This window comes from Salvelinus fontinalis, chromosome 38, assembly GCF_029448725.1.
Source record: "Salvelinus fontinalis isolate EN_2023a chromosome 38, ASM2944872v1, whole genome shotgun sequence".
NCBI classification, from domain to species: Eukaryota; Metazoa; Chordata; class Actinopteri; order Salmoniformes; family Salmonidae; genus Salvelinus; species Salvelinus fontinalis.
The window spans coordinates 10,420,512-10,492,600 of record NC_074702.1 but is presented as its reverse complement, the minus strand read 5'-3'; the positions used below and the strand labels follow the sequence as shown (position 1 = coordinate 10,492,600).

Sequence of the window (72,089 nt, the reverse complement as noted above, 5' to 3'; positions counted from 1 at the left end):
CACTGTCTTCCCACATTACACTACATATCACTAACACTGTCTTCCCACATTACACTACATACCACTAACACTGTCTTCCCACATTACACTACATATCACTAACACTGTCTTCCCACATTACACTACATACCACTAACACTGTCTTCCCACATTACACTTCATATCACTAACACTGTCTTCCCACACTACACTACATATCACTAACACTGTCTTCCCACATTACATACCACTAACACTGTCTTCCCACACTACACTACATATCACAAACACTGTCTTCCCACATTACACTACATATCACTAACACAGTCTTACCACACTACACTACATATCACTAACACTGTCTTCCCACATTACACTACATATCACTAACACAGTCTTCCCACACTACACTACATATCACTAACACTGTCTTCCCACATTCCATACCACTAACACTGTCCTCCCACACTACACTACATATCACAAACACTGTCTTCCCACATTACACTACATATCACTAAGACTGTCTTCCCACATTACATTACATATCTCTAACACTGTCTTCCCACATTACACTACATATCACTAACACTGTCTTCCCACATTACACTACATATCACTAACATTGTCTTCACACACTACACTACATATCACTAACACTGTCTTCCCACACTACACTATATACTGTATCACTAACACTGTTTTCCCACACTACACTACAAATCACTAACACTGTGTTCCCACATTACACTACATATCACTAACACTGTCATCCCACATTACACTACATACCACTAACACTGTCTTCCCACATTACACTACATACCACTAACACTGTCTTCCCACACTACACTACATATCACTAACACTGTCTTCCGACATTACACTACATACCACTAACACTGTCTTCCCACACTACACTACATATCACTAACACTGTCTTCCCACATTACACTACATACCACTAACACTGTCTTCCCACACTACACTACATATCACTAATACTGTACACTGTCTTCCCACATTACACTACATATCACTAACACTGTCATCCCACATTACACTACATATCACTAACACTGTCTTCCCACATTACACTACATATCACTAACACTGTCATCCCACATTACACTACATATCACTAACACTGTCATCCCACATTACACTACATATCACTAACACTGTCTTCACCACATTACACTACATATCACTAACACTGTCTTCCCACACTACACTGCATACCACTAACACTGTCTTCCCACATTACACTACATACTACCAAACACTGTCTTCCCACATTACACTACATATCACTAACACTGTCTTCCCACACTACACTACATATCACTAACACTGTCTTCCCACACTACACTGCATACCACTAACACTGTCTTCCCACATTACACTACATACTACCAAACACTGTCTTCCCACATTACACTACATATCACTAACACTGTCTTCCCACACTACACTACATATCACTAACACTGTCTTCCCACACTACATACCACTAACACTGTCTTCCCACACTACACTACATATCACAAACACTGTCTTCCCACATTACACTACATATCACTAACACAGTCTTACCACACTACACTACATATCACTAACACTGTCTTCCCACATTACACTACATATCACTAACACAGTCTTCCCACACTACACTACATATCACTAACACTGTCTTCCCACATTCCATACCACTAACACTGTCCTCCCACACTACACTACATATCACAAACACTGTCTTCCCACATTACACTACATATCACTAAGACTGTCTTCCCACATTACATTACATATCTCTAACACTGTCTTCCCACATTACACTACATATCACTAACACTGTCTTCCCACATTACACTACATATCACTAACATTGTCTTCACACATTACACTACATATCACTAACACTGTTTTCCCACACTACACTACAAATCACTAACACTGTGTTCCCACATTACACTACATATCACTAACACTGTCATCCCACATTACACTACATACCACTAACACTGTCTTCCCACATTACACTACATACCACTAACACTGTCTTCCCACACTACACTACATATCACTAACACTGTCTTCCGACATTACACTACATACCACTAACACTGTCTTCCCACACTACACTACATATCACTAACACTGTCTTCCCACATTACACTACATACCACTAACACTGTCTTCCCACACTACACTACATATCACTAATACTGTACACTGTCTTCCCACATTACACTACATATCACTAACACTGTCATCCCACATTACACTACATATCACTAACACTGTCTTCCCACATTACACTACATATCACTAACACTGTCATCCCACATTACACTACATATCACTAACACTGTCATCCCACATTACACTACATATCACTAACACTGTCTTCACCACATTACACTACATATCACTAACACTGTCTTCCCACACTACACTGCATACCACTAACACTGTCTTCCCACATTACACTACATACTACCAAACACTGTCTTCCCACATTACACTACATATCACTAACACTGTCTTCCCACACTACACTACATATCACTAACACTGTCTTCCCACACTACACTGCATACCACTAACACTGTCTTCCCACATTACACTACATACTACCAAACACTGTCTTCCCACATTACACTACATATCACTAACACTGTCTTCCCACACTACACTACATATCACTAACACTGTCTTCCCACACTACATACCACTAACACTGTCTTCCCACACTACACTACATATCACAAACACTGTCTTCCCACATTACACTACATATCACTAACACAGTCTTCCCACACTACACTACATATCACTAACACTGTCGTCCCACATTACATATCACTAACACAGTCTTCCCACACTACACTACAGATCGCTAACACAGTCTTCCCACACTACACTACATATCTCTAACACTGTCTTCCCACATTACACTACATATCACTAACACTGTCTTCCCACATTACACTACATATCACTAACACTGTCGTCCCACATTACATATCACTAACACAGTCTTCCCACACTACACTACAGATCGCTAACACTGTCTTCCCACATTACACTACATACTACCAAACACTGTCTTCCCACATTACACTACATATCACTAACACTGTCTTCCCACACTACACTACATATCACTAACACTGTCTTCCCACACTACACTACATATCACTAACACTGTCTTCCCACACTACACTACATACCACTAACACTGTCTTCCCACATTACACTTCATATCACTAACACTGTCTTCCCACACTACACTACATATCACTAACACTGTCTTCCCACATTACATACCACTAACACTGTCTTCCCACACTACACTACATATCACAAACACTGTCTTCCCACATTACACTACATATCACTAACACAGTCTTACCACACTACACTACATATCACTAACACTGTCTTCCCACATTACACTACATATCACTAACACTGTCTTCCCACATTACACTACATACCACTAACACTGTCTTCCCACATTACACTACATATCACTAACACTGTCTTCCCACATTACACTACATATCACTAACACTGTCTTCCCACATTACACTACATACCACTAACACTGTCTTCCCACATTACACTTCATATCACTAACACTGTCTTCCCACACTACACTACATATCACTAACACTGTCTTCCCACATTACATACCACTAACACTGTCTTCCCACACTACACTACATATCACAAACACTGTCTTCCCACATTACACTACATATCACTAACACAGTCTTACCACACTACACTACATATCACTAACACTGTCTTCCCACATTACACTACATATCACTAACACAGTCTTCCCACACTACACTACATATCACTAACACTGTCTTCCCACATTCCATACCACTAACACTGTCCTCCCACACTACACTACATATCACAAACACTGTCTTCCCACATTACACTACATATCACTAAGACTGTCTTCCCACATTACATTACATATCTCTAACACTGTCTTCCCACATTACACTACATATCACTAACACTGTCTTCCCACATTACACTACATATCACTAACATTGTCTTCACACATTACACTACATATCACTAACACTGTCTTCCCACACTACACTATATACTGTATCACTAACACTGTTTTCCCACACTACACTACAAATCACTAACACTGTGTTCCCACATTACACTACATACCACTAACACTGTCATCCCACATTACACTACATACCACTAACACTGTCTTCCCACATTACACTACATACCACTAACACTGTCTTCCCACACTACACTACATATCACTAACACTGTCTTCCGACATTACACTACATACCACTAACACTGTCTTCCCACACTACACTACATATCACTAACACTGTCTTCCCACATTACACTACATACCACTAACACTGTCTTCCCACACTACACTACATATCACTAATACTGTACACTGTCTTCCCACATTACACTACATATCACTAACACTGTCATCCCACATTACACTACATATCACTAACACTGTCTTCCCACATTACACTACATATCACTAACACTGTCATCCCACATTACACTACATATCACTAACACTGTCATCCCACATTACACTACATATCACTAACACTGTCTTCACCACATTACACTACATATCACTAACACTGTCTTCCCACACTACACTGCATACCACTAACACTGTCTTCCCACATTACACTACATACTACCACTAACACTGTCTTCCCACATTACACTACATATCACTAACACTGTCTTCCCACACTACACTACATATCACTAACACTGTCTTCCCACACTACACTGCATACCACTAACACTGTCTTCCCACATTACACTACATACTACCAAACACTGTCTTCCCACATTACACTACATATCACTAACACTGTCTTCCCACACTACACTACATATCACTAACACTGTCTTCCCACACTACATACCACTAACACTGTCTTCCCACACTACACTACATATCACAAACACTGTCTTCCCACATTACACTACATATCACTAACACAGTCTTCCCACACTACACTACATATCACTAACACTGTCTTCCCACACTACACTATATACTGTATCACTAACACTGTCTTCCCACACTACACTACATATCACTAACACTGTGTTCCCACATTACACTACATATCACTAACACTGTCATCCCACATTACACTACATACCACTAACACTGTCTTCCCACACTACACTACATATCACTAACACTGTCTTCCGACATTACACTACATACCACTAACACTGTCTTCCCACACTACACTACATATCACTAACACTGTCTTCCCACATTACACTACATACCACTAACACTGTCTTCCCACACTACACTACATATCACTAATACTGTACACTGTCTTCCCACATTACACTACATATCACTAACACTGTCATCCCACATTACACAACATATCACTAACACTGTCTTCCCACATTACACTACATATCACTAACACTGTCATCCCACATTACACTACATATCACTAACACTGTCTTCCCACATTACACTACATATCACTAACACTGTCTTCCCACATTACACTACATATCACTAACACTGTCTTCCCACACTACACTGCATACCACTAACACTGTCTTCCCACATTACACTACATACTACCAAACACTGTCTTCCCACATTACACTACATATCACTAACACTGTCTTCCCACATTACACTACATATCACTAACACTGTCATCCCACATTACACTACATATCACTAACACTGTCTTCCCACATTACACTACATATCACTAACACTGTCTTCCCACATTACACTACATATCACTAACACTGTCTTCCCACACTACACTGCATACCACTAACACTGTCTTCCCACATTACACTACATACTACCAAACACTGTCTTCCCACATTACACTACATATCACTAACACTGTCTTCCCACATTACACTACATACCACTAACACTGTCTTCCCACATTACACTACATACCACTAACACTGTCTTCCCACACTACACTACATATCACTAATACTGTACACTGTCTTCCCACATTACACTACATATCACTAACACTGTCTTCCCACACTACACTGCATACCACTAACACTGTCTTCCCACATTACACTACATACTACCAAACACTGTCTTCCCACATTACACTACATATCACTAACACTGTCTTCCCACATTACACTACATGTCACTAACACTGTCTTCCCACATTACACTACATATCACTAACACTGTCTTCCCACATTACATTACATATCACTAACACTGTCTTCCCACATTACACTACATACCACTAACACTGTCTTCCCACATTACACTACATATCACTAACACTGTCTTCCCACATTACACTACATATCACTAACACTGTCTTCCCACATTACACTACATATCACTAACACTGTCTTCCCACATTACATTACATATCACTAACACTGTCTTCCCACATTACACTACATACCACTAACACTGTCTTCCCACATTACACTACATATCACTAACACTGTCTTCCCACATTACACTACATATCACTAACACTGTCTTCCCACATTACATTACATATCACTAACACTGTCTTCCCACATTACATTACATATCACTAACACTGTCTTCCCACATTACACTACATACCACTAACACTGTCTTCCCACATTACACTACATACCACTAACACTGTCTTCCCACACTACACTACATATCACTAATACTGTACACTGTCTTCCCACATTACACTACATATCACTAACACTGTCATCCCACATTACACAACATATCACTAACACTGTCATCCCACATTACACTACATATCACTAACACTGTCATCTCACATTACACTACATATCACTAACACTGTCTTCCCACATTACACTACATATCACAAACACTGTCTTCCCACATTACACTACATATCACTAACACTGTCATCCCACATTACACTACATATCACTAACACTGTCTTCCCACATTACACTACATATCACTAACACTGTCTTCCCACATTACACTACATATCACTAACACTGTCTTCCCACATTACACTACATACCACTAACACTGTCTTCCCACATTACACTACATATCACAAACACTGTCTTCCCACATTACACTACATATCACTAACACTGTCTTCCCACATTACACTACATACCACTAAAACTGTCTTCCCACATTACACTACATATCACAAACACTGTCTTCCCACATTACACTACATATCACTAACACTGTCTTCCCACATTACACTACATACCACTAAAACTGTCTTCCCACACTACACTACATATCACTAACACTGTCTTCCCACACTACACTACATACCATTAACACTGTCTTCCCACATTACATATCACTAACACTGTCTTCCCACATTACACTACATATCACTAACACTGTCTTCCCACATTACACTACATATCACTAACACTGTCTTCCCACACTACACTACATATCACTAACACTGTCTTCCCACATTACACTACATATCACTAACACTGTCTTCCCACACTACACTACATATCACTAACACTGTCTTCCCACATTACACTACATACTACCAAACACTGTCTTCCCACATTACACTACATATCACTAACACTGTCTTCCCACACTACATTACATATCACTAACACTGTCTTCCCACACTACACTACATATCACTAACACTGTCATCCCACATTACACTACATATCACTAACACTGTCATCCCACATTACACTACATATCACTAACACTGTCTTCCCACACTACACTACATATCACTAACACTGTCTTCCCACACTACACTACATATCACTAACACTGTCATCCCACATTACACTACATATCACTAACACTGTCTTCCCACACTACACTACATATCACTAACACTGTCTTCCCACATTACACTACATACCCCTAACACCGACTTCCCACATTACACTACATATCACTAACACTGTCTTCCCACATTACACTACATATCACTAACACTGTCATCTCACATTACACTACATATCACTAACACTGTCATCTCACAAACAGACCTGAAACTCTTTGAGGTGTGTCGATTTAGCTTTTGGTTGGCACTTTTGGGACTACTCCATTTGTTCCGTTGTGGATTCATTGAATTGCTTCCTCATATCTGAGTTGTTCAGACTAAATTAAGATATGGAGAAAATCCACCTATTTTAGAGGGCTCCCTTCCTGTGGTTAGATCCGATGTGCATGTCATTGGTGAGGAACAGCCAATGGGCTTTTCTGTCTGAACACTGCTTCCCCTAGCAGACCCTGTTTTTGTAGAAAAAAAACTCCTGACTGTCACAAGTAATGTACTTCCCCAGCCTTCCTATGTTCTGTGTTATCCAGCCTGGATATAGCTTGTTCAGACATCTGGGCCTCGATGGCCTCACCACTATTGGTTTTCGTTGGTTTGGTTTAACTGATTCAGACCTGGATCTCCAGGCAAGTGGACTCTCTGGCCAATCAACAACATGAATCAATCATTGAACTACTGGGGAGAAAAACCCAGCAGTTCTACAGACATTGAGGCCTGGTAATGAATAACCCTGTTGCTATTCAATACACTACATATCACTAATAGTGCCTAAGACTGCTGCGCTCCAGGGTTGCGCAGTGGTCTTAAGGCACTGCATTTCAATGCTAGAGGCGTCAAGACAGACCGTGATTGGCCCAGTGTTGTCCGGGTTAGGGTTTGGCTGTGGTAGGCCGTCATTGTAAATGAGAATTTGTTCTTAACTGACTTGCCTAGTTAAATAAAATAAAAAAATAATAATAATAATAACCTCATCCATAGTAATTGTTGGTAAATGTGTTCAGTGTCTCACTACTGCCCCCTATTGGTTGGTAAGTGGTCCTGCTCATAGTATGTGTGCGGAGCAGTGAATACTTGGACCTACCAAACCAAATGATTTGAATGAAAAGTATTTTAATAAAGATGAAACGGTGAATGTGAGGAGCGCTCATCATTTTAAATAGGCTCCATGTCATATTAAACAGCACAGAAACACTCTAGATAGGTCAGGAGCCAGACAGGGAGCCTAAGAAGGAACGGAAATTCAGTATTGAGGCTATATTATTTAATTATTTCAAGGCTATAGCCTACAAAGAAATACATTGTGAAGCATTTGCGAGCGCGGCACACTAGGCTGGTAGGGAGTCAGTGACATTAAGCGCTCAACATTTAAATAACATTTTGTTGTATTAAATCATTATACTCTATAAATTGCGCATATAGGCTGTGACTAAATTACGAATTAAACAAACAAATGCCTTATTAGACTTTGAATTCATTGCCTTTGAATTCATTTTTAGAATCACCAGTTTGGCCAGAGTCAGTGGCTTCAGGCTCATGCGATGGTGCCTGGAGAGCAAGGCAGCAGCGGAGAATACCCTCTCCACACTTGCATAACTACTGGAGATGATTAACACCCTTTTGGCCACCCCAGGCCGGGCAGGGCTGCAGAGTGTTTCTTTTTCTAGGTGATCCTAAATGTTTTCAGGCAAAATAACCCCAATCAAAACGGAAAGCTCCTTAAAAGTTGTAATATGTCGGCCTATTGGGCCAAAATCAATTATGGTCGATTTGTAAAGATAGTAGAATAAAAATTAAGGAAACTTTTAAAGAAATTACTTTGCTACAATGGCACACTTAGTAATGTACCCACCTCGTTCCTTTCTTTTAGCATGCACACGTAGTAAGTACACCATCATGCTTTCAGGATATGTGTCTTTTTAGATTCCACAATGATTCTTTAGTTGTGGACATTACATCTCCACACTCCCTCTCTTCTTTGTTGTGGACATTACATCTCCACACTCCCTCTCTTGCTCTTGGTCCTCATCTTTGTTACCTTGATTTTGCACCTGTTTGTTTGATCAGTTTCTTTATGAAAATATTTAGCAAACTCCTTGACAGTAGGTAAAGCAAGGGACTATAGCAGCAGACAAATGCATACTGGGCCGGACAGGCCCTGAGCTCCTGAAGTGAGCGCTACTGGAGCACTGTTGAAGCTAAATTGGAGCGGGCTAAAAGGCCAACACTCCAGCCTTTGGGAATCTCGCTCCAGGCTCCAGTTAAATTAGGCACGCTCAGCACCCCTCCACTCACATACTCTGGTCCTGCTCCATAGCCCAGATGCCAATACAAGGGAAGTCTCTGTAGTGCTATGCCATTACTCATATACAGTACCAGTCAAAAGTTTGGACACCTACTCATTCAAGGATTTTTCTTTATTTTGACTATTTTCTACATTGTAGAATAATAGTGAAGACATCAAAACTATGAAATAACACATATGGAATCATGTAGTAACCAGAAAAGTGTTAAACAAATCAAAATATATGTTATATTTGAGATTCTTCAAAGTAGCCACCCTTTGCCTTGATGATAGCTTTGCACACTCTTGGCATTCTCTCAACCAGCTTCAGGAGGAATGCTTTTCCAACAGTCTTGAAGGAGTTCCCGCATATGCTAAGCACTTGTTGGCTGCTTTTCCTTCACTCTGCGGTCCAACTAATCCCAAACCATCTCAATTGGGTTGAGGTCGGGGTGGCAGGTAGCCTAGAGGTTAGAGTGTTGGGCCAGTAACTGAAAGGTTGTTAGATCAAACCCGGAGCTGACAAGGTAAAAATCTGTTGTTCTGCCCCTGAACAAGGCAGTTAATCCACTGTTCCTAGGCCATCATTGTAAATAAGAATTTGTTCTTAACTGGCTTGACTAGTTAAATAAAATATTAATAAAAAATGTAAGTGTGGGTGATTGTGGAGACCAGGTCATCTGATGCAGCACTCCATCAGTCTACTTCTTGGCCAAATAGCCCTTACACAGCTTGGAGGTGTGTTTTTGGGTCATTGTCCTATTGAAAAACAAATGATAGTACCACTAAGCGCAAACCAGATGGGATGGCGTATCGCTGCAGAATGCTGTGGTAGCCATTCTGGTTAAGTGTGCCTTGAATTCTAAATACAGAGAGTGTCACCAGCAAGCACCATCACACCTCCTCCTCCATGCTTCAGGGTGGGAACCACACATCCGTTCACCTACTCTGCGTCTCACAATGACACAGCGGTTGGAACCAAAAATCTCACATTTGGACTTAGACCACCAGTCTAATGTCCATTGCTTGTGTTTCTTGGCCCAAGCAAGTCTGTTCTTCTTATTGGTGTCCTTTAGTATTGGTGTCTTTGTAGCAATTCAACCATGAAGGCCTGATTCACGCTGTCTCCTCTGAACAGTTGATGTTGAGATGTGTCTGTTACTTGAACTCTGTGAAGCATTTATTTGGGCTGCAATCTGATGTGCAGTTAACTCTAATGAACTTATCCTCTGCAGCAGAGGTAACTCTGGGTCTTCCTTTCCTGTGGCGGTCCTCATGAGAGCCAGTTTCATCATAGAGCTTGATGGTTTTGGCGACTGCACTTGAAGTTCCTGACATTTTCCGGATTGACTGACCTTCATGTCTTAAAGTAATGATGGACTGTCGTTTCTCTTTGCTTATTTGAGTTGTTCTTGCCGTAATATGGACTAGTTATTTTAACAAATAGGGCTATCTTCTGTATACCACCCCTACCTTGTCACAACACAACTGATAGTGTCACGCCCTGACCTTAGAAAGCTTTTTATGTCTCTATTTTGGGTTTGGTCAGGGTGTGATTTGGGTGGGCATTCTATGTTCTATTTTCTATGTTTTTGTATTTCTTTATGGTTGGTTCTCAATCAGGGACAGCTGAGCAGTCTATCGTTGTCTCTGATTGGGAACCATACTTAGGTAGCCCTTTTCCATCCTTTCTGTGTGGGAAGTTAACTTAGTTTGTGGCACATAGCCCTTAAGCTTCACGGTTGTTTTGTATTGTTAATTGTTTTTTTCGGCGTCACCTAAATGAAAGGAATATGTACGCTCACCACGCTGCGCTTTGGTCCAGTTCTTTCGACGGCCGTGACAGATAGGCTCATACGCATTAAGAAGGAAAGACATTCCACAAATTAACGTTTAACATGGCACACCTGTTAATTGAAATGCATTCCAGGTGACTACCTCATGAAGCTGGTTGAGAGAATGCCAAGAGTGTGCAAAGCTGTCATCAAGGCAAAGGGTGGCTACTTTGAAGAATCTCAAATCTAAAATATGTTTTGATTTGTTTAACACTTTTTTGGTTACTACATGATTCCATATGTGTTATTTCATAGTTTTGATGTCTTCACTATTATTATACAATGTAGAAAATAGTAAAAATGAAGAAAAACCTTTGAAGGAGTAGGTGTTTCTAAACTTTTGACTGGTATTGTAGATAAAAACCTGTTACGGACATAGTAGCTTACTTAGTCTGTTGGTTGTATTTGTTAATTTGTGTTGTCGTTTCACAGTTTAGTTTTGTTATGACTTCAAAAAGTTAAACTGGATTTTGTCATCTTTGAGAATAAAAAAAAAAGCATTTATGTTACTCTGAGCACTCATTCTTTATACTGGAACCGAGAGAGAGAAAGAGAGGGGGGGAGAAGTGATAGAGAGAACTGGGAGGAAGGGAGAGAGCGAGAGAGAGGAATGTTTTTAATAATGCAGGTGGCAGATATAATTAGTTGTTCGTTGGGTGGATTTGCATGTTTTCATAAAAGGGAAGTTGGTGTGAGGGAGGGAGTGTGTCAGCAAAGACCAGTGTCTGTAGATATTGTGGCTTCTCACAAAATAAGCGGTAGTTAATACAGTAACTGCCAAATGAAACATCTGTTACGGTAACTTTCTTTAAAATAATACTTAACTTAACATAAGTTCACTTCAATATCAGATTTTATTTACAGTGAATTGTGTACCCCTCGCCGCCCCTCTCTCGCTCTCTATCTATTTAAATCTTTCTACCTGCCCCAACCCACTCTCCCATTCCACCCCCTGTTCCTCCTCTCTCTTTCCCTCCCTCTCACCCTCCCCCTCACACCCCTCGACACTCTGTCTATGGGGACAGTCCCAGCCCTGACTGACTGTCTGTACAGTAGAGGGGAGAGGAGAGGAAGGAGGAAGTGTTGTGGTGTAGTATAGCGGGGTGTGGTGTAATGATGACACTACAGTGAGTAACATCAGTATAGAGGTGTCTAGTAGGGTTCTGTTCCCACTCAAACCTCTGTAGGGCCTATTGTTAGACCAAACAAACGCCTCTGTACATATAGGAAATAATAAATGGAGGCTGCACAGCAAAACATATCACCGCATATACAAAAGCCAATACTGTGGTGTGACATCATATTTCAGCGCCTATTTCAGTGCCGTAACATCAACCAAAAGCATTTGCACTTTGTCTTTTTTCTATTGCTATGTGATTATCTGTATAATGCTTCAACTGAACCTGAACATGCTGACTCCCATGTCATTAGTCATTCAACCTAATCATTTGCTCTCTCCGTCTCGCTCCCCCCTGTTCTCCCGCACTCTCTCTCTCTCGGTCTCTCTCTCCCTCTCTCTCTGTCTCTATATATGTCTCCCTCTCTCTCTCTGTCTCTCTACCTCTGTATTTCTCTGTCTCACTCTCTCTCTATCTGTCTCTCTATCTCTCTCTCTGTCTCTCTCTGTCTCTCCCTCCCTCTCTCTCTCTCTCTCACGCTGTCTCTCGGTCTCTCTCCCTCCCTCTCTCTCTCTCTCACTCTGTCTCTCGGTCTCTCTATCCCTCCCTCTCTCTCTGTCTCTCTCTCTCTGTATTTCTCTGTCTCACTCTCTCTCTATCTGTCTCTCTATCTCTCTCTCTCTGTCTCTCTCTCTCTCTCTCTCTCTCTTTCTCTCTCTCTCTCTGTCTCTCTGTCTCTGTCTCTCTCGCTCTCTACATCTCTCTGTCTCTCTCTCTGTCTCTCTCTCTACATCTCTCTCTGTCTTGCTCTCTCTCTTTCTCTCTCTCTACATCTATCTATCTATCTATCTATCTATCTATCTATCTATCTATCTCGTTCTCTCTCTCTCTCTCTCTCTCTTTCTCTCTCGCTCTATCTATGTCTCTCTCTCTCTCTCTCTCTCTCTCTCTCTCTGTCTCTATGTCTCTATCGCTTTCTCTCTCTCTCTCTCTCTCTCTGTCTCTCTCTCTCTCTATCTATGTCTCTCTCTCTCTCTCTCTCTGTCTCTCTCTCTATCTGTCTCTCTCTCGCTCTCTCTCTCTCTCTCTCTCTCTATCCGTCTCTCTCTCCCTCTCTCTCTCTCTCTCTCTCAATTCAATTCAATTCAATTCAAGGGGCTTTATTGGCATGGGAAACATGTGTTAACATTGCCAAAGCAAGTGAGGTAGATAATATACAAAAGTCAAATAAACAATAAAAAATGAACAGTAAACATTACACATACAGAAGTTTAAAAACAATAAAGACATTACAAATGTCATATTATATATATATGCAGTGTTGTAACAATGTACAAATTGTTAAAGCACACAAGTTAAAGTAAATAAACATAAATATGGGTTGTATTTACAATGGTGTTTGTTCTTCACTGGTTGCCCTTTTCTGGTGGCAACAAGTCACAAATCTTGCTGCTGTGATGGCACACTGTGGAATTTCAGTAGATATGGGAGTTTATCAAAATTGGATTTGTTTTTGAATTCTTTGTGGATCTGTGTAATCTGAGGGAAATATGTCTCTCTAATATGGTCATACATTGGGCAGGAGGTTAGGAAGTGCAGCTCAGTTTCCACCTCATTTTGTGGGCAGTGAGCACATAGCCTGTCTTCTCTTGAGAGCCATGTCTGCCTACGGCGGCCTTTCTCAATAGCAAGGCTATGCTCACTGAGTCTGTACATAGTCAAAGCTTTCCTTAAGTTTGGGTCAGTCACAGTGGTTAGGTATTCTGCCACTGTATACTCTCTGTTTAGGGCCAAATAGCATTCTAGTTTGCTCTGTTTTTTTGTTAATTCTTTCCAATGTGTCAAGTAATTATCTTTTTGTTTTCTCATGATTTGGTTGGGTCTAACTGTGCTGTTGTCCTGGGGCTCTGTGGGGTGTGTTTGTGTTTGTGAACAGAGCCCTAGGACCAGCTTGCTTAGGGGACTCTTCTCCAGGTTCATCTCTCTGTAGGTGATGGCTTTGTTATGGAAGGTTTGGGAATCGCTTCCTTTTAGGTGGTTGTAGAATTTAACGGCTCTTTTCTCGATTTTGATAATTAGTGGGTATCGGCCTAATTCTGCTCTGCATGCATTATTTGGTGTTCTACGTTGTACACGGAGGATATTTTTGCAGAATTCTGCATGCAGAGTCTCAATTTGGTGTTTGTCCCATTTTGTGAAATCTTGGTTGGTGAGCGGACCCCAGACCTCACAACCATAAAGGGCAATGGGCTCTATGACTGATTCAAGTATTTTTAGCCAGATCCTAATTGGTATGTTGAAATTTATGTTCCTTTTGATGGCATAGAATGCCCTTCTTGCCTTGTCTCTCAGATCGTTCACAGCTCTGTGGAAGCTACCTGTGGTGCTGATGTTTAGGCCGAGGTATGTATAGTTTTTTGTGTGCTCTAGGGCAACGGTGTCTAGATGGAATTTGTGGTTCTGGCGACTGGACCTTTTTTGGAACACCATTATTTTGGTCTTACTGAGATTTACTGTCAGGGCCCAGGTCTGACAGAATCTGTGCAGAAGATCTAGGTGCTGCTGTAGGCCCTCCTTGGTTGGTGACAGAAGCACCAGATCATCAGCAAACAGTAGAGATTTGACTTCGGATTCTAGTAGGGTGAGACCGGGTGCTGCAGATTGTTCTAGTGCCCGCGCCAATTCGTTGATATATATGTTGAAGAGGGTGGGGCTTAAGCTGCATCCCTGTCTCACCCCACGACCCTGTATGAAGAAATGTGTGTGTTTTTTGCCAATTTTAACCGCACACTTGTTGTTTGTGTACATGGATTTTATGATGTCGTATGTTTTACCCCCAACACCACTTTCCATCAATTTGTATAGCAGACCCTCATGCCAAATTGAGTCGAAGGCTTTTTTGAAATCAACAAAGCATGAGAAGACTTTGCCTTTGTTTTGGTTTGTTTGGTTGTCAATTAGGGTGTGTAGGGTGAATACATGGTCTGTTGTACGGTAATTTGGTAAAAAGCCAATTTGACATTTGCTCAGTACATTGTTTTCATTGAGGAAATGTACGAGTCTGCTGTTAATGATAATGCAGAGTATTTTCCCAAGGTTACTTTTGACGCATATTCCACGGTAGTTATTGGGGTCAAATTTGTCTCCACTTTTGTGGATTGGGGTGATCAGTCCTTGGTTCCAAATATTGGGGAAGATGCCAGAGCTAAGGACGATGTTAAAGAGTTTTAATATAGCCAATTGGAATTTGTTGTCTGTATATTTGATCATTTCATTAAGGATACCATCAACACCACAGGCCTTTTTGGGTTGGAGGGTTTTTATTTTGTCCTGTAACTCATTCAAGGTAATAGGAGAATCCAGTGGGTTCTGGTAGTCTTTAATAGTTGATTCTAGGATTTGTATTTGATCATGTATATGTTTTTGCTCTTTATTCTTTGTTATAGAGCCAAAAAGATTGGAGAAGTGGTTTACCCATACATCTCCATTTTGGATAGATAATTCTTCGTGTTGTTGTTTGTTTAGTGTTTTCCAATTTTGCCAGAATTGGTTAGAGTCTATGGATTCTTCAATTACATTGAGCTGATTTCTGACGTGCTGTTCCTTCTTTTTCCGTAGTGTATTTCTGTATTGTTTTAGTGATTCACCATAGTGAAGGCGTAGACTCAGGTTTTCCGGGTCTCTATGTTTTTGGTTGGACAGGTTTCTCAATTTATTTCTTAGATTTTTGCATTCTTTATCAAACCATTTGTCATTGTTGTTCATTTTCTTTGTTTTTTTATTTGAGATTTTTAGATTTGATAGGGAAGCTGAGAGGTCAAATATACTGTTAAGACTTTCTACTGCCAAGTTTACACCTTCACTATTGCAGTGGAACGTTTTACCCAGGAAGTTGTCTAAAAGAGATTGAATTTGCTGTTGCCTAATTGTTTTTTGGTAGGTTTCCAAACTGCATTCCTTCCATCTATAGCATTTCTTAATGTTACTCAGTTCCTTTGGCTTTGATGCCTCATGATTGAGTATCTCTCTCTCTCTCTCTCTCTCTCTCTCTCTCTCTCTCTCTCTCTCTCTCTCTCTCTCTCTCTCTCTCTCTCTCTCTCTCTCTCTCTCTCTCTGTCTCTATATATGTCTCTCCCTCTCTCTCTCTCTCTCTCTCTCTCTCTCTCTCTCTCTCTGTCTCTCTCTCTGTCTCTCTCGCTCTCATAGAAATCAGGATGTCAAAGCCAGTTGAGGTTGAGAACACAGTGGCTGACTCTCCAATGGAGAGCACAGGTATTTGTCTGTGTGTGTTTGGGTGTGTGTGTGTATGTGTGTGTATGTGTGTGTGTGTACGTGTGTGTTAGGGTTAGCATGTGTGTGCATACCTGCATGTGTTTGTGTGTGTGTGTATGTGCACGCGTGTGTGTGTGTATGATGGATTTCTAATAGTTTCCTGTCCCCCCTCACAGATTCAGAGCGGAATGGTCCTGACTCAAATCATCAGGTTTGTGTCCGCTTGGTGTTTCACCTTCATTTCAGTACTGATATCACTGGTAATATACTGTGCATTCAGACCCCTTGACTTTTTCAACATTTTGTTTTTTCCCCCTCATCAATCTACACACACTACCCCATAATGACAAAGCAAAAACTGTTTTTTAGAAACGTTTGCAAATATATTAAAAATAAATAACTGAATATCGGACCCTTTAGTCAGTACTCTCTCCCTCCCTCTCTCTCTCTCTCTCTCTCACGCTGTCTCTCGGTCTCTCTCTCTCTCCCTCTCTCTCTCTCTCACTCTGTCTCTCGGTCTCTCTATCCATCCCTCCCTCTCTCTCTGTCTCTCTCTCTCTGTATTTCTCTGTCTCACTCTCTCTCTCTATCTGTCTCTCTATCTCTCTCTCTCACCTTTGGCAGCGATTACAGCCTCGAGTCTTCTTGGGTATGACACTACAAGCTTGGCACACCTGTATTTGGAGAGTTTCTCCCATTCTTCTCTGAAGATCCTCTCAAGATCTGTCAGGTTGGATGGGGAGCGTCGCCGCAAAGCTATTTTCAGGTCTCTCCAGAGATGTTAAATCGGGTTCAAGTCCGGGCTCTGGCTGGGCCACTCAAGGACATTCAGAGACTTGTCCCAAAGCCACTCCTGCGTTGTCTCAGCTTTGTGCTTAGAGTCATTGTCCTGTTGGAAGGTGAACCTTCGCTCCAGGCTGAGGTCCTGAGCGCTCGGGAGCAGGTTTTCATCAAGGATCTCTCTGTACTTTACTCTGTTAATCTTTTCCTCAATCCTGATTAATCTCCCAGTCACTGCCGCTGAAAATCATCCCCACAGCATGGTGTTGCCACCACCATGCTTCACTGTAGGGATGGTGCCAGGTTTCCTCCAGACGTGACGCTTGGCATTCAGGCCAAAGAGTTCAATCTTGGTTTCATCAGACCAGAGAATCTTGTTTATCATGGTCTGAGAGTCTTTAGATGCCTTTTGGCAAACTCCAAGCGGGCTGTCATGTGCCTTTTACTGAGGAGTGGCTTCCGTCTGGCCACTCTACCATAAAGGCCTGATTGGTGGAGTGCTGCAGAGATGGTTGTCCTTCTGGAAGGTTCTCCAATCTCCACAGAGGAACTCTGGAGCTCTGTCAGAGAGACCATTGGGTTCTTGGTCACCTCCCTGATTAAGGTACCTTCTCTCCCTGATTGCTCAGTTTGGCTGGGCGGCAAGCTCTAGGAAGAGTCTTGGTGGTTCCAAACTTCTTCCATTTAAGAATGATGGAGACCACTGTCTTCTTGGGGACCTTCAATGCTGCATAATTTTTGGGGGGTTTTGTGTAGATTGATGAGGGGAAAAGTACATTTGATCCATTTTAGAATAAGGCTGTAACGTAACAAAATGTGAAAAAAGTCAAGGGGTCTGAATACTTTCCGAATGCGCTGTACCTCTAGGAAACATAATAATTAGTGAGTCATTTTCAATGGTGACAATCATGATCTGAGTAACACACAGAGTAGGTCTGACAAGTAAAGATAACAAGTAGCCTAATACCAAGCCACAAGCTTCAATACAGCAGTGTGTTTCCCACATCTGGTCCTGGAGACACCAAGGGATGCACATTTCTGTGTTACAAAATACACTTGATTCCACTTATCAAAGGCTGGATGATGAGTTACTGAGTGGAATGTTGTGTGTTGGGGTCCCCAGGACAGGATTGGGAAACACTGCAGTCGTGTATTCTTTTTTTATGATCATTTATGTTCATCTGTACTGATGGTTTTTGTCATTTTAACAGCTTCAGCAGATGAAAATCAGTCCCTTTCACCTTTCTCCAACCCTCAGCAGCAACAAGGTGTGTGTGTGTGTGTGTGTGTGTGTGTGTGTGTGTGTGTGTGTGTGTGTGTGTGTGTGTGTGTGTGTGTGTGTGCGTGCGTGCGTGCGTGCGTGCGTGCGTGCGTGCGTGCGTGCGTGCACATGTGTGTTTTGTGTGGCCACACTATAGAGTATTTTGCGACATTTGCATACAGATTGACAGGTATGCAAAACAGTCAGACTAGCCAGTTTGGACATGCCCATTCCAGGAAGAAGGGATGACTGTCCCTCGTTTCTAAAGAAAAGAAAGGCACCTTCCTGTTTGGCATGCAGGTTACCACAGCAGACAGAGCAGAACAGTCAGCTTCGTTTAACTGTATCCCTCGTTCTCTCTCCTCCTCAGAATAAGATGGAAGAGTGTGGTGAGATGTCCCCGGGCCCTCCTCCCCACCACAGCCACGCCCCGTCACAGACGCCCCTCCCACACACACAGCTCATGCTGACCGGCTCCCAACTGGCAGGGGTAAGACAAGGAGGAAGAGGCTTAACAAACAAAACACATTGATGCACACTCACAAAAACACAGACACATGCTTATGGTCTGGCTTGAGTTCACTGCTTTTTTCCTTCTTTCTTTCCTCTGCTTATTCTCTCTTCATCCCACCCTCCCTCCCTCCCTCCCTCTCTCCCTCCATCAATCTCTCTCTCTCACTCTCCCTCCCTCTCTCTCTCTCTCTCTCCCCCTCCCTCCCTCCCTCCCTCCCTCCCTCCCTCCCATTCTTTCTTTCTCTATCCCTCTCTTGCTCTCTTTCTCTGTGTCTCTCTCTCGCTCGGTGTCTCTTTGTCAGTTGACAGCTCTCTTGCCAGCGCAGCAGCAGTTGTTACTGCAGCAGGCTCAGGCTCAGCTTCTAGCTGCAGCTGTGCAGCAGTCTGTTCAGCAGTCCAATGCAGCTCACGCAGCTCACGCAGCCCACGCAGCCCACGCAGCCGCCCAAGCCAATCAGCAAGCTCAGGCAGCCGCAGCAGCCAATCAACATGCCCAGCAGCAGCAGGCGGGACAGACAGGGCAGCAGGGCCAATCACAGCCCCAGGGACAGAGCACACAGGAACAGACAGGTCAACCTGTCCCTGTCCCGCCCACTCATCCCCAGCTCACTCTCTCTCAGCCAATTCAGCTCACCGCCCAGGTACTGACAACCAATCACAAGGCACATCCTGGCTGGGAAGAGGTGTGGAAGGGTCTTGATTCAGGAGACAGTCTGGGTTCCTCCGTTTTTATTGATCTTTTTTTTAATCGCTTGTGTTGCTCAGCTGTTCTTTCAGTCTTTTCTCTTGGCCTCTATATGAAGGGGATGTTTTCATTTGTTCTCTGTACATTTGTGTTCTCTCCATCTCTGACCCCTCTGTTCTCTCCATCTCTGACCCCTCTGTTCACTCCATCTCTGACACCTCTGTTCTCTCCATCTCTGACCCCTCTGTTCTCTCCATCTCTGACCCCTCTGTTCTCTCCATCTCTGACCCCTCTGTTCTCTCCATATCTGACCCCTCTGTTCTCTCCATCTCTGACCCCTCTGTTCTCTCCATCTCTGACCCCTCTGTTCTCTCCATCTCTGACCCCTCTGTTCTCTCCATCTATGATCTCTGTTCACTCCACCTCTGACCCCTCTGTTCTCTCCATCTCTGATCTCTGTTCTGTCCTCCTGTCTCCCTGCAGGACATCCAGCAGTTGTTGCAGCTGCAGCAGTTGGTTCTGGTGCCAGGACACCACCTGCAGTCTCCTCAGTTCCTCCTCCAACAGCACCAAGGGCAGCAAGGTGGGCTCCTCGCACTAGCCACCACCACTGGTTCTATTCTATTGGGACAGTGCCCTGAAGATGGGCTGTAGATGTTCCAACTACCAACAAACAGATTTCATGTATTTATAAATGCCAACTGTTGACAACCATTAACAGGTTCTTCAACGGTCTAATACTAGAATGCCTATTGGATTCTCTGATCGACCATGGAGCTTTGTGGAATATTACGTGTGTTGTTTGTTCACATAACTGATCATAGGCCTACTGATTCCCTCACTTCTTCACTCCTCAGGACTGCTATCAACACCAAATCTGATTCAGCTACCTCAGCAAAACCAAGGGAGCCTCCTGTCCGCTCCCACCAGGCTGGGGCTCCAAGCACAGGTAGGCCCACTGAGGAAACACCCAGGCTTTGAGAGAGGCTACAGGCCCGGCACTTTCCAACAAACATCTCTTCTCATCATTCTGTCATATCCAGTTAACGCCTTTCTTCTGCTATATAATTATCGCTCTCTCTTGCTCTCCCACTCTCTTTTTCCTCCTCCTCCCCCTCTCCCCCTGTAGAGAGATAAGGCTATGGAGGGCAGTGGGGTCATGACCTCTGTGTCCTCTGTGACCTCTCACCCTGAGGAGCCCAGTGACCTGGAGGAACTGGAGGTGTTCGCCCGCACCTTCAAACAGAGACGCATCAAACTGGGCTTTACACAGGTACGTGTGTGTGTGTGTGTGTGTGTGTGTGTGTGTGTGTGTGTGTGTGTGTGTGTGTGTGTGTGTGTGTGTGTGTGTGTGTGTGTGTGTGTGTGTGTGTGTGTGTGGGCTAACTCCCTCCCTTGCTCTCTCAGGGTGACGTGGGAATGGCCATGGGGAAGCTATATGGGAATGATTTCAGCCAGACCACCATCTCTCGCTTCGAGGCCCTCAACCTGAGCTTTAAGAACATGTGCAAACTCAAACCACTACTGGAGAAGTGGCTCAATGATGCAGGTGAGAGGGGAGGGTGGGGAATGAGGGAGAGGACGGGAGGGTGGGAGTAGGGAGGGGCCCAGGAGAGGGAGGATGGGAGGGGAGGAGAGGAGAGAGGAGGTGAGGGAATTGGTGAAGGAGAAAGGTATATGACACTTTGAATCAATCAATAAATCAGTTGATTAATTAACCAATCCCCAAGTTGCATTAATCTTTAAGTCTTTTTATTGGTATTTTCTTTCACAGTTACAGTAAACAATGGTTGAAATACAGTACATTGCACATATGGTTTTATACATTCCATATAGCATGGAAACATGCTTTTTGAATGAGGTAGGAATGTATACGCCCATACGAAAATATAAAAGACTTTAGTAATACTGTAACGATCGTCCTGGGAAGAATGAGACCAAGGCACAGCGTTCTTTGAGTTCCACATAATTTTAATCACGAAGTGAAACTACGACACAACAAAAACAAAAAAGAATACGACGACCGAACAGCTACGTTGTGCAACCTAGCGACACACAAACAAAGAACAAGATCCCACACAGAAAGAGGAGACAACGATAGACAGCTGCCTCTGATTGAGAACCACACCCGGCCAAACACATAGAAATAGACCACATAGAACCAAGACATAGAATGCCCACCCCAACTCACGCCCGGACCAAACCAAAATAGAGACATAAAAAGTATCTCTAAGGTCAGGGCGTGACAAATACTTTCATAACAAAACATACATTAGAAACAACAAAGTGCACAAAAAAACAAACATGGCTCGTCTTTAAAACGAATAGAACAATTATAATAATAAGACAGGCTAATATTAAACACAAAGGTAGATCCATTAAATACAACTCTTGGGTATGCAGTTTACTGTAGAGTAGAGGGAAATTGCAGTGTCTCTTCATAGGTAAAGAAAGGTTGCCACATTCGGTAGAATTTGTCAGAAACCCCGTAGAGTATATTTTATCTTCTCCAATTTACTAACGTGTAAGACGACTTTAAATCCACACAAAATGAGGGAGGAGGAGAGAGCGACTTCCACAGAGGTCAAATCAACCTTCCTGCCAACAAAGGCTACGAAGTCAGATGTGTGTTTTGGTAGTGTTATAGTATCAGGTATTACCCCAAATAATGATGTCATGGCAGTAGGAGCAAAAGGGACCTGTAATACTTTAGATATGCTATCAAAGATGGCAGACCAGTAGTTATGTGGGGAAGAGGAGGACCAAAACATACGTATTAATGAAGCAGGAGCTTGCCAACACCTGTCGCAAACAGGGTGGACATCAGGATAGATGTTAGAGAGCCTGAGTTTAGTCCAGTGAGTGCGGTGGAGGATTTTGCATTGGATCAAACCATGTTTGGTACAAATAGAAAAGGAGTGGACATGGTGCAGAATACCTTCCCATGTGTCATCAGTCAACTCTGTATACCCTGATGAAGACAGCTTGTCTGTGGACACGGTGCAGAATACCTTCCCATGTGTCATCAGTCAACTCTGTATACCCTGATGAAGACAGCTTGTCTGTGGACATGGTGCAGAATACCTTCCCATGTGTCATCAGTCAACTCTGTATACCGTGATGAAGACAGCTTGTCTGTGGACATGGTGCAGAATACCTTCCCATGTGTCATCAGTCAACTCTGTATACCCTGATGAAGACAGCTTGTCTGTGGACATGGTGCAGAATACCTTCCCATGTTTCATCAGTAAACTCATCACCTAGATCCTGTTCCCATAAAGTTTTAATAGCTGCGAATGAAGGTTTGTAAATAGAGGAAATTTGATCATAGCTATAAGAAATAATCCCTTTTACTGTTGGGGATGGTGGGTTAAATGCATCAGTGGGAGGGTCACAGGAAGACTGGGGAATTGAGAGGTCATGTCACGGACAAAGCAGCGCCCTTTTAGATATCTAAAGAAATGACTATTCGGGAGGTGGAATTTAGCTGAGAGTTGTTGGAAAGATACAAACAAGTCGTCAATATACAAATCATTGAATCATTAAAGGTTCCATCTACAGAGATGGATGAAAAAGTGATTTCTGAGGGGCCATTCATGAATAGGTTTGCAAACCAAAATGACGTCTAAACTGGTTCCAGATCTTGAGAGTGGTTTTTACTCAAATGTTTTTGGTATAACTTAGTAGTAGAATGAATAGGGGAATGTGCCAAAGCAATCAGTGAAGATGGCATACATGAGGAAGATTCTATCTTCAACCATGCAGGAAAGATCTGTTGTGTATCTGTACGAATCCAGTACTGAATTACACAGAAGTTGGCAGCCCAATAATAGAACTGTAAATTAGGTAGGGCTATGCCCCTCACACTTCCAGATGAAGTGGGAGATAATCCAATCTAGTTTGCGGAAAAAAGATTTGGGAATAAAAATAGGTATACATTGAAAGAGTTAGGAGAATTTAGGAAGGGTATTCATTTTAACCTAATTAATTCGACCAGCTAATGATAGGGGGAGTAGTGGCCATCGTTCAAAATCTTGCTCCACCAGAGTAAGGAGGAGTAAAATTAGCCTTAAAAAGGTTGTCAAATTTGTCCATGACATGACATGAGAACTACTCTGAAAGAAAATGTGTGCAATGGGTATTTACGAGCTGCTGCATTTAAATGGAAAAGCTTGCTCTTATTCAGATTTAACTTGTAACCAGAGACTAGGCCAAATGCATTAAGAACAGATAGCACAATGGGTAAGGATACATCGTGGTTTGAGATATAGAGAAGCAAGTCATCAGCATAAAGTGAAACCCTTTGTTTGATGTTGCCTCTGAACACTCTCGTTACATGTGGGTTGGATTTGAATGAATGTAACCTTGAGTTAATGAAGTTATATCTGTAGAATGAGGATACCAGTTTGTGTGATTTTAAATCATCCCACTAATCAATCTCTCTGTTTGACAGAGACCATGTCCACAGACAGTACTATGCCCAGCCCCAGCTCTCTGTCCTCTTCCTCGATGGGCTTCGAGGGCCTGCCGGGCCGACGCAGGAAGAAGAGAACCAGCATCGAGACTAACGTCCGCGTGGCCCTGGAGAGAGCCTTCATTACGGTGAGAGACATGACAAATTGTGGGGGAAATCTACACAGGGACACTGGAAGTCAATCTTAAATTAATTAATCAGAGGTTCCAACTAACTCAATGCACCAAGTACACATGTCAATCAGGAGTTCAACCCGGTGCAGTCCCGTTAGTTCTCTTATATACAGACAGGTTATATTTGCATATTTTAGCTTATTCATCATTCATAATTCATTCATTATTAACGTTTGCTTCCTTCTTGTGACCGAACAATACTGGTTCATAACATGTGACAGACCAATACCTCACGAGGCTTCTTCTCTCTAAGCTGAGACCTTGAAACTCAGATATTCCTTTCTCTAAACAAGGTTCTAGGCGTACTGCCAAATTGCAGCTACTGATAGTGAGGATTTATTCAATCAGTCACTTGCATGAACACAGAAATTGGTTATTAGAAAAGCACAAACATAAAAATGTCCATCACAATATCACTGACCTAAGGCCTTCCTAACACTGTCATACAGGAGACATAAATCTTAAGCTGACATAACATCTACACGGCTTGTTCTGTAGTTTCTGCCCTCAGAAGAACACTATATCAACGTGATATCAGTGAGGTGATATAAGACTAAGTGTCTGTTAGTACTAATGTGTCCATCTCTGTCTTTCCCGTGTGTCAGCAGAACCAGAAGCCTACCTCAGAGGAGATCCTGTGTATCGCGGACCAGCTCAGCATGGAGAAGGAGGTGATCCGCGTGTGGTTCTGCAACCGCCGCCAGAAAGAGAAGCGTATCAACCCCAACAGTGCCACCCCTCCCTTGCCCAGCCAGCTCCCCCAAGCCCCACCGACACACAAACCCCCCTGCTACAGCCCACACATGGTATGGCCTGACCCGCATGATCCCCCTCTCCCAACCTTAGCCATCACAATTCTCCCCCCTATATGAATGGTGTGTCCCGCATGTCATAGTGGATGTTCTTCTGCACCCCCTGTTCCAATGTGCAGATGGTACTACCCAACCTGCATTGCTTTAGTGCTTTGCTATTACACGTTAATAATTCTATCCCATTTATCCTTTTTCTATTGGATACAGCTAAGTATAGATACTCTTTAAAATATACACTCTCCCCCTCTTTTTCTCTTTGCCTTTCTCGCCTGTCTCTCTATCAGATGTCCAGTCAGCTGTCCAGTCAGCTGTCCAGTCAGCTGTCCCAGGCAGTGACCAGCCTCAGTACCACATTGACCACAATGTCATCGTTCTCCCCACTGATCCCCAGTGGTCCCACCCACTCATCTCTCAGCTCCGCCTCCTCTCCAGTGACTCCTCCTCCACCTTGCAGTACAGCCAGCCCAGCCCCTCCCAGCCACAGCACACTGAGTCTCAACACAGGGTGAGTATGCACCTGCATACAAAGTGTACACTTTTGGAAACTGTGCTTCACCATTGGTTCAGTACTCGGTTCACCTGCAGTTTGCAGCAAATGTTTATCACACCCACACATGATTGACACACACTGATCCGTGACACTGCTACTTCTGTGCAGCAGTACTTTCTAACCTGTTTGTGTGACTGTGTGTTTTGTGTCCACAGCTTATGGCGTTTGGGTAAAAAGAATGGTGACATGTCTAACTACATCACCGATTTTGCTGCAAACTTGAGGTGAAGACAACAGAGACACACATACCTATACTGTGTACACACACACACACACACACACACACACACACACACACACACACACACACACACACACACACACACACACACACACACACACACACACACACACACACACACACACACACACACACACACACACACACTCTCGCTCTTACAGGAATATGATCGTCTGCACACAGACACAAGGTCCACAAGCAAGCATTTGATTCGTAGCTCATAAAAACAAGATATGAATCAAGATGGTGTGTGTATCTGACCTGTGGGTTTCTCCTGCAGTGTGTCTGTGTTCAGGTCCCTGAGTCTGTCCTCTGTCTGTTCTGCTGCTAAACCTGCTTCTCTCTCTGTTTCTCCTCTGTATGTAAATGGGTTTCCTCCTGTGTGTGTGTGTGTGTGTGTGTGTGTGTGTGTGTGTGTGTGTGTGTGTGTGTGTGTGTGTGTGTGTGTGTGTGTGTGTGTGTGTGTGTGTGTGTGTGTGTGTGTGTGTGTGTGTGTGTGTGTGTGTGTGTGTATGTATGTGTATGTAACACAGGAACAGTGTGATGGGAGTAAACACAGGGAACCAGGCTCTGAACCAAGCTCTCCTCAGCAACAACACTCTGGCTACTATACAAGGTGTGTTAGGGGGAGAGAGAGGTGTAGGGAAGGAGGGAGAGAGAGGTGTAGGAAAGGAGGGAAAAGAGAGGAAGAGGGAAATAAAGGAGGAAGAGAGAGAGACGGGGGGGAGAGAAAGTGGAGAGGGAGGGACAGTAATTTGAGGTACAAAGTGATAATAAAGGTAAGTAATGATAATGAATGCTAGACAGAAAGAATGACAGAGATGATGAGAGGGACAGTTAGAGCTGATGAGATGAATGATAGATCATCTGATGGAAGAAACTGGAGAACTGGTGAGCAGGGCTATGACAGGGATGTCCTATCACTCCAACATGTTCATCCCCATCTCTCTCTGTGTGTGTGTGTGTGTGTGTGTGTGTGTGTGTGTGTGTGTGTGTGTGTGTGTGTGTGTGTGTGTGTGTGTGTGTGTGTGTGTGTGTGTGTGTGTGTGTGTGTCTTTAGTCTGTCTTTCATTCTTTTGCTCTCATTCACCCGCTTCTTCATTTAATCTCTATAGTAAAGTCTATAGGAAATGTAGTTATTTCACAGTAGGTATAATGACGTTAACTCTCATCTCTCTGCCTCCCTTCTCAGCCCTAGCAGCCAGTGGTGGCCAGCTGCCCCTTTCCAGTCTTGAGGGGGGCAGTAAGGTGTTGCTGGGTGGTGCAGGGGGGCAGGGAGGGGGTCTCCAGTCCTCCTTTTTCCTCAACCACCCCGCTTTCCTCCACATGGGCCAGAATCCTGGTGCTGGATTGGTCAGCGCTGCCGTAGCCAAAGCATCCCAGCCCTCCCCTTTCCCCTTCACCAGTAGCATAAGCCCCACCCCCTGCTCCCCCTCCCCTTGCTCCAGCCCCGCCTCTTCCTGCGACTACGATGAATTGGCGCACAGCCCATCCTCATTGGGAGGGGCTAAGATTGAGTGACACAGCCAAGCGCCAATCAGAGAGGAGGAGGAGAAAGGAGGAAACGACAACCTCGCCTTTCAACCAAAGCTATCTCTTTTCTCACTCTCGCCCTACACTCTCTCTCTCCCCCCCAGTCTTTCGATGCCAAAAATACACAGAATGAAAGAGAGGAGAGGGGGGGGAGTCAGAAGTGAAAAGGGGGAGAAGGGGGGAAAGAGGAAGATTGAAACCAAAAATCTTTATCTATCCAAAGTGATGGAGGAGGCATCGTGGGACTGTTTAGTCAATACTGAGCGATATCGCACGTCTCCTTTCTGTCTCTCTTTCTTTCCTGGGAAAATAAACCAATGACAAATAACAGGAGTAGAGATGTGTGTCGAATCGCGTGAACCAAAAATGACAAAAATAAACATTACTGTGTGTTTTGGGGGAATGGTGGCAAGGACAGAAAAAAGAAGTGGATGATTTTCTTTGAAAAGCTGCAGGTCTGAAAGAGGAGGAGATGGGAGGAGGATTTTAAACCAAAAATGTGAAGAGGAACACACAATGACAAAAAACAACAACCATACCAAAATCCCAGAAACCAAAAATACGGAAGGAAAAGCTTTATCCAAACGACTTGTACATACTGATCCTATCCAGGACCAGGACTCTGACACACACACACACACACACACACACACACACACACACACACACACACACACACACACACACACACACACACACACACACACACACACACACACACACACACACACACACACACACACACACACACACACACACACACACACACACACACACACACACACACGATATCCACAGCCGATCACATTCATCCATCCTTCTGATTAGTCATCCACCCATCATGTCTGTCATAGTCTGTCACTCACATTCACTGCAATTATGTTGTTTCTGTTCGAATATTTTAGATTGATATAAATGGTTGATACTGAACGAGCCAAGCTTACAGGTGTGTAGTTTGTGTTTTCCTACCACTGCTTCTTTAAGTATCGTATCCTATCTCCCCCTTGCTTTCCAATATTTGGAGTCTGTCATCGTCATCAATATCATAATCTTGTGCCATTTACTTCATGTTGTCAGAGATAATAAGAGACAAGAGGGAACAAGAGATCCGGCTTAGTGTAGCAGTTTCCAGCCTTGATAAAAAACCTCTCTCTCTCTCGCTGTAATTACTTAACAAAATGACTCACTTGATGAAATAATATTAGACTTAGACTCAATGTAGTCCTTGTGAATGGCCAATCCACCATGATGACAGTATGAAATTGAGCATGATTGGAGATTTAAACTAGTAACCTTTTGAGGCAAGAATAAGTAAATTAATAAAAAATGTTAGTTTAGTCATGGACAGGTCTGTCTGACCTTGTCAATGAGCCATCTGTCTCGACACGCAGTAGAGAAACAGAGATCAAAACCTGTTTAATGTTTAATATAGGTTGTTTTTATTGTTCATCCCTCCATCCATCCCATTTTCACTGTCATTTTCCACCCAAATTATGGAAAATTATTACACGTTTAAACCAAAGCATTTGTTACTTTTCAGAGGAGTCAGCCATGACATTAACACTCACATGGGGACACACCCTAGCCCTCCCGCTGAACCCCCCTAGTTGACCCCTTCCATCTCCTTATGCCCGAGAGGGTCACTTCAAAAGGACAGAACCCTCACCCAACATAAAAGGGGTGCATACGGGGAGGGGATCGGATGGTGCGATGGGATCAAACATACAGAAAGAGGGGATGTCAAGTTTTTGTAAGAGGATACCAAAAATACAAACCAAAAACGTCAGAAACAAACCAAAAAGAAACACAACCAAATATGGATGGGGGGATGAGGGGAGGAGGACAAGGTTTTTACAGACTGGAGATGACACCTCTGTCTGTTATCCAACTAACTGCCCTCTCTAAACTGTGATGGACAGATGTATGGATAGATTGATGGATAGATAGGACAGATTTCCTCCCTCCCCCCTGCCTTTCTTTCACTCCAAACTCAGCTCTTCTTCTCTGGTCCTGGATGGAGAAATCTCTAATGACCTCATTGAACTGAATCTTCTAAGTCAGTTTTTTACATGTTTCTGTTTGTTGGTTTATTTACTATTTGATTTATTTGCTGTGTCTCTTGATGCTGTTTATGTGTTGTTCTTTACTCATTTGGGAAAATAACGTATTCACTTGCTACAACAGCTCCTTACTTTTTTCCTAGTTGTTCTAGAGATTTTATCAGGTGGTTGGAAAAATACTGTGAAAATTTTGCTTCCAGATTTTTATTAGATAAAAAAAAATTACTGTCTTGGCAGAAAAAAGACACAGAAAAAGTCCAAAACAAGTTGAAAAGCAAAACGTGCAAACCAAACACCAAATACCAAACCAAACCAAACACCAAATACCAAACCAAACCAAACACCAAATACCAAACCAAACCAAACACCAAATACCAAACCAAACCAAACACCAAACCAAACACCAAATACCAAACCAAACCAAAAAGGCAGGAAGAAACTAGAGATGGTCCAACTGCCGTCCCTGCCGTTGCATTAGGGCTCACACTTATGATTGTGTCAATTTATCTGAAGTGTGTGCGTATGTACGTTGTGTGAGGGTGTGATATTGTGTGTGTGTGTGTGTGTGTGTGTGTGTGTGTGTGTGTGTGTGTGTGTGTGTGTGTGTGTGTGTGTGTGTGTGTGTGTGTGTGTGTGTGTGTGTGTACACGCGTTATAGAAAGAATTCAGTGGAGTTTACAAAGATGTCCTCTCTTGCACGTTTACCCCCGTTATCACAAACACACAAACACACTCGTACTTTACACACACACATACACATACACACACACTTTTACACACACTTTTACACACACTTTTACACACACACACACACACACACACACACACACACACACACACACACACACACACACACACACACACACACACACACACACACACTAACTGTACACACACACACACACACACACACACACACACACACACACACACACACACACACACACACACACACACACACACTTACTGTACACACACACACTCACACACACACACACACACACACACACACACACACACACACACATACACACTCACACACACACACACACACATACACACTCACACACACACACACACATATACACTTCAGCAAAAATGTACAGTAGAGTTTAAAATGCATCCAAAGAGTATTTGGTTTGACACAGAAATACAGTTGTCAAATGAGAATCCTTAATGAACTAATCTATTTTAGATGTGGGGGTTCTAACCACGAGGTGAAACCTTTCCTCAACATTAACTCTTAGACGGAATGTATCTGTTAGTGCTTCTATAGATTTTGTAGAAAAAAAGATCTATGTCCTAATGCTTACTTATTGCTAATGTATTGAAAAACATACAAAAAATATCTTAAAAAACATTGATGATAATGACTTGATTTTAGACCAAAAATGTTACTCTCTCTTGATATATATTTGGTTTATTTTTCTTTGTCGAATCATTTAGGACTTTTGATTGATTGTACTATTTATTCATTTTAAGTTTGATTGATTTAAGCTTATATTGATTTCTTCTAACTATTTATTTGTTATTTATTTATTCTAGAGTCTTTTTACAGGGGATATATTTTGGGGTATATACAGTGGGGCAAAAAAGTATTTAGTCAGCCACCAATTGTGCAAGTTCTCCCACTTAAAAAGATGAGAGAGGCCTGTAATTTTCATCATAGGTACACTTCAACTATGACAGACAAAATGAATTTAGAATATATATTACGGGGCTGTGACCAAAAATCCTGCTGAAGTACCTTCTCACCTCTTCAAACCAGATACATGCAACCACAGGTCTCACGGGGCCTAGGAGAACATGGTCATGTTTGGCCACAGACTCACTGCGACTACTCTTAAAGCTCTTAACGGGGTGGGGGTGAGCTCACTGAGACTCTTTTCAAACGGATGGGGTGAGCTTACAGGGGCCAGCACTGTGTCTACTTCAGTACGACCACCTAACAGCGTTTTCTCAGGCATTGCAGGGCAGGGAAACGTCATGGGAATAGGAACGTCAGCTTCATATTGATGTAAATTTGAGCAATTCAATGTTTTCAGGTGTTGAATGCTGTCTTTCCTAAATATGGGGTTAATTGTCCTAATGGTAATGATATTACTAGTGATGTCCTTATTGTATTATTGATGAGTAATGACTGGTGAGATGAGAGGGACAGAGCATCTGGGTGTTTCTGGCTTTATGTGCTGTCTTGTGATGTTGTGTTTAGTTGAAGTGGGGATAGGGAGCCTCAGTAGGGTTCTACAGCCTTACTACAGTCCACGATTGTTACTGGAGACCCACACCCAGGTGGGATCAAACCAGTCATGAGTGAAACTTTTAAAACATTGTAATAATAAATCTCAAAGCTTTAGAACTGGAGTTTGTTCCCATTACGATGTATACCATATACTTTGGACGGATCAGGTTAGAGTGATTTATATCCCGGATGTACATGTAGTCAATGCTGCCTATAAGCTAGTATATTGTATGTTTGAATATAGCCCAACGGTTCTGGAAGAGAGCTCTGCTGACAGGGATGGTCAGGCAGGCAGATTGTTCTTAAAGATACAGTGCTGTTCCCTCACAACCTCTCCTCTCCTCAGGAGAAAAACACTGAAAGCTTTAAACAGCTACCAAACCAAAAAACTAGTTAGAAGATGCATTGACTGGGGCAAAGGAACATGACAGAGGGACTGTTTCTTTCTGTTTTTACTTTTCTTAATGTTGTTAGATTTTGTTTTCCACATCTACTGTAGGATGTTAAAGAGAGATATACCTCATATACTCTGATGATAAACCAAATAGATGAAAGCTTTTTTTTTAAAGCGGGGTTCGTGTGGGGATCGGGGTGTGGGGTGGGACTGTGTGTACGTGTGTGTGTGAGTGTGACTATGGATGGCCAGAGCGAGGCTTGGGTCCGGCATAGTTCAAAGGTAAATAATGGGGTCAGAGGTCACATTTCCTGTGCCCCGTCCTAATCAGGAGACATTTTGGGTATCAAGTTGTATGCCAGCCCTCTCGCTGTGGTTCCCAGTCCACTCCCCCACACACCTCCCTCTCCGTCTGGTCTGAAGAACAACCCCCCGCTCTGTACAGCCCTCTCTCCATCCCCCTCTCCCCTTCTGCTCCCTCCCTGCTGAAACAAAACACTCTCCAAGTATAGGTTTTCCATAGGCACAGATCTAGGATCAGCTTACCTTCCTCCAAATCCTAATCTTAACCATTGAGGGCACATAACACTGGCCTTAGATCAGTGTCTATGGAGCAACTTTGTCCTACTCCTTAAAGCTTTATTACAGGGGCTAGCCTCTGGGTACCCAGCGTCTTTAGGTTATTGACTGGATGTTGTGTCCGTCAGAGATGTGTGTGGCAGTGAGCGCAGAGAGGTAGGTGACTGGGGAAGGGCTGAGACTGTGGTTGCTAGGTGACGCATGCAGACACTACCCCAAGGTGGAAGTCCCTATTTCTCCCTTGCTCTTTCCTTCTATAATGAGGTGTAGATCAGTGTAGGTCCTCTACATCCTGGTAGGATGCTTCTGTGGATCTCAGGGTCTTAGGGATCACATGTAAAGTGTAGGTCCTTTCAATAGGGTTACCCCCCCAAGAGAATGATACCAAAGTTTATGCCCCACTGTTGGATACGGCACCATGCACTCACTCCCTAAAACCCTGCTGTTTACCAGTGTCTGCACTGTTGGAGCTAGGAACATAAGCATTTCGCTACACCCGCGATAACATCTGCAAAATATGTTTATGCAACCAATAAAATGTGATTTGTCCATTTAGAGACTACACCTCTCCTATAGACTGAGTAGTCACCTGGCCATAGGCACAGGCACAGATCTAGGATCTGTTAACCTTTCCCTAATCATAACTATTAGTGGAGGCAGAACACAAAACTGACCTTAGATCAGCACCTAGAGGCAACAAATCCTACTCCCTCTACTATAGCCTGGGTCAACATTATCACAGCAGAGTTTAGTCTGGAAGAACATCTCTCCAGACTTTTTTGGCATTAAACATTTCGTACATTTGTACATTCTGAACATCACAACATTGATTCAGTTCATGGATTAATTCCTTGTAGTCTCAGCGAAGCACCTCAGGAACTGTGTCAAACGTGAAACAAAGGAAACTGTGAAATGTAGGAATCGATATTGCAACTTGGACTCAGGCATAGACGTAACATAGTAAAAATACATCTGGGACAATGAAATTAGTATGATATGTTACATTTGGTATGAGACCAAGCTGGAATTTATTTAAATTGGAGCAGAACAGGCAATGATTAACAGTTTACTGATAGATGACAGAACATAGTGTAGATGTCAAGGCAGGAGAAAGCAAAGGGTGACATAAAGACAATAGCAACGAAAACAAGAAAGAGGATGACTGATATTCCTCAAACCTACTCACTTCCACACTCCCTCTCGTTTATCTTTTCTTCTGTCTTCATTCTCTCTCTTGTACAATACAGCTTCAGTCCAAAGTTCCTTAAGCAAGACAGCAAAGTCCGATCGTACAGAATAAAACCAAAGAGTTCGACATTCCTCCTCTCTTTCACAGACAGCCACTGCATCCCTCTTTCTTTGTCTCCTTTTTGTCTATTCATCTCTTTTCTGCTTCAATCCCGTCACCTAGTAATCCAGTTTCTGACCTCAGCTATCCTAAGGGAAATATCAAAGATTATAATAATAATGATGATTAAGATAATGATGATAAAAATGTATATTTTTAATTATTTGTCATTTGAAAATTACATTAAGCTTCTCGTAAATATGATGATGATGACGATGAAGACGATGATGTTAATGAAGACGATAATGACGTTTCTCTTGGTATCTCTGTAGTTGTTCTGATCCTTTTTGAGTTTTGTCCTTTTCGCTCGTGCTGCCAGAGTAATTATGATGATCCCATGATCCTCTTTGATTTTGTTGTCCCTGTCCTTTTAGTTTTGTCAGTCTCTTACCACTGTCTGTCTATCTGTCTGTATTCCATGTCGCTCTCTGTGTTTGTTGGGCAGAGGGAAAAGCTACATGTTACAACCGAAAATATGATGTGTATGTGAGAGAATTCTGTACGAGTCGTTAAGTAGAGTTTTTCCAGGGAATTACAGACCTCTTTGGAAGTGATTGTATCTGATGGTGGTTTGGGGGGAGGGGTTAATAAACGGAGTGAGGAGGGAAAACGGTCATAACTGCTATAACTGTTCTGTGGAAATAAGACCCCAAGGTGTGTGTGTGTGTGTGTGTGTGTGTGTGTGTGTGTGTGTGTGTGTGTGTGTGTGTGTGTGTGTGTGTGTGTGTGTGTGTGTGTGTGTGTGTGTGTGTGTGTGTGGGTGTGTGTGTGTGTGTGTGTGTGTGTGTGTGTGTGTGTGTGTGTGTGTGTGTGTGTGTGTGTGTGTGTGTGTGCACACCTCAAAATGTCTAATCTAATCTGTTAGATAAGCAACAGGTTTGTAAACATTGGCTTGATTGGGGATTTACTGTTAGTAAACATGTAGTTAATTTCCCTCTGTCCGACCATCAACCTTTGTTGTCTGTTTCCCTATCTGTTCTAGTGTGTGTGTGTGTGTGTGTGTGTGTGTGTGTGTGTGTGTGTGTGTGTGTTCATCCTGCCTCCCATAATTTGTTCTACCATCCTGTATCATACATCATGTGAGCAGTCCTTCTCTTTTCTCTCCCTTCTCTCTGACTCTCCCTCCCTTCTTCCTTGTGGTAGCAACTTAGCCTTTTACTGTGTTTATCTTTAAAACAAAAACAAAAAACAAGAAAAATATCTCTGCTTGTTCTTAGTACAGTGTTGTTCATTTAAAGTCATTTTTGTAACTGAAAGTGTTTCATTCATTCAAATAAAAACAGGAGACAAAAACTGTACAGATGATCCTGGCCTCTGGTGTGTTTAAAACAGTACACTCTAATATCTCCAGATCACTTTCTCATCTCTATTATAGCTCTTGTTTTAGAATGTTTGTCTGGCATTGTTTGTTCTAGCACTGTGATAACCCTGAAGGTCTTAAAGGAAATTCAGCTCAACATGCTACAGCAGTAGCCTACCTCTAGGTGTCAGCTCAACATGCTCTAGCAGTAGCATACCTCTAGGTGTCAGCTCAACATGCTCTAGCAGTAGGCCACCACTAGGTGTCAGCTCAACATGCTCTAGCAGTAGCCTACCACTAGGTGTCAGCTCAACATGCTACAGTAGTAGGCCTAACTCTAGGTGTCAGCTCTACATGCTCTAGCAGTAAGCCACCACTAGGTGTCAGCTCAACATGCTCTAGCAGTAGCCTACCTCTAGGTGTCAGCTCAACATGCTCTAGCAGTAGTCTACCTCTAGGTGTCAGCTCAACATGCTCTAGCAGTAAGCCACCACTAGGTGTCAGCTCAACATGCTCTAGCAGTAGGCCACCACTAGGTGTCAGCTCAACATGCGCTAGCAGTAGCCTACCTCTAGGTGTCAGCTCAACATGCTCTAGCAGTAGGCCACCTCTAGGTGTCAGCTCAACATGCTCTAGCAGTAGCCTACCTCTAGGTGTCAGCTCAACATGCTCTAGCAGTAGGCCACCACTAGGTGTCAGCTCAACATGCTCTAGCAGTAGCATACCTCTAGGTGTCAGCTCAACATGCTCTAGAAGTAGCCCACCTCTAGGTGTCAGCTCAACATGCTCTATCAGTAGCCCACCTCTAGGTGTCAGCTCAACATGCTCAGCAGTAGCCTACCTCTAGGTGTCAGCTCAACATGCTCTAGCAGTAGCCTACCTCTAGGTGTCAGCTCAACATGCTCTAGCAGTAGGCCACCACTAGGTGTCAGCTCAACATGCTCTAGCAGTAGCATACCTCTAGGTGTCAGCTCAACATGCTCTAGAAGTAGCCCACCTCTAGGTGTCAGCTCAACATGCTCTAGAAGTAGTGTCAGCTCAACATGCTCTAGCAGTAGGCCACCTCTGGGTGTCAGCTCAACATGCTCTAGCAGTAGCATACCTCTTGGTGTCAGCTCAACATGCTCTAGCAGTAGCCTACCTCTAGGTGTCAGCTCAACATACTCTAGCAGTAGCCTACCTCTAGGTGTCAGCTCAACATGCTCTAGCAGTAGGCCACCACTAGGTGTCAGCTCAACATGCTCTAGCAGTAGCATACTTCTAGGTGTCAGCTCAACATGCTCCAGAAGTAGCCTACCTCTAGGTGTCAGCTCAACATGCTCTAGCAATAGCCTACCTCTAGGTGTCAGCTCAACATGCTCTAGAAGTAGCCCACCTCTAGGTGTCAGCTCAACATGCTCTAGAAGTAGCCAACCTCTAGGTGTCAGCTCAACATGCTCAGCAGTAGCCTACCTCTAGGTGTCAGCTCAACATGCTCTAGCAGTAGCCTACCTCTAGATGTCAGCTCAACATGCTCTAGCAGTAGGTCACCACTAGGTGTCAGCTCAACATGCTCTAGCAGTAGGCTACCACTAGGTGTCAGCTCAACATGCTCTAGCAGTAGCCTACCTCTAGGTGTCAGCTCAACATGCTCTAGCAGTAGGCCACCACTAGGTGTCAGCTCAACATGCTCTAACAGTAGGCCACCACTAGGTGTCAGCTCAACATGCTCTAGCAGTAGCCTACCTCTAGGTGTCAGCGCAACATAATCTAGCAGTAGCCTACCTCTAGGTGTCAGCTTAACATGCTCTAGCAGTAGGCCACCACTATGTGTCAGCTCAACATGCTCTAGCAGTAGGCCACCACTAGGTGTCAGCTCAACATGCTCTAGCAGTAGCATACCTCTAGGTGTCAGCTCAACATGCTCTAGCAGTAGCCTACCTCTAGGTGTCAGCTCAACATACTCTAGCAGTAGCCTACCTCTAGGTGTCAGCTCAACATGCTCTAGCAGTAGGCCACCACTAGGTGTCAGCTCAACATGCTCTAGCAGTAGGCCACCACTAGGTGTCAGCTCAACATACTCTAGCAGTAGCATACCTCTAGGTGTCAGCTCAACATGCTCTAGCAGTAGCCTACCTCTAGGTGTCAGATCAACATGCTCTAGCAGTAAGCCACCACTAGGTGTCAGCTCAACATGCTCTAGCAGTGGGGTACCACTAGGTGTCAGCTCAACATGCTCCAGAAGTAGGCCACCACTAGGTGTCAGCTCAACTTGCTATAGCAGTAGACTACCTCTAGGTGTCAGCTCAGCATGCTCTAGCAGTAGCCTACCTCTAGGTGTCAGCTCAACATGCTCTAGCAGTAGCCTACCTCTAGGTGTCAGCTCAACATGCTCTAGCAGTAGGCCACCACTAGGTGTCAGCTCAACATACACTAGCAGTAGCATACCTCTATGTGTCAGCTCAACATGCTCTAGCAGTAGGCCACCACTAGGTGTCAGCTCAACATGCTCTAACAGTAGGCCACCACTAGGTGTCAGCTCAACATGCTCTAGCAGTAGTCTACCTCTAGGTGTCAGCTCAACATGCTATAGCAGTAGCCTAGCTCTAGGTGTCAGCTCAACATGATCTAGCAGTAGACCACCACTAGGTGTCAGCTCAACATGCTCTAACAGTAGGCCACCACTAGGTGTCAGCTCAACATGCTCTAGCAGTAGCCTACCTCTAGGTATCAGCTCAACATGCTCTAGCAGTAGCCTACCTCTAGGTGTCAGCTCAACATGCTCTAGCAGTAGGCCACCACTAGGTGTCAGCTCAACATGCTCTAGCAGCAGGCCAACACTAGGTGTCAGCTCAACATGCTCTAGCAGTAGCCTACCTCTAGTTGTCAGCTCAACATGCTCTAGCAGTAGGCCACCTCTAGGTGTCAGCTCAACATGCTCTAGATGTAGCCTACCTCTAGGTTTCAGCTCAACATACTCTAGCAGTAGCCTACCACTAGGTGTCAGCTCAACATGCTCTAGCAGTAGCCTACCACTAGGTGTCAGCTCAACATGCTCTAGCAGTAGCCTACCTCTAGATGTCAGCTCAACATGCTCTCGCAGTAGCCTAACTCTTGGTGTCAGTTCAACATGCTCTAGCAGTAGGCCACCTCTAGGTGTCAGCTCAACATGCTCTTGCAGTAGCATACCTCTAGGTGTCAGCTCAACATGCTCTAGCAGTAGCCAACCTCTAGGTCTCAGCTCAACATGCTCTAGCAGTAAGCCACCACTAGGTGTCAGCTCAACATGCTCTAGCAGTAGGCCACCACTAGGTGTCAGCTCAACTTGCTCTAGCAGTAGCCTACCTCTAGGTGTCAGCTCAACATGCTCTAGCAGTAGCCTACCTCTAGGTGTCAGCTCAACATGCTCTAGCAGTAGCCTACCTCTAGGTATCAGCTCAACAAGCTCTAGCAGTAGCCTACCTCTAGGTGTCAGGTCAACATACTCTAGCAGTAGCATACCTCTAGGTGTCAGCTCAACATGCTCTAGCAGTAGCCTACCTCTAGGTGTCAGCTCAACATGCTCCAGAAGTAGGCCACCACTAGGTGTCAGCTCAACTTGCTATAGCAGTAGACTACCTCTAGGTGTCAGCTCAGCATGCTCTAGCAGTAGCCTACCTCTAGGTGTCAGCTCAACATGCTCTAGCAGTAGCCTACCTCTAGGTGTCAGCTCAACATGCTCTAGCAGTAGGCCACCACTAGGTGTCAGCTCAACATGCACTAGCAGTAGCATACCTCTATGTGTCAGCTCAACATGCTCTAGCAGTAGGCCACCACTAGGTGTCAGCTCAACATGCTCTAGCAGTAGGCCACCACTAGGTGTCAGCTCAACTTGCTCTAGCAGTAGCCTACCTCTAGGTGTCAGCTCAACATGCTCTAGCAGTAGCCTACCTCTAGGTGTCAGCTCAACATGCTCTAGCAGTAGCCTACCTCTAGGTATCAGCTCAACAAGCTCTAGCAGTAGCCTACCTCTAGGTGTCAGCTCAACATGCTCTAGCAGTAGCTCACCTCTAGGTGTCAGCTCAACATGCTCTAGCAGTAGCCTACCTCTAGGTGTCAGCTCAACATGCTCCAGAAGTAGGCCACCACTAGGTGTCAGCTCAACTTGCTATAGCAGTAGACTACCTCTAGGTGTCAGCTCAGCATGCTCTAGCAGTAGCCTACCTCTAGGTGTCAGCTCAACATGCTCTAGCAGTAGCCTACCTCTAGGTGTCAGCTCAACATGCTCTAGCAGTAGGCCACCACTAGGTGTCAGCTCAACATGCACTAGCAGTAGCATACCTCTATGTGTCAGCTCAACATGCTCTAGCAGTAGGCCACCACTAGGTGTCAGCTCAACATGCTCTAACAGTAGGCCACCACTAGGTGTCAGCTCAACATGCTCTAGCAGTAGCCTACCTCTAGGTGTCAGCTCAACATGCTCTAGCAGTAGCCTACCTCTAGGTGTCAGCTCAACATGCTCTAGCAGTAGGCCACCACTAGGTGTCAGCTCAACATGCTCTAGCAGTAGCCTACCTCTAGGTGTCAGCTCAACATGCTCTAGCAGTAGCCTACCTCTAGGTATCAGCTCAACATGCTCTAGTAGTAGCCTACCTCTAGGTGTCAGCTCAACATGCTCTAGCAGTAGCATACCTCTAGGTGTCAGCTCAACAAGCTCTAGCAGTAGCCTACCTCTAGGTGTCAGCTCAACATGCTCTAGCAGTAGGCCACCACTAGGTGTCAGCTCGACATGCACTAGCAGTAGCATACCTCTAGGTGTCAGCTCAACATGCTATAGCAGTAGCCTAGCTCTAGGTGTCAGCTCAACATGATCTAGCAGTAGACCACCACTAGGTGTCAGCTCAACATGCTCTAACAGTAGGCCACCACTAGGTGTCAGCTCAACATGCTCTAGCAGTAGCCTACCTCTAGGTGTCAGCTCAACATGCTCTAGCAGTAGCCTACCTCTAGGTGTCAGCTCAACATGCTCTAGCAGTAGGCCACCACTAGGTGTCAGCTCAACATGCTCTAGCAGCAGGCCAACACTAGGTGTCAGCTCAACATGCTCTAGCAGTATGCCACCACTAGGTGTCAGCTCAACATGCTCTAGCAGTAGCCTACCTCTAGGTGTCAGCTCAACATGCTCTAGCAGTAGGCCACCTCTAGGTGTCAGCTCAACATGCTCTAGATGTAGCCTACCTCTAGGTTTCAGCTCAACATACTCTAGCAGTAGCCTACCACTAGGTGTCAGCTCAACATGCTCTAGCAGTAGCCTACCACTAGGTGTCAGCTCAACATGCTCTAGCAGTAGCCTACCTCTAGGTGTCAGCTCAACATGCTCTAGCAATAGCCTACCTCTAGGTGTCAGCTCAACATGCTCTAGCAGTAGCCTACCTCTAGGTATCAGCTCAACAAGCTCTAGCAGTAGCCTACCTCTAGGTGTCAGCTCAACATGCTCTAGCAGTAGCATACCTCTAGGTGTCAGCTCAACATGCTCTAGCAGTAGCCTGCCTCTAGGTGTCAGCTCAACATGCTCTAGCAGTAGGCCACCACTAGGTGTCAGCTCAACATGCACTAGCAGTAGCATACCTCTATGTGTCAGCTCAACATGCTCTAGCAGTAGGTCACCACTAGGTGTCAGCTCAACATGCTCTAGCAGTAGCCTACCTCTAGGTGTCAGCTCAACATGCTATAGCAGTAGCCTAGCTCTAGGTGTCAGCTCAACATGCTCTAGCAGTAGGCGACCTCTAGGTGTCAGCTCAACATGCTCTAGCAGTAGGCCACCACTAGGTGTCAGCTCAACATGCTCTAGCAGTAGCATACCTCTTGGTGTCAGCTCAACATGCTCTAGCAGTAGCCTACCTCTAGGTGTCAGCTCAACATGCTCTAGCAGTAAGCCACCACTAGGTGTCAGCTCAACATGCTCTAGCAGTTGGCGACCACTAGGTGTCAGCTCAGCATGCTCTAGCAGTAGCCTACCTCTAGGTGTCAGCTCAACATGCTCTAGCAGTAGGCCACCACTAGGTGTCAGCTCAACATGCTCTAGCAGTAGGCCACCACTAGGTGTCAGCTCAACATGCTCTAGTAGTAGCCTACCTCTAGGTGTCAGATCAACATGCTCTAGCAGTAGGCCACCACTAGGTGTCAGCTCAACATGCTCTAGCAGTAGGCCACCACTAGGTGTCAGCTCAACATGCTCTAGCAGTAGGCCACCACTAGGTGTCAGCTCAACATGCTGTAGCAGTAGCATACCTCTACGTGTCAGCTCAACATGCTCTAGCAGTAGCCTACCTCTAGGTGTCAACTCAACATGCTCTAGCAGTAAACCACCACTAGGTGTCAGCTCAACATGCTCTATCAGTAGGCCACCACTTGGTGTCAGCTCAACATGCTCCAGCAGTAGGCCACCACTAGGTGTCAGCTCAACATGCTCTATCAGTAATCCACCACTAGGTGTCAGCTCAAAATGCTCTAGCAGTAGCCTACCTCTAGGTGTCAGCTCAACATGCTCTAGAAGTAGGCCACCTCTAGGTGTCAGCTCAACATGCTCTAGCAGTAGCCTACCTCTAGGTGTCAGCTCAACATGCTCTAGCAGTAAGCCACCACTAGGTGTCAGCTCAACATGCACTAGCAGTAGGCCACCACTAGGTGTCAGCTCAACATGCTCCAGCAGTAGGCCACCACTAGTTGTCATTTCAACATGCTCTACCAGTAGCCTAACTCTAGGTGTCAGCTCAACATGCTCTAGCAGTAGGCCACCTCTAGGTGTCAGCTCAACATGCTCTAGCAGTAGCATACCTCTAGGTGTCAGCTCAACATGCTCTAGCAGTAGGCCACCTCTAGGTGTCAGCTCAACATGCTCTAGAAGTAGCCTACCTCTAGCTTTCAGCTCAACATTCTCTAGCAGTAGCCTACCTCTAGGTGTCAGCTCAACATGCTCTAGGAATAGCATACCTCTAAGTGTCAGCTCAACATGCTCTAGCAGTATTCTACCTATAGGTGTCAGCTCAACATGCTCTAGCAGTATCCTACAACTAGGTGTCAGCTCAACATGCTCTAGCAGTAGCCTACCTCTAGGTGTCAGCTCAACATGCTCTCGCAGTAGCCTAACTCTTGGTGTCAGCTCAACATGCTCTAGCAGTAGGCCACCTCTAGGTGTCAGCTCAACATGCTCTCGCAGTCGCATACCTCTAGGTGTCAGCTCAACATGCTCTAGCAGTAGCCTACCTCTAGGTGTCAGCTCAACATGCTCTAGCAGTAAGCCACCACTAGGTGTCAGCTCAACATGCTCTAGCAGGAGGCCACCACTAGGTGTCAGCTCAACTTGCTCTAGCAGTAGCCTACCTCTAGGTGTCAGCTCGACATGTTCTAGCAGTAGCCTACCTCTAGGTGTCAGCTCAACATGCTCTAGCAGTAGCCTACCTCTCGGTATCAGCTCAACATGCTCTAGCAGTAGCCTACCTCTAGGTGTCAGCTCAACATATTCTAGCAGTAGCATACCTCTAGGTGTCAGCTCAACATGCTCTAGCAGTAGGCCACCACTAGGTGTCAGCTCAACATGCACTAGCAGTAGCATACCTCTATGTGTCAGCTCAACATGCTCTAGCAGTAGGTCACCACTAGGTGTCAGCTCAACATGCTCTCTCAGTAGCCTACCTCTTGGTGTCAGCTCAACATGCTATAGCAGTAGCCTAGCTCTAGGTGTCAGCTCAACATGCTCTAGCAGTAGGCCACCACTAGGTGTCAGCTCAACATGCTCTAACAGTAGGCCACCACTAGGTGTCAGCTCAACATGCTCTAGCAGTAGCCTACCTCTAGGTGTCAGCTCAACATGCTCTAGCAGTAGCCTACCTCTAGGTGTCAGCTCAACATGCTCTAGCAGTAGGCCACCACTAGGTGTCAGCTCAACATGCTCTAGCAGTAGGCCACCACTAGGTGTCAGCTCAACATGCTGTAGCAGTAGCATACCTCTAGGTGTCAGCTCAACATGCTCTAGCAGTAGCCTACCTCTAGGTGTCAACTCAACATGCTCTAGCAGTAAACCACCACTAGGTGTCAGCTCAACATGCTCTATCAGTAGGCCACCACTTGGTGTCAGCTCAACATGCTCCAGCAGTAGGCCACCACTAGGTGTCAGCTCAACATGCTCTATCAGTAATCCACCACTAGGTGTCAGCTCAAAATGCTCTAGCAGTAGCCTACCTCTAGGTGTCAGCTCAACATGCTCTAGAAGTAGGCCACCTCTAGGTGTCAGCTCAACATGCTCTAGCAGTAGCCTACCTCTAGGTGTCAGCTCAACATGCTCTAGCAGTAAGCCACTACTAGGTGTCAGCTCAACATGCACTAGCAGTAGGCCACCACTAGGTGTCAGCTCAACATGCTCCAGCAGTAGGCCACCACTAGTTGTCATTTCAACATGCTCTACCATTAGCCTAACTCTAGGTGTCAGCTCAACATGCTCTAGCAGTAGGCCACCTCTAGGTGTCAGCTCAACGTGCTCTAGCAGTAGGCCACCACTAGGTGTCAGCTCAACATGCTCTAGCAGTAGCATACCTCTAGGTGTCAGCTCAACATGCTCTAGCAGTAGGCCACCTCTAGGTGTCAGCTCAACATGCTCTAGAAGTAGCCTACCTCTAGCTTTCAGCTGAACATTCTATAGCAGTAGCCTACCTCTAGGTGTCAGCTCAACATGCTCTAGGAATAGCATACCTCTAAGTGTCAGCTCAACATGCTCTAGCAGTAGCCTAACTATAGGTGTCAGCTCAACATGCTCTAGCAGTAGCCTACAACTAGGTGTCAGCTCAACATGCTCTAGCAGTAGCCTACCTCTAGGTGTCAGCTCAACATGCTCTCGCAGTAGCCTAACTCTTGGTGTCAGCTCAACATGCTCTAGCAGTAGGCCACCTCTAGGTGTCAGCTCAACATGCTCTTGCAGTCGCATACCTCTAGGTGTCAGCTCAACATGCTCTAGCAGTAGCCTACCTCTAGGTGTCAGCTCAACATGCTCTAGCAGTAAGCCAGCACTAGGTGTCAGCTCAACATGCTCTAGCAGTAGGCCACCACTAGGTGTCAGCTCAACTTGCTCTAGCAGTAGCCTACCTCTAGGTGTCAGCTCGACATGCTCTAGCAGTAGCATACCTCTAGGTGTCAGCTCAACATGCTCTAGCAGTAGCCTACCTCTCGGTATCAGCTCAACATGCTCTAGCAGTAGGCCTACCTCTAGGTGTCAGCTCAACATATTCTAGCAGTAGCATACCTCTAGGTGTCAGCTCAACATGCTCTAGCAGTAGCCTACCTCTAGGTGTCAGCTCAACATGCTCTAGCAGTAGGCCACCAGTAGGTGTCAGCTCAACATGCACTAGCAGTAGCATACCTCTATGTGTCAGCTCAACATGCTCTAGCAGTAGGTCACCACTAAGTGTCAGCTCAACATGCTCTCTCAGTAGCCTACCTCTTGGTGTCAGCTCAACATGCTCTAGCAGTAGCCTACCTCTAGGTGTCAGCTCAACATGCTCTAGCAGTAGCCTACCTCTAGGTATCAGCTCAACATGCTCTAACAGTAGGCCACCACTAGGTGTCAGCTCAACATGCTCTAGCAGTAGCCTACCTCTAGGTGTCAGCTCAACATGCTATAGCAGTAGCCTACCTCTAGGTGTCAGCTCAACATGCTCTAGCAGTAGTCCACCACTAGGTGTCAGCTAAACATGCTCTAGCAGTAGGCCACCACTAGGTGTCAGCTCGACATGCACTAGCAGTAGCATACCTCTAGGTGTCAGCTCAACATGCTATAGCAGTAGCCTAGCTCTAGGTGTCAGCTCAACATGCTCTAGCAGTAGCATACCTCTAGGTGTCAGCTCAACATGCTCTAGCAGTAGCCTACCTCTAGGTGTCAGCTCAACATGCTCTAGCAGTAAGCCACCACTAGGTGTCAGCTCAACATGCTCTAGCAGTGGGCGACCACTAGGTGTCAGCTAAACATGCTCCAGCAGTAGGCCACCACTAGGTGTCAGCTCAACATGCTCTAGCAGTAGGCCACCACTAGGAGTCAGCTCAACTTGCTATAGCAGTAGCCTACCTCTAGGTGTCAGCTCAGCATGCTCTAGCAGTAGCCTACCTCTAGGTATCAGCTCAACATGCTCTAGCAGTGGCCTACCTCTAGGTGTCAGCTCAACAAGCTCTAGCAGTAGGATACCTCTAGGTGTCAGCTCAACATGCTCTAGCAGTAGCCTACCTCTAGGTGTCAGCTCAACATGCTCTAGCAGTAGGCCACCACTAGGTGTCAGCTGAACATGCACTAGCAGTAGCATACCTCTATGTGTCAACTCAACATGCTCTAGCAGTAGGTCACCACTAGGTGTCAGCTCAACATGCTCTAGCAGTAGCCTACCTCTTGGTGTCAGCTCAACATGCTATAGCAGTAGCGTAGCTCTAGGTGTCAGCTCAACATGCTCTAGCAGTAGGCCACTAGGTGTCAGCTCAACATGCTCTAGCAGTAGCCTACCTCTAGGTGTCAGCTCAACATGCTCTAGCAGTAGGCCACCACTAGGTGTCAGCTCAACATGCTCTAGCAGTAGCATACCTCTAGGTGTCAGCTCAACATGCTCTAGAAGTAGCCCACCTCTAGGTGTCAGCTCAACATGCTCTAGAAGTAGTGTCAGCTCAACATGCTCTAGCAGTAGGCCACCTCTGGGTGTCAGCTCAACATGCTCTAGCAGTAGCATACCTCTTGGTGTCAGCTCAACATGCTCTAGCAGTAGCCTACCTCTAGGTGTCAGCTCAACATACTCTAGCAGTAGCCTACCTCTAGGTGTCAGCTCAACATGCTCTAGCAGTAGGCCACCACTAGGTGTCAGCTCAACATGCTCTAGCAGTAGCATACTTCTAGGTGTCAGCTCAACATGCTCCAGAAGTAGCCTACCTCTAGGTGTCAGCTCAACATGCTCTAGCAATAGCCTACCTCTAGGTGTCAGCTCAACATGCTCTAGAAGTAGCCCACCTCTAGGTGTCAGCTCAACATGCTCTAGAAGTAGCCAACCTCTAGGTGTCAGCTCAACATGCTCAGCAGTAGCCTACCTCTAGGTGTCAGCTCAACATGCTCTAGCAGTAGCCTACCTCTAGATGTCAGCTCAACATGCTCTAGCAGTAGGTCACCACTAGGTGTCAGCTCAACATGCTCTAGCAGTAGGCTACCACTAGGTGTCAGCTCAACATGCTCTAGCAGTAGCCTACCTCTAGGTGTCAGCTCAACATGCTCTAGCAGTAGGCCACCACTAGGTGTCAGCTCAACATGCTCTAACAGTAGGCCACCACTAGGTGTCAGCTCAACATGCTCTAGCAGTAGCCTACCTCTAGGTGTCAGCGCAACATAATCTAGCAGTAGCCTACCTCTAGGTGTCAGCTTAACATGCTCTAGCAGTAGGCCACCACTATGTGTCAGCTCAACATGCTCTAGCAGTAGGCCACCACTAGGTGTCAGCTCAACATGCTCTAGCAGTAGCATACCTCTAGGTGTCAGCTCAACATGCTCTAGCAGTAGCCTACCTCTAGGTGTCAGCTCAACATACTCTAGCAGTAGCCTACCTCTAGGTGTCAGCTCAACATGCTCTAGCAGTAGGCCACCACTAGGTGTCAGCTCAACATGCTCTAGCAGTAGGCCACCACTAGGTGTCAGCTCAACATACTCTAGCAGTAGCATACCTCTAGGTGTCAGCTCAACATGCTCTAGCAGTAGCCTACCTCTAGGTGTCAGATCAACATGCTCTAGCAGTAAGCCACCACTAGGTGTCAGCTCAACATGCTCTAGCAGTGGGGTACCACTAGGTGTCAGCTCAACATGCTCCAGAAGTAGGCCACCACTAGGTGTCAGCTCAACTTGCTATAGCAGTAGACTACCTCTAGGTGTCAGCTCAGCATGCTCTAGCAGTAGCCTACCTCTAGGTGTCAGCTCAACATGCTCTAGCAGTAGCCTACCTCTAGGTGTCAGCTCAACATGCTCTAGCAGTAGGCCACCACTAGGTGTCAGCTCAACATGCACTAGCAGTAGCATACCTCTATGTGTCAGCTCAACATGCTCTAGCAGTAGGCCACCACTAGGTGTCAGCTCAACATGCTCTAACAGTAGGCCACCACTAGGTGTCAGCTCAACATGCTCTAGCAGTAGTCTACCTCTAGGTGTCAGCTCAACATGCTATAGCAGTAGCCTAGCTCTAGGTGTCAGCTCAACATGATCTAGCAGTAGACCACCACTAGGTGTCAGCTCAACATGCTCTAACAGTAGGCCACCACTAGGTGTCAGCTCAACATGCTCTAGCAGTAGCCTACCTCTAGGTATCACCTCAACATGCTCTAGCAGTAGCCTACCTCTAGGTGTCAGCTCAACATGCTCTAGCAGTAGGCCACCACTAGGTGTCAGCTCAACATGCTCTAGCAGCAGGCCAACACTAGGTGTCAGCTCAACATGCTCTAGCAGTAGCCTACCTCTAGTTGTCAGCTCAACATGCTCTAGCAGTAGGCCACCTCTAGGTGTCAGCTCAACATGCTCTAGATGTAGCCTACCTCTAGGTTTCAGCTCAACATACTCTAGCAGTAGCCTACCACTAGGTGTCAGCTCAACATGCTCTAGCAGTAGCCTACCACTAGGTGTCAGCTCAACATGCTCTAGCAGTAGCCTACCTCTAGATGTCAGCTCAACATGCTCTCGCAGTAGCCTAACTCTTGGTGTCAGTTCAACATGCTCTAGCAGTAGGCCACCTCTAGGTGTCAGCTCAACATGCTCTTGCAGTAGCATACCTCTAGGTGTCAGCTCAACATGCTCTAGCAGTAGCCAACCTCTAGGTCTCAGCTCAACATGCTCTAGCAGTAAGCCACCACTAGGTGTCAGCTCAACATGCTCTAGCAGTAGGCCACCACTAGGTGTCAGCTCAACTTGCTCTAGCAGTAGCCTACCTCTAGGTGTCAGCTCAACATGCTCTAGCAGTAGCCTACCTCTAGGTGTCAGCTCAACATGCTCTAGCAGTAGCCTACCTCTAGGTATCAGCTCAACAAGCTCTAGCAGTAGCCTACCTCTAGGTGTCAGCTCAACATGCTCTAGCAGTAGCATACCTCTAGGTGTCAGCTCAACATGCTCTAGCAGTAGCCTACCTCTAGGTGTCAGCTCAACATGCTCCAGAAGTAGGCCACCACTAGGTGTCAGCTCAACTTGCTATAGCAGTAGACTACCTCTAGGTGTCAGCTCAGCATGCTCTAGCAGTAGCCTACCTCTAGGTGTCAGCTCAACATGCTCTAGCAGTAGCCTACCTCTAGGTGTCAGCTCAACATGCTCTAGCAGTAGGCCACCACTAGGTGTCAGCTCAACATGCACTAGCAGTAGCATACCTCTATGTGTCAGCTCAACATGCTCTAGCAGTAGGCCACCACTAGGTGTCAGCTCAACATGCTCTAGCAGTAGGCCACCACTAGGTGTCAGCTCAACTTGCTCTAGCAGTAGCCTACCTCTAGGTGTCAGCTCAACATGCTCTAGCAGTAGCCTACCTCTAGGTGTCAGCTCAACATGCTCTAGCAGTAGCCTACCTCTAGGTATCAGCTCAACAAGCTCTAGCAGTAGCCTACCTCTAGGTGTCAGCTCAACATGCTCTAGCAGTAGCATACCTCTAGGTGTCTGCTCAACATGCTCTAGCAGTAGTCTACCTCTAGGTGTCAGCTCAACATGCTCCAGAAGTAGGCCACCACTAGGTGTCAGCTCAACTTGCTATAGCAGTAGACTACCTCTAGGTGTCAGCTCAGCATGCTCTAGCAGTAGCCTACCTCTAGGTGTCAGCTCAACATGCTCTAGCAGTAGCCTACCTCTAGGTGTCAGCTCAACATGCTCTAGCAGTAGGCCACCACTAGGTGTCAGCTCAACATGCACTAGCAGTAGCATACCTCTATGTGTCAGCTCAACATGCTCTAGCAGTAGGCCACCACTAGGTGTCAGCTCAACATGCTCTAACAGTAGGCCACCACTAGGTGTCAGCTCAACATGCTCTAGCAGTAGCCTACCTCTAGGTGTCAGCTCAACATGCTCTAGCAGTAGCCTACCTCTAGGTGTCAGCTCAACATGCTCTAGCAGTAGGCCACCACTAGGTGTCAGCTCAACATGCTCTAGCAGTAGCCTACCTCTAGGTGTCAGCTCAACATGCTCTAGCAGTAGCCTACCTCTAGGTATCAGCTCAACATGCTCTAGTAGTAGCCTACCTCTAGGTGTCAGCTCAACATGCTCTAGCAGTAGCATACCTCTAGGTGTCAGCTCAACAAGCTCTAGCAGTAGCCTACCTCTAGGTGTCAGCTCAACATGCTCTAGCAGTAGGCCACCACTAGGTGTCAGCTCGACATGCACTAGCAGTAGCATACCTCTAGGTGTCAGCTCAACATGCTATAGCAGTAGCCTAGCTCTAGGTGTCAGCTCAACATGATCTAGCAGTAGACCACCACTAGGTGTCAGCTCAACATGCTCTAACAGTAGGCCACCACTAGGTGTCAGCTCAACATGCTCTAGCAGTAGCCTACCTCTAGGTGTCAGCTCAACATGCTCTAGCAGTAGCCTACCTCTAGGTGTCAGCTCAACATGCTCTAGCAGTAGGCCACCACTAGGTGTCAGCTCAACATGCTCTAGCAGCAGGCCAACACTAGGTGTCAGCTCAACATGCTCTAGCAGTATGCCACCACTAGGTGTCAGCTCAACATGCTCTAGCAGTAGCCTACCTCTAGGTGTCAGCTCAACATGCTCTAGCAGTAGGCCACCTCTAGGTGTCAGCTCAACATGCTCTAGATGTAGCCTACCTCTAGGTTTCAGCTCAACATACTCTAGCAGTAGCCTACCACTAGGTGTCAGCTCAACATGCTCTAGCAGTAGCCTACCACTAGGTGTCAGCTCAACATGCTCTAGCAGTAGCCTACCTCTAGGTGTCAGCTCAACATGCTCTAGCAGTAGCCTACCTCTAGGTGTCAGCTCAACATGCTCTAGCAGTAGTCTACCTCTAGGTATCAGCTCAACAATCTCTAGCAGTAGCCTACCTCTAGGTGTCAGCTCAACATGCTCTAGCAGTAGCATACCTCTAGGTGTCAGCTCAACATGCTCTAGCAGTAGCCTGCCTCTAGGTGTCAGCTCAACATGCTCTAGCAGTAGGCCACCACTAGGTGTCAGCTCAACATGCACTAGCAGTAGCATACCTCTATGTGTCAGCTCAACATGCTCTAGCAGTAGGTCACCACTAGGTGTCAGCTCAACATGCTCTAGCAGTAGCCTACCTCTAGGTGTCAGCTCAACATGCTATAGCAGTAGCCTAGCTCTAGGTGTCAGCTCAACATGCTCTAGCAGTAGGCGACCTCTAGGTGTCAGCTCAACATGCTCTAGCAGTAGGCCACCACTAGGTGTCAGCTCAACATGCTCTAGCAGTAGCATACCTCTTGGTGTCAGCTCAACATGCTCTAGCAGTAGCCTACCTCTAGGTGTCAGCTCAACATGCTCTAGCAGTAAGCCACCACTAGGTGTCAGCTCAACATGCTCTAGCAGTTGGCGACCACTAGGTGTCAGCTCAGCATGCTCTAGCAGTAGCCTACCTCTAGGTGTCAGCTCAACATGCTCTAGCAGTAGGCCACCACTAGGTGTCAGCTCAACATGCTCTAGCAGTAGGCCACCACTAGGTGTCAGCTCAACATGCTCTAGTAGTAGCCTACCTCTAGGTGTCAGATCAACATGCTCTAGCAGTAGGCCACCACTAGGTGTCAGCTCAACATGCTCTAGCAGTAGGCCACCACTAGGTGTCAGCTCAACATGCTCTAGCAGTAGCCACCACTAGGTGTCAGCTCAACATGCTGTAGCAGTAGCATACCTCTAGGTGTCAGCTCAACATGCTCTAGCAGTAGCCTACCTCTAGGTGTCAACTCAACATGCTCTAGCAGTAAACCACCACTAGGTGTCAGCTCAACATGCTCTATCAGTAGGCCACCACTTGGTGTCAGCTCAACATGCTCCAGCAGTAGGCCACCACTAGGTGTCAGCTCAACATGCTCTATCAGTAATCCACCACTAGGTGTCAGCTCAAAATGCTCTAGCAGTAGCCTACCTCTAGGTGTCAGCTCAACATGCTCTAGAAGTAGGCCACCTCTAGGTGTCAGCTCAACATGCTCTAGCAGTAGCCTACCTCTAGGTGTCAGCTCAACATGCTCTAGCAGTAAGCCACCACTAGGTGTCAGCTCAACATGCACTAGCAGTAGGCCACCACTAGGTGTCAGCTCAACATGCTCCAGCAGTAGGCCACCACTAGTTGTCATTTCAACATGCTCTACCAGTAGCCTAACTCTAGGTGTCAGCTCAACATGCTCTAGCAGTAGGCCACCTCTAGGTGTCAGCTCAACATGCTCTAGCAGTAGCATACCTCTAGGTGTCAGCTCAACATGCTCTAGCAGTAGGCCACCTCTAGGTGTCAGCTCAACATGCTCTAGAAGTAGCCTACCTCTAGCTTTCAGCTCAACATTCTCTAGCAGTAGCCTACCTCTAGGTGTCAGCTCAACATGCTCTAGGAATAGCATACCTCTAAGTGTCAGCTCAACATGCTCTAGCAGTATTCTACCTATAGGTGTCAGCTCAACATGCTCTAGCAGTATCCTACAACTAGGTGTCAGCTCAACATGCTCTAGCAGTAGCCTACCTCTAGGTGTCAGCTCAACATGCTCTCGCAGTAGCCTAACTCTTGGTGTCAGCTCAACATGCTCTAGCAGTAGGCCACCTCTAGGTGTCAGCTCAACATGCTCTCGCAGTCGCATACCTCTAGGTGTCAGCTCAACATGCTCTAGCAGTAGCCTACCTCTAGGTGTCAGCTCAACATGCTCTAGCAGTAAGCCACCACTAGGTGTCAGCTCAACATGCTCTAGCAGGAGGCCACCACTAGGTGTCAGCTCAACTTGCTCTAGCAGTAGCCTACCTCTAGGTGTCAGCTCGACATGTTCTAGCAGTAGCCTACCTCTAGGTGTCAGCTCAACATGCTCTAGCAGTAGCCTACCTCTCGGTATCAGCTCAACATGCTCTAGCAGTAGCCTACCTCTAGGTGTCAGCTCAACATATTCTAGCAGTAGCATACCTCTAGGTGTCAGCTCAACATGCTCTAGCAGTAGCCTACCTCTAGGTGTCAGCTCAACATGCTCTAGCAGTAGGCCACCACTAGGTGTCAGCTCAACATGCACTAGCAGTAGCATACCTCTATGTGTCAGCTCAACATGCTCTAGCAGTAGGTCACCACTAGGTGTCAGCTCAACATGCTCTCTCAGTAGCCTACCTCTTGGTGTCAGCTCAACATGCTATAGCAGTAGCCTAGCTCTAGGTGTCAGCTCAACATGCTCTAGCAGTAGGCCACCACTAGGTGTCAGCTCAACATGCTCTAACAGTAGGCCACCACTAGGTGTCAGCTCAACATGCTCTAGCAGTAGCCTACCTCTAGGTGTCAGCTCAACATGCTCTAGCAGTAGCCTACCTCTAGGTGTCAGCTCAACATGCTCTAGCAGTAGGCCACCACTAGGTGTCAGCTCAACATGCTCTAGCAGTAGGCCACCACTAGGTGTCAGCTCAACATGCTGTAGCAGTAGCATACCTCTAGGTGTCAGCTCAACATGCTCTAGCAGTAGCCTACCTCTAGGTGTCAACTCAACATGCTCTAGCAGTAAACCACCACTAGGTGTCAGCTCAACATGCTCTATCAGTAGGCCACCACTTGGTGTCAGCTCAACATGCTCCAGCAGTAGGCCACCACTAGGTGTCAGCTCAACATGCTCTATCAGTAATCCACCACTAGGTGTCAGCTCAAAATGCTCTAGCAGTAGCCTACCTCTAGGTGTCAGCTCAACATGCTCTAGAAGTAGGCCACCTCTAGGTGTCAGCTCAACATGCTCTAGCAGTAGCCTACCTCTAGGTGTCAGCTCAACATGCTCTAGCAGTAAGCCACTACTAGGTGTCAGCTCAACATGCACTAGCAGTAGGCCACCACTAGGTGTCAGCTCAACATGCTCCAGCAGTAGGCCACCACTAGTTGTCATTTCAACATGCTCTACCATTAGCCTAACTCTAGGTGTCAGCTCAACATGCTCTAGCAGTAGGCCACCTCTAGGTGTCAGCTCAACGTGCTCTAGCAGTAGGCCACCACTAGGTGTCAGCTCAACATGCTCTAGCAGTAGCATACCTCTAGGTGTCAGCTCAACATGCTCTAGCAGTAGGCCACCTCTAGGTGTCAGCTCAACATGCTCTAGAAGTAGCCTACCTCTAGCTTTCAGCTGAACATTCTATAGCAGTAGCCTACCTCTAGGTGTCAGCTCAACATGCTCTAGGAATAGCATACCTCTAAGTGTCAGCTCAACATGCTCTAGCAGTAGCCTAACTATAGGTGTCAGCTCAACATGCTCTAGCAGTAGCCTACAACTAGGTGTCAGCTCAACATGCTCTAGCAGTAGCCTACCTCTAGGTGTCAGCTCAACATGCTCTCGCAGTAGCCTAACTCTTGGTGTCAGCTCAACATGCTCTAGCAGTAGGCCACCTCTAGGTGTCAGCTCAACATGCTCTTGCAGTCGCATACCTCTAGGTGTCAGCTCAACATGCTCTAGCAGTAGCCTACCTCTAGGTGTCAGCTCAACATGCTCTAGCAGTAAGCCACCACTAGGTGTCAGCTCAACATGCTCTAGCAGTAGGCCACCACTAGGTGTCAGCTCAACTTGCTCTAGCAGTAGCCTACCTCTAGGTGTCAGCTCGACATGCTCTAGCAGTAGCATACCTCTAGGTGTCAGCTCAACATGCTCTAGCAGTAGCCTACCTCTCGGTATCAGCTCAACATGCTCTAGCAGTAGGCCTACCTCTAGGTGTCAGCTCAACATATTCTAGCAGTAGCATACCTCTAGGTGTCAGCTCAACATGCTCTAGCAGTAGCCTACCTCTAGGTGTCAGCTCAACATGCTCTAGCAGTAGGCCACCAGTAGGTGTCAGCTCAACATGCACTAGCAGTAGCATACCTCTATGTGTCAGCTCAACATGCTCTAGCAGTAGGTCACCACTAAGTGTCAGCTCAACATGCTCTCTCAGTAGCCTACCTCTTGGTGTCAGCTCAACATGCTCTAGCAGTAGCCTACCTCTAGGTGTCAGCTCAACATGCTCTAGCAGTAGCCTACCTCTAGGTATCAGCTCAACATGCTCTAACAGTAGGCCACCACTAGGTGTCAGCTCAACATGCTCTAGCAGTAGCCTACCTCTAGGTGTCAGCTCAACATGCTATAGCAGTAGCCTACCTCTAGGTGTCAGCTCAACATGCTCTAGCAGTAGTCCACCACTAGGTGTCAGCTAAACATGCTCTAGCAGTAGGCCACCACTAGGTGTCAGCTCGACATGCACTAGCAGTAGCATACCTCTAGGTGTCAGCTCAACATGCTATAGCAGTAGCCTAGCTCTAGGTGTCAGCTCAACATGCTCTAGCAGTAGCATACCTCTAGGTGTCAGCTCAACATGCTCTAGCAGTAGCCTACCTCTAGGTGTCAGCTCAACATGCTCTAGCAGTAAGCCACCACTAGGTGTCAGCTCAACATGCTCTAGCAGTGGGCGACCACTAGGTGTCAGCTAAACATGCTCCAGCAGTAGGCCACCACTAGGTGTCAGCTCAACATGCTCTAGCAGTAGGCCACCACTAGGAGTCAGCTCAACTTGCTATAGCAGTAGCCTACCTCTAGGTGTCAGCTCAGCATGCTCTAGCAGTAGCCTACCTCTAGGTATCAGCTCAACATGCTCTAGCAGTGGCCTACCTCTAGGTGTCAGCTCAACAAGCTCTAGCAGTAGGATACCTCTAGGTGTCAGCTCAACATGCTCTAGCAGTAGCCTACCTCTAGGTGTCAGCTCAACATGCTCTAGCAGTAGGCCACCACTAGGTGTCAGCTGAACATGCACTAGCAGTAGCATACCTCTATGTGTCAACTCAACATGCTCTAGCAGTAGGTCACCACTAGGTGTCAGCTCAACATGCTCTAGCAGTAGCCTACCTCTTGGTGTCAGCTCAACATGCTATAGCAGTAGCCTAGCTCTAGGTGTCAGCTCAACATGCTCTAGCAGTAGGCCACTAGGTGTCAGCTCAACATGCTCTAGCAGTAAGCCACCACTAGGTGTCAGCTCAACATGCTCTAGCAGTGGGCGACCACTAGGTGTCAGCTCAGCATGCTCTAGCAGTAGCCTACCTCTAGGTGTCAGCTCAACATGCTCTAGCAGTAGGCCACCACTAGGTGTCAGCTCAACATGCTCTAGCAGTAGGCCACCACTAGGTGTCAGCTCAACATGCTCTAGTAGTAGCCTACCTCTAGGTGTCAGATCAACATGCTCTAGCAGTAAACCACCACTAGGTGTCAGCTCAACATGCTCTATCAGTAGGCCACCACTTGGTGTCAGCTCAACATGCTCCAGCAGTAGGCCACCACTAGGTGTCAGCTCAACATGCTCTATCAGTAATCCACCACTAGGTGTCAGCTCAAAATGCTCTAGCAGTAGCCTACCTCTAGGTGTCAGCTCAACATGCTCTAGAAGTAGGCCACCTCTAGGTGTCAGCTCAACATGCTCTAGCAGTAGCCTACCTCTAGGTGTCAGCTCAACATGCTCTAGCAGTAAGCCACCACTAGGTGTCAGCTCAACATGCACTAGCAGTAGGCCACCACTAGGTGTCAGCTCAACATGCTCCAGCAGTAGGCCACCACTAGTTGTCATTTCAACATGCTCTACCAGTAGCCTAACTCTAGGTGTCAGCTCAACATGCTCTAGCAGTAGGCCACCTCTAGGTGTCAGCTCAACATGCTCTAGCAGTAGCCTACCTCTAGGTGTCAGCTCAACATGCTCTAGCAGTAGGCCACCACTAGGTGTCAGCTCAACATGCTCTAGCAGTAGCCTACCTCTAGGTGTCAGCTCAACATGCTCTAGCAGTAGCCTACCTCTAGGTATCAGCTCAACATGCTCTAACAGTAGGCCACCACTAGGTGTCAGCTCAACATGCTCTAGCAGTATTCTACCTCTAGGTGTCAGCTCAACATGCTCTAGCAGTAGGCCACCACTAGGTGTCAGCTCAACATGCTCTAGCAGTAGCATACCTCTAGGTGTCAGCTCAACATGCTCTAGCAGTAGCCTACCTCTAGGTGTCAGCTCAACATGCTCTAGCAGTAAGCCACCACTAGGTGTCAGCTCAACATGCTCTAGCAGTGGGCGACCACTAGGTGTCAGCTCAACATGCTCTAGCAGTGGCCTACCTCTAGGTGTCAGCTCAACAAGCTCTAGCAGTAGGATACCTCTAGGTGTCAGCTCAACATGCTCTAGCAGTAGCCTACCTCTAGGTGTCAGCTCAACATGCTCTAGCAGTAGGCCACCACTAGGTGTCAGCTGAACATGCACTAGCAGTAGCATACCTCTATGTGTCAACTCAACATGCTCTAGCAGTAGGTCACCACTAGGTGTCAGCTCAACATGCTCTAGCAGTAGCCTACCTCTTGGTGTCAGCTCAACATGCTATAGCAGTAGCCTAGCTCTAGGTGTCAGCTCAACATGCTCTAGCAGTAGGCCACCACTAGGTGTCAGCTCAACATGCTCTAGCAGTAAGCCACCACTAGGTGTCAGCTCAACATGCTCTAGCAGTGGGCGACCACTAGGTGTCAGCTCAGCATGCTCTAGCAGTAGCCTACCTCTAGGTGTCAGCTCAACATGCTCTAGCAGTAGGCCACCACTAGGTGTCAGCTCAACATGCTCTAGCAGTAGGCCACCACTAGGTGTCAGCTCAACATGCTCTAGTAGTAGCCTACCTCTAGGTGTCAGATCAACATGCTCTAGCAGTAGACCACCACTAGGTGTCAGCTCAACATGCTCTAGCAGTAGGCCACCACTAGGTGTCAGCTCAACATGCTCTAGCAGTAGGCCACCACTAGGTGTCAGCTCAACATGCTGTAGCAGTAGCATACCTCTAGGTGTCAGCTCAACATGCTCTAGCAGTAGCCTACCTCTAGGTGTCAACTCAACATGCTCTAGCAGTAAACCACCACTAGGTGTCAGCTCAACATGCTCTATCAGTAGGCCACCACTTGGTGTCAGCTCAACATGCTCCAGCAGTAGGCCACCACTAGGTGTCAGCTCAACATGCTCTATCAGTAATCCACCACTAGGTGTCAGCTCAAAATGCTCTAGCAGTAGCCTACCTCTAGGTGTCAGCTCAACATGCTCTAGAAGTAGGCCACCTCTAGGTGTCAGCTCAACATGCTCTAGCAGTAGCCTACCTCTAGGTGTCAGCTCAACATGCTCTAGCAGTAAGCCACCACTAGGTGTCAGCTCAACATGCACTAGCAGTAGGCCACCACTAGGTGTCAGCTCAACATGCTCCAGCAGTAGGCCACCACTAGTTGTCATTTCAACATGCTCTACCAGTAGCCTAACTCTAGGTGTCAGCTCAACATGCTCTAGCAGTAGGCCACCTCTAGGTGTCAGCTCAACATGCTCTAGCAGTAGCCTACCTCTAGGTGTCAGCTCAACATGCTCTAGCAGTAGGCCACCACTAGGTGTCAGCTCAACATGCTCTAGCAGTAGCCTACCTCTAGGTGTCAGCTCAACATGCTCTAGCAGTAGCCTACCTCTAGGTATCAGCTCAACATGCTCTAACAGTAGGCCACCACTAGGTGTCAGCTCAACATGCTCTAGCAGTATTCTACCTCTAGGTGTCAGCTCAACATGCTCTAGCAGTAGGCCACCACTAGGTGTCAGCTCAACATGCTCTAGCAGTAGCATACCTCTAGGTGTCAGCTCAACATGCTCTAGCAGTAGCCTACCTCTAGGTGTCAGCTCAACATGCTCTAGCAGTAAGCCACCACTAGGTGTCAGCTCAACATGCTCTAGCAGTGGGCGACCACTAGGTGTCAGCTCAACATGCTCTAGCAGTGGCCTACCTCTAGGTGTCAGCTCAACAAGCTCTAGCAGTAGGATACCTCTAGGTGTCAGCTCAACATGCTCTAGCAGTAGCCTACCTCTAGGTGTCAGCTCAACATGCTCTAGCAGTAGGCCACCACTAGGTGTCAGCTGAACATGCACTAGCAGTAGCATACCTCTATGTGTCAACTCAACATGCTCTAGCAGTAGGTCACCACTAGGTGTCAGCTCAACATGCTCTAGCAGTAGCCTACCTCTTGGTGTCAGCTCAACATGCTATAGCAGTAGCCTAGCTCTAGGTGTCAGCTCAACATGCTCTAGCAGTAGGCCACCACTAGGTGTCAGCTCAACATGCTCTAGCAGTAAGCCACCACTAGGTGTCAGCTCAACATGCTCTAGCAGTGGGCGACCACTAGGTGTCAGCTCAGCATGCTCTAGCAGTAGCCTACCTCTAGGTGTCAGCTCAACATGCTCTAGCAGTAGGCCACCACTAGGTGTCAGCTCAACATGCTCTAGCAGTAGGCCACCACTAGGTGTCAGCTCAACATGCTCTAGTAGTAGCCTACCTCTAGGTGTCAGATCAACATGCTCTAGCAGTAGACCACCACTAGGTGTCAGCTCAACATGCTCTAGCAGTAGGCCACCACTAGGTGTCAGCTCAACATGCTCTAGCAGTAGGCCACCACTAGGTGTCAGCTCAACATGCTGTAGCAGTAGCATACCTCTAGGTGTCAGCTCAACATGCTCTAGCAGTAGCCTACCTCTAGGTGTCAACTCAACATGCTCTAGCAGTAAACCACCACTAGGTGTCAGCTCAACATGCTCTATCAGTAGGCCACCACTTGGTGTCAGCTCAACATGCTCCAGCAGTAGGCCACCACTAGGTGTCAGCTCAACATGCTCTATCAGTAATCCACCACTAGGTGTCAGCTCAAAATGCTCTAGCAGTAGCCTACCTCTAGGTGTCAGCTCAACATGCTCTAGAAGTAGGCCACCTCTAGGTGTCAGCTCAACATGCTCTAGCAGTAGCCTACCTCTAGGTGTCAGCTCAACATGCTCTAGCAGTAAGCCACCACTAGGTGTCAGCTCAACATGCACTAGCAGTAGGCCACCACTAGGTGTCAGCTCAACATGCTCCAGCAGTAAGCCACCACTAGTTGTCATTTCAACATGCTCTACCAGTAGCCTAACTCTAGGTGTCAGCTCAACATGCTCTAGCAGTAGGCCACCTCTAGGTGTCAGCTCAACATGCTCTAGCAGTAGGCCACCACTAGGTGTCAGCTCAACATGCTCTAGCAGTAGCATACCTCTAGGTTTCAGCTCAACATGCTCTAGCAGTAGGCCACCTCTAGGTGTCAGCTCAACATGCTCTAGAAGTAGCCTACCTCTAGCTTTCAGCTCAACATTCTCTAGCAGTAGCCTACCTCTAGGTGTCAGCTCAACATGCTCTAGGAATAGCATACCTCTAAGTGTCAGCTCAACATGCTCTAGCAGTAGCCTACCTATAGGTGTCAGCTCAACATGCTCTAGCAGTAGCCTACAACTAGGTGTCAGCTCAACATGCTCTAGCAGTAGCCTACCTCTAGGTGTCAGCTCAACATGCTCTCGCAGTAGCCTAACTCTTGGTGTCAGCTCAACATGCTCTAGCAGTAGGCCACCTCTAGGTGTCAGCTCAACATGCTCTTGCAGTCGCATACCTCTAGGTGTCAGCTCAACATGCTCTAGCAGTAGCCTATCTCTAGGTGTCAGCTCAACATGCTCTAGCAGTAAGCCACCACTAGGTGTCAGCTCAACATGCTCTAGCAGGAGGCCACCACTAGGTGTCAGCTCAACTTGCTCTAGCAGTAGCCTACCTCTAGGTGTCAGCTCGACATGCTCTAGCAGTAGCCTACCTCTAGGTGTCAGCTCAACATGCTCTAGCAGTAGCCTACCTCTCGGTATCAGCTCAACATGCTCTAGCAGTAGCCTACCTCTAGGTGTCAGCTCAACATATTCTAGCAGTAGCATACCTCTAGGTGTCAGCTCAACATGCTCTAGCAGTAGGCCTACCTCTAGGTGTCAGCTCAACATGCTCTAGCAGTAGGCCACCACTAGGTGTCAGCTCAACATGCACTAGCAGTAGCATACCTCTATGTGTCAGCTCAACATGCTCTAGCAGTAGGTCACCACTAGGTGTCAGCTCAACATGCTCTCTCAGTAGCCTACCTCTTGGTGTCAGCTCAACATGCTATAGCAGTAGCCTAGCTCTAGGTGTCAGCTCAACATGCTCTAGCAGTAGGCCACCACTAGGTGTCAGCTCAACATGCTCTAACAGTAGGCCACCACTAGGTGTCAGCTCAACATGCTCTAGCAGTAGCCTACCTCTAGGTGTCAGCTCAACATGCTCTAGCAGTAGCCTACCTCTAGGTGTCAGCTCAACATGCTCTAGCAGTAGCCTACCTCTAGGTGTCAGCTCAACATGCTCTAGCAGTAGCCTACCTCTAGGTATCAGCTCAACATGCTCTAACAGTAGGCCACCACTAGGTGTCAGCTCAACATGCTCTAGCAGTAAGCCACCACTACGTGTCAGCTCAACATGCTCTAGCAGTGGGAGACCACTAGGTGTCAGCTCAACATGCTCTAGCAGTAGGCCACCACTAGGTGTCAGCTCAACATGCTCTAGTAGTAGCCTACCTCTAGGTGTCAGATCAACATGCTCTAGCAGTAGACCACCACTAGGTGTCAGCTCAACATGCTCTAGCAGTAGGCCACCACTAGGTGTCAGCTCAACATGCTCTAGCAGTAGGCCACCACTAGGTGTCAGCTCAACATGCTGTAGCAGTAGCATACCTCTAGGTGTCAGCTCAACATGCTCTAGCAGTAGCCTACCTCTAGGTGTCAACTCAACATGCTCTAGCAGTAAACCACCACTAGGTGTCAGCTCAACATGCTCTATCAGTAGGCCACCACTTGGTGTCAGCTCAACATGCTCCAGCAGTAGGCCACCACTAGGTGTCAGCTCAACATGCTCTATCAGTAATCCACCACTAGGTGTCAGCTCAAAATGCTCTAGCAGTAGCCTACCTCTAGGTGTCAGCTCAACATGCTCTAGAAGTAGGCCACCTCTAGGTGTCAGCTCAACATGCTCTAGCAGTAGCCTACCTCTAGGTGTCAGCTCAACATGCTCTAGCAGTAAGCCACCACTAGGTGTCAGCTCAACATGCACTAGCAGTAGGCCACCACTAGGTGTCAGCTCAACATGCTCCAGCAGTAGGCCACCACTAGTTGTCATTTCAACATGCTCTACCAGTAGCCTAACTCTAGGTGTCAGCTCAACATGCTCCAGCAGTAGGCCACCTCTAGGTGTCAGCTCAACATGCTCTAGCAGTAGGCCACCACTAGGTGTCAGCTCAACATGCTCTAGCAGTAGCATACCTCTAGGTGTCAGCTCAACATGCTCTAGCAGTAGGCCACCTCTAGGTGTCAGCTCAACATGCTCTAGAAGTAGCCTACCTCTAGCTTTCAGCTCAACATTCTCTAGCAGTAGCCTACCTCTAGGTGTCAGCTCAACATGCTCTAGGAATAGCATACCTCTAAGTGTCAGCTCAACATGCTCTAGCAGTAGCCTACCTATAGGTGTCAGCTCAACATGCTCTAGCAGTAGCCTACAACTAGGTGTCAGCTCAACATGCTCTAGCAGTAGCCTACCTCTAGGTGTCAGCTCAACATGCTCTCGCAGTAGCCTAACTCTTGGTGTCAGCTCAACATGCTCTAGCAGTAGGCCACCTCTAGGTGTCAGCTCAACATGCTCTTGCAGTCGCATACCTCTAGGTGTCAGCTCAACATGCTCTAGCAGTAGCCTATCTCTAGGTGTCAGCTCAACATGCTCTAGCAGTAAGCCACCACTAGGTGTCAGCTCAACATGCTCTAGCAGGAGGCCACCACTAGGTGTCAGCTCAACTTGCTCTAGCAGTAGCCTACCTCTAGGTGTCAGCTCGACATGCTCTAGCAGTAGCCTACCTCTAGGTGTCAGCTCAACATGCTCTAGCAGTAGCCTACCTCTCGGTATCAGCTCAACATGCTCTAGCAGTAGCCTACCTCTAGGTGTCAGCTCAACATATTCTAGCAGTAGCATACCTCTAGGTGTCAGCTCAACATGCTCTAGCAGTAGGCCTACCTCTAGGTGTCAGCTCAACATGCTCTAGCAGTAGGCCACCACTAGGTGTCAGCTCAACATGCACTAGCAGTAGCATACCTCTATGTGTCAGCTCAACATGCTCTAGCAGTAGGTCACCACTAGGTGTCAGCTCAACATGCTCTCTCAGTAGCCTACCTCTTGGTGTCAGCTCAACATGCTATAGCAGTAGCCTAGCTCTAGGTGTCAGCTCAACATGCTCTAGCAGTAGGCCACCAATAGGTGTCAGCTCAACATGCTCTAACAGTAGGCCACCACTAGGTGTCAGCTCAACATGCTCTAGCAGTAGCCTACCTCTAGGTGTCAGCTCAACATGCTCTAGCAGTAGCCTACCTCTAGGTGTCAGCTCAACATGCTCTAGCAGTAGCCTACCTCTAGGTGTCAGCTCAACATGCTCTAGCAGTAGCCTACCTCTAGGTATCAGCTCAACATGCTCTAACAGTAGGCCACCACTAGGTGTCAGCTCAACATGCTCTAGCAGTAGCCTACCTCTAGGTGTCAGCTCAACATGCTCTAGCAGTAGCCTACCTCTAGGTGTCAGCTCAACATGCTCTAGCAGTAGTCCACCACTAGGTGTCAGCTAAACATGCTCTAGCAGTAGGCCACCACTAGGTGTCAGCTCAACATGCTCTAGCAGTAGCATACCTCTAGGTGTCAGCTCAACATGCTCTAGCAGTAGCCTACCTCTAGGTGTCAGCTCAACATGCTCTAGCAGTAAGCCACCACTAGGTGTCAGCTCAACATGCTCTAGCAGTGGGCGACCACTAGGTGTCAGCTAAACATGCTCCAGCAGTAGGCCACCACTAGGTGTCAGCTCAACATGCTCTAGCAGTAGGCCACCACTAGGAGTCAGCTCAACTTGCTATAGCAGTAGCCTACCTCTAGGTGTCAGCTCAGCATGCTCTAGCAGTAGCCTACCTCTAGGTATCAGCTCAACATGCTCTAGCAGTGGCCTACCTCTAGGTGTCAGCTCAACAAGCTCTAGCAGTAGGATACCTCTAGGTGTCAGCTCAACATGCTCTAGCAGTAGCCTACCTCTAGGTGTCAGCTCAACATGCTCTAGCAGTAGGCCACCACTAGGTGTCAGCTCAACATGCACTAGCAGTAGCATACCTCTATGTGTCAACTCAACATGCTCTAGCAGTAGGTCACCACTAGGTGTCAGCTCAACATGCTCTAGCAGTAGCCTACCTCTTGGTGTCAGCTCAACATGCTATAGCAGTAGCCTAGCTCTAGGTGTCAGCTCAACATGCTCTAGCAGTAGGCCACCACTAGGTGTCAGCTCAACATGCTCTAACAGTAGGCCACCACTAGGTGTCAGCTCAACATGCTCTAGCAGTAGCCTACCTCTAGGTGTCAGCTCAACATGCTCTAGCAGTAGCCTACCTCTAGGTATCAGCTCAACATGCTCTAACAGTAGGCCACCACTAGGTGTCAGCTCAACATGCTCTAGCAGTAGCCTACCTCTAGGTGTCAGCTCAACATGCTCTAGCAGTAGCCTACCTCTAGGTGTCAGCTCAACATGCTCTAGCAGTAGTCCACCACTAGGTGTCAGCTAAACATGCTCTAGCAGTAGGCCACCACTAGGTGTCAGCTCAACATGCTCTAGCAGTAGCATACCTCTAGGTGTCAGCTCAACATGCTCTAGCAGTAGCCTACCTCTAGGTGTCAGCTCAACATGCTCTAGCAGTAAGCCACCACTAGGTGTCAGCTCAACATGCTCTAGCAGTGGGCGACCACTAGGTGTCAGCTAAACATGCTCCAGCAGTAGGCCACCACTAGGTGTCAGCTCAACATGCTCTAGCAGTAGGCCACCACTAGGAGTCAGCTCAACTTGCTATAGCAGTAGCCTACCTCTAGGTGTCAGCTCAGCATGCTCTAGCAGTAGCCTACCTCTAGGTATCAGCTCAACATGCTCTAGCAGTGGCCTACCTCTAGGTGTCAGCTCAACAAGCTCTAGCAGTAGGATACCTCTAGGTGTCAGCTCAACATGCTCTAGCAGTAGCCTACCTCTAGGTGTCAGCTCAACATGCTCTAGCAGTAGGCCACCACTAGGTGTCAGCTCAACATGCACTAGCAGTAGCATACCTCTATGTGTCAACTCAACATGCTCTAGCAGTAGGTCACCACTAGGTGTCAGCTCAACATGCTCTAGCAGTAGCCTACCTCTTGGTGTCAGCTCAACATGCTATAGCAGTAGCCTAGCTCTAGGTGTCAGCTCAACATGCTCTAGCAGTAGGCCACCACTAGGTGTCAGCTCAACATGCTCTAACAGTAGGCCACCACTAGGTGTCAGCTCAACATGCTCTAGCAGTAGCCTACCTCTAGGTGTCAGCTCAACATGCTCTAGCAGTAGCCTACCTCTAGGTGTCAGCTCAACATGCTCCAGAAGTAGCCTACCTCTAGGTTTCAGCTCAACATACTCTAGCAGTAGCCTACCTCTAGGTGTCAGCTCAACATGCTCTAGCAATAGCATACCTCTAGGTGTCAGCTCAACAAGCTCTAGCAGTAGCCTACCTCTAGGTGTCAGCTCAACATGCTCTAGCAGTAGCATACCTCTAGGTGTCAGCTCAACATGCTCTAGCAGTAGCCTACCTCTAGGTGTCAGCTCAACATGCTCTAGCAGTAGGCCACCACTAGGTGTCAGCTCAACATGCACTAGCAGTAGCATACCTCTATGTGTCAGCTCAACATGCTCTAGCAGTAGGTCACCACTAGGTGTCAGCTCAACATGCTCTAGCAGTAGCCTACCTCTTGGTGTCAGCTCAACATGCTATAGCAGTAGCCTAGCTCTAGGTGTCAGCTCAACATGCTCTAGCAGTAGGCCACCACTAGGTGTCAGCTCAACATGCTCTAACAGTAGGCCACCACTAGGTGTCAGCTCAACATGCTCTAGCAGTAGCCTACCTCTAGGTGTCAGCTCAACATGCTCTAGCAGTAGCCTACCTCTAGGTGTCAGCTCAACATGGTCTAGCAGTAGGCCACCACTAGGTGTCAGCTCAACAGGCTCTAGCAGTAGGCCAGCACTAGGTGTCAGCTCAACATGCTCTAGCAGTAGCATACCTCTAGATGTCAGCTCAACATGCTCTAGTAGTAGCCTACCTCTAGGTGTCAGCTCAACATGCTCTAGCAGTAGTCTACCCCTAGGTGTCAGCTCAACATGCTCTAGCAGTAGGCCACCTCTAGGTCTCAGCTCAACATGCTCTAGCAGTAGCCTACCTCTAGGTGTCACCTCAACATGCTCTAGCAGTAGCCTACCTCTAGGTGTCAGCTCAACATGCTCTAGCAGTAGCATGCCTCTAGGTGTCAGCTCAACATGCTCTAGCAGTAGCCTACCTCTAGGTGTCAGCTCAACATGCTCTAGCAGTAGGCCACCACTAGGTGTCAGCTCAACATGCACTAGCAGTAGCATACCTCTATGAGTCAGCTCAACATGCTCTAGCAGTAGGTCACCACTAGGTGTCAGCTCAACATGCTCTAGCAGAAGCCTACCTCTTGGAATTAGCTCAACATGCTATAGCAGTAGCCTAGCTCTAGGTGTCAGCTCAACATGCTCTAGCAGTAGGCCACCACTAGGTGTCAGCTCAACATGCTCTAACAGTAGGCCACCACTAGGGGTCAGCTCAACATGCTCTAGCAGTAGCCTACCTCTAGGTGTCAGCTCAACATGCTCTAGCAGTAGGCCACCACTAGGTGTCAGTTCAACATGCTCTAGCAGTAGCCTACCTCTAGGTGTCAGCTCAACATGCTCTAGCAGTAGCCTACCTCTAGGTATCAGCTCAACATGCTCTAGCAGTAGCCTACCTCTAGGTGTCAGCTCAACATGCTCTAGCAGTAGCATACCTCTAGGTGTCAGCTCAACATGCTCTAGCAGTAGCCTACCTCTAGGTGTCAGCTCAACATGCTCTAGCAGTAGGCCACCACTAGGTGTCAGCTCAACATGCTCTAGCAGTAAGCTACCTCTAGGTGTCAGCTCAACATGCTCTACCAGTAGGCCACCTCTAGGTGTCAGCTCAACATGCACTAGCAGTAGCATACCTCTAGGTGTCAGCTCAACATGCTCTAGCAGTAGGCCACCACTAGGTGTCAGCTCAACATGCTCCAGCAGTAGGCCACCACTAGGTGTCAGCTCAAAATGCTCCAGCAGTAGGCCACCACTAGGTGTCAGCTCAACTTGCTCTAGCAGTAGCCTACCTCTAGGTGTCAGCTCAACATGCTCTAGCAGTAAGCCAACCCTAGGTGTCAGCTCAACATGCTCTAGCAGTAGGCCACCACTAGGTGTCTGCTCAACATGCTCCAGCAGTAGACTACCTCTAGTTGTCAGCTCAACATGCTCTACCAGTAGCCAAACTCTAGGTGTCAGCTCAACATGCTCTAGCAGTAGGCCACCACTAGGTGTCAGCTCAACATGCTCTAGCAGTAGGCCTACCTATGGGTGTCTGCTCAACATGCTCTAGCAGTAGCATACCTCTAGGTGTCAGCTCAACATGCTCTAGCAGTAGGCCACCACTAGGTGTCAGCTCAATATGCTCCAGCAGTAGGCCACCACTAGGTGTCAGCTCAACATGCTCAAGCAGTAGGCCCCCACTAGGTGTCAGCTCAACATGCTCTAGCAGTAGCCTACCTCTAGGTGTCAGCTCAACATGCTCTAGCAGTAGCCTACCTCTAGGTGTCAGCTCAACATGCTCTAGCAGTAGGCCACCACTAGGTGTCAGCCCAACATGCTCCAGCAGTAGCCTACCTCTAGGTGTCAGCTCAACATGCTCTAGCAGTAAGCCACCACTAGGTGTCAGCTCAACATGCTCTAGCAGTAGGCCACCACTAGGTGTCAGCTCAACATGCTCTAGCAGTAAGCTACCTCTAGGTGTCAGCTCAACATGCTCTAGCAGTAGGCCACCACTAGGTGTTAGCTCAACATGCTCTAGCAGTAAGCTACCTCTAGGTGTCAGCTCAACATGCTCTAGCAGTAGGCCTCCTCTAGGTGTCAGCTCAACATGCTCTAGCAGTAGCCTACCTCTAGGTGTCAGCTCAACATGCTCCAGAAGTAGCCTACCTCTAGGTTTCAGCTCAACATACTCTAGCAGTAGCCTACCTCTAGGTGTCAGCTCAACATGCTCTAGCAGTAGCCTACCTCTAGGTGTCAGCTCAACATGCTCTAGCAGTAGGCCACCACTAGGTGTCAGCTCAACATGCACTAGCAGTAGCATACCTCTATGTGTCAGCTCAACATGCTCTAGCAGTAGGTCACCACTAGGTGTCAGCTCAACATGCTCTAGCAGTAGCCTACCTCTTGGTGTCAGCTCAACATGCTATAGCAGTAGCCTAGCTCTAGGTGTCAGCTCAACATGCTCTAGCAGTAGGCCACCACTAGGTGTCAGCTCAACATGCTCTAACAGTAGGCCACCACTAGGTGTCAGCTCAACATGCTCTAGCAGTAGCCTACCTCTAGGTGTCAGCTCAACATGCTCTAGCAGTAGCCTACCTCTAGGTGTCAGCTCAACATGGTCTAGCAGTAGGCCACCACTAGGTGTCAGCTCAACAGGCTCTAGCAGTAGGCCAGCACTAGGTGTCAGCTCAACATGCTCTAGCAGTAGCATACCTCTAGATGTCAGCTCAACATGCTCTAGTAGTAGCCTACCTCTAGGTGTCAGCTCAACATGCTCTAGCAGTAGTCTACCCCTAGGTGTCAGCTCAACATGCTCTAGCAGTAGGCCACCTCTAGGTCTCAGCTCAACATGCTCTAGCAGTAGCCTACCTCTAGGTGTCACCTCAACATGCTCTAGCAGTAGCCTACCTCTAGGTGTCAGCTCAACATGCTCTAGCAGTAGCATGCCTCTAGGTGTCAGCTCAACATGCTCTAGCAGTAGCCTACCTCTAGGTGTCAGCTCAACATGCACTAGCAGTAGCATACCTCTATGAGTCAGCTCAACATGCTCTAGCAGTAGGTCACCACTAGGTGTCAGCTCAACATGCTCTAGCAGAAGCCTACCTCTTGGTATTAGCTCAACATGCTATAGCAGTAGCCTAGCTCTAGGTGTCAGCTCAACATGCTCTAGCAGTAGGCCACCACTAGGTGTCAGCTCAACATGCTCTAACAGTAGGCCACCACTAGGGGTCAGCTCAACATGCTCTAGCAGTAGCCTACCTCTAGGTGTCAGCTCAACATGCTCTAGCAGTAGGCCACCACTAGGTGTCAGTTCAACATGCTCTAGCAGTAGCCTACCTCTAGGTGTCAGCTCAACATGCTCTAGCAGTAGCCTACCTCTAGGTATCAGCTCAACATGCTCTAGCAGTAGCCTACCTCTAGGTGTCAGCTCAACATGCTCTAGCAGTAGCATACCTCTAGGTGTCAGCTCAACATGCTCTAGCAGTAGCCTACCTCTAGGTGTCAGCTCAACATGCTCTAGCAGTAGGCCACCACTAGGTGTCAGCTCAACATGCTCTAGCAGTAAGCTACCTCTAGGTGTCAGCTCAACATGCTCTACCAGTAGGCCACCTCTAGGTGTCAGCTCAACATGCACTAGCAGTAGCATACCTCTAGGTGTCAGCTCAACATGCTCTAGCAGTAGGCCACCACTAGGTGTCAGCTCAACATGCTCCAGCAGTAGGCCACCACTAGGTGTCAGCTCAAAATGCTCCAGCAGTAGGCCACCACTAGGTGTCAGCTCAACTTGCTCTAGCAGTAGCCTACCTCTAGGTGTCAGCTCAACATGCTCTAGCAGTAAGCCAACCCTAGGTGTCAGCTCAACATGCTCTAGCAGTAGGCCACCACTAGGTGTCTGCTCAACATGCTCCAGCAGTAGACTACCTCTAGTTGTCAGCTCAACATGCTCTACCAGTAGCCAAACTCTAGGTGTCAGCTCAACATGCTCTAGCAGTAGGCCACCACTAGGTGTCAGCTCAACATGCTCTAGCAGTAGGCCTACCTATGGGTGTCTGCTCAACATGCTCTAGCAGTAGCATACCTCTAGGTGTCAGCTCAACATGCTCTAGCAGTAGGCCACCACTAGGTGTCAGCTCAATATGCTCCAGCAGTAGGCCACCACTAGGTGTCAGCTCAACATGCTCTAGCAGTAGGCCCCCACTAGGTGTCAGCTCAACATGCTCTAGCAGTAGCCTACCTCTAGGTGTCAGCTCAACATGCTCTAGCAGTAGCCTACCTCTAGGTGTCAGCTCAACATGCTCTAGCAGTAGGCCACCACTAGGTGTCAGCCCAACATGCTCCAGCAGTAGCCTACCTCTAGGTGTCAGCTCAACATGCTCTAGCAGTAAGCCACCACTAGGTGTCAGCTCAACATGCTCTAGCAGTAGGCCACCACTAGGTGTCAGCTCAACATGCTCTAGCAGTAAGCTACCTCTAGGTGTCAGCTCAACATGCTCTAGCAGTAGGCCACCACTAGGTGTTAGCTCAACATGCTCTAGCAGTAAGCTACCTCTAGGTGTCAGCTCAACATGCTCTAGCAGTAGGCCTCCTCTAGGTGTCAGCTCAACATGCTCTAGCAGTAGCATTCCTCTAGGTGTCAGCTCAACATGCTCTATTAGTAGCCTACCTCTAGGTGTCAGCTCAACATGCTCTAGCAGTAGGCCACCACTAGGTGTCAGCTCAACATGCTCCAGCAGTAGGCCACCACTAGGTGTCAGCTCAACATGCTCTAGCAGTAGTCTACCTCTAGGTGTCAGCTCAACATGCTCTAGCAGTAGGCCACCTCTAGGTGTCAGCTCAACATGCTCTAGCAGTAGGCCACCACTAGGTGTCAGCTCAACATGCTCTATTAGTAGCATACCTCTAGGTGTCAGCTCAACATGCTCTAGCAGTAAGCTACCTCTAGGTGTCAGCTCAACATTCTCTAGCAGTAGGCCACCTCTAGGTGTCAGCTCAACATGCACTAGCAGTAGCATACCTCTAGGTGTCAGCTCAACATGCTCTAGCAGTAGGCCACCACTAGGTGTCAGCTCAACATTCTCCAGCAGTAGGCCACCACTAGGTGTCAGCTCAAAATGCTCTAGCGGTAGGCCACCACTAGGTGTCAGCTCAACATGCTCTAGCAGTAGCCTACCTCTAGGTGTCAGCTCAACATGCTCTAGCAGTAAGCCAACCCTAGGTGTCAGCTCAACATGCTCTAGCAGTAGGCCACCACTAGGTGTCAGCTCAACATGCTCCAGCAGTAGACCACCTCTAGTTGTCAGCTCAACATGCTCTACCAGTAGCCAAACTCTAGGTGTCAGCTCAACATGCTCTAGCAGTAGGCCACCACTAGGTGTCAGCTCAACATGCTCTAGCAGTAGGCCTACCTATGGGTGTCTGCTCAACATGCTCTAGCAGTAGCATACCTCTAGGTGTCAGCTCAACATGCTCTAGCAGTAGGCCACCACTAGGTGTCAGCTCAATATGCTCCAGCAGTAGGCCACCACTAGGTGTCAGCTCAACATGCTCAAGCAGTAGGCCACCACTAGGTGTCAGCTCAACATGCTCTAGCAGTAGCCTACCTCTAGGTGTCAGCTCAACATGCTCTAGCAGTAGCCTACCTCTAGGTGTCAGCTCAACATGCTCTAGCAGTAGGCCACCACTAGGTGTCAGCCCAACATGCTCCAGCAGTAGCCTACCTCTAGGTGTCAGCTCAACATGCTCTAGCAGTAGCATACCTCTAGGTGTCAGCTCAACATGCTCTAGCAGTAAGCCACCACTAGGTGTCAGCTCAACATGC

The 72,089-nt window shown here is 46.8% G+C and overlaps 1 protein-coding gene across 6 annotated transcripts; it reads left to right on the top strand.

Moving 5' to 3' along the window:
* Nucleotides 1-17,185: 17,185 nt before the first annotated feature.
* LOC129838160 (POU domain, class 2, transcription factor 2-like) lies at nt 17,186-36,266 on the top strand. Of its 6 annotated transcripts, none has more exons than XM_055904924.1 (15): nt 17,186-17,323; nt 17,500-17,534; nt 19,315-19,371; nt 19,735-19,854; nt 20,180-20,518; nt 21,046-21,145; nt 21,420-21,511; nt 21,692-21,835; nt 21,970-22,111; nt 25,031-25,164; nt 25,815-26,015; nt 26,306-26,526; nt 26,727-26,795; nt 27,346-27,428; nt 28,005-36,266. In XM_055904924.1, the coding sequence occupies exons 1-15, from the start codon at nt 17,266-17,268 to the stop codon at nt 28,331-28,333; spliced, it is 2,124 nt and encodes a 707-aa protein (XP_055760899.1). In that variant the 5' UTR covers nt 17,186-17,265; the 3' UTR covers nt 28,334-36,266. The 6 variants fall into 6 exon arrangements, with proteins under 6 accessions (XP_055760899.1, XP_055760898.1, XP_055760901.1 ...); XM_055904923.1 differs by having other exon boundaries at nt 25,016-25,164; nt 25,818-26,015; XM_055904926.1 differs by lacking the exon at nt 20,180-20,518 and having other exon boundaries at nt 25,016-25,164.
* The last annotated feature ends 35,823 nt before the right edge of the window (nt 36,267-72,089 follow it).

Excerpts from the sequence above, each read along its gene's own strand:
- LOC129838160 (XM_055904923.1), top strand. The coding sequence starts at position 17,266 with ATGTCAAAGCCAGTTGAGGTTGAGAACACAGTGGCTGACTCTCCAATG. Across the intron at positions 22,112-25,015 it reads GAAGTGGCTCAATGATGCAG|AGACCATGTCCACAGACAGT; the intron begins GTGAGAGGGGAG and ends TCTGTTTGACAG. Across the intron at positions 26,016-26,305 it reads CCTGCTACAGCCCACACATG|ATGTCCAGTCAGCTGTCCAG; the intron begins GTATGGCCTGAC and ends TCTCTCTATCAG.